This window comes from Phytophthora infestans, genomic scaffold, assembly GCF_000142945.1.
Source record: "Phytophthora infestans T30-4 supercont1.7 genomic scaffold, whole genome shotgun sequence".
NCBI classification, from domain to species: domain Eukaryota; phylum Oomycota; class Peronosporomycetes; order Peronosporales; family Peronosporaceae; genus Phytophthora; species Phytophthora infestans.
The window spans coordinates 482,081-553,297 of record NW_003303752.1 but is presented as its reverse complement, the minus strand read 5'-3'; the positions used below and the strand labels follow the sequence as shown (position 1 = coordinate 553,297).

Here is a 71,217-nt window from a genome sequence, read left to right as displayed (position 1 = left end):
TTGGGCATAGGCATTTCACTCTCCATCTTAAACTCATGAAGGCGACGTGTCATAGTAACACGATTGTGCAGCGTCGTCCAGTTGTAGAATTGTCGAAGCGTTCCTTAACCCTCCATGGCACGCGAGGCGTTCCGAATCTTAGTTTGGTGCTGGAGCTCCATGGATTAGGCAATAATGCCGAGAGGTTTCGCATCGTTCACAAGTTGCGCCTTAATTACCTCGCTCTCGGGCTTGACCACTTGAACATGCCCCAAAATCCCCTTCCTCGCCAAAGTCATGCGCATGCTGTACTACCAGTGGAAAGAATTCCCACTGCCTAGGTGGACTTCAGCTCTCTTCGTAGTCCTCATTCTTGGGCGTTCCAGATCTGGCGTTCCAGATTCGGTGTTCCAGGTAGCGTCGTAGTTGCGGCTGTTAACCTGTTGGTTTGGGGCTTGTTGAGTAAGGCAAATACCGAAGTGAGTAAATTAGTGCTAACCAAAATTGTTCAACATGTCTGTCTAAACACTATCTCTCTGTTGTTCCTCTTGTTGTCTTCTCGTAAGTGTGGCGTAATCACTAATTTCATGTGCCTTCATCCAATCCTAGCGCTCTAACAGGTGATTAGAGAGCTTTCGGAACCCCGTTTGAGTTAGGTTTCAGTTCCAGATAGGCCATTTTTTTCTATCTCGAGAGAAAGCTCAAATGTTATTTTCGGTAAGCTGCAAGCAGGTTTCAGCTTCATTTTCAGTTAGCTCAGACGCCTCACTCACGTCTTCACGATGTCTTCGTCCAGCCAGCGAGAGGAGCCACAAAGACTGCCCAGGCGAGCTGCCGATTGTGCTGCTGAAGAGAAAGAAACGCGAGAGAGAGAGGAGCTGCTAGCACGACCAGCATTGCGCCAGAAGTTTGCTGCTGTGGACGATATCGTGCTGCTAAAGGCCGTCAACACCTTCCGTCCCTGGACTGCTGCAGTCGGAACGTCGAAAGGCATCATGAAAGTCTTCGATGATATAGCTATCCATTGTCGTTTAGAGCAGTCGTTTGGCTTGAAGAAGCCTGGAACCGCAATGCGCACCCGCTTCACAAACTTGGTTAATCAGTACAAGGCAGACCAGTGCCAGTCGATGCGAAAGTCAGGGACTACTGAGGAATACGCCGAGCGGGAAGTGCTGCTTCAGAATATCGTCACGCTGATGAACGACTGGGAAGATAAGGAGGCGCAGCGCAAAGAGGAACAAACGGCAAAGCAACGAGGTATAGAACGCTCCGGTGAGCTTTTGCGTAGTCTTGCTATGGGCGAGATCGCTTTCGACGAAGAGGAAGAGCTAGATTTTGCTCTTGACAGTAGTCGTAGTGGAGAGGACAGTGGCGAAGCTACGGACGCAGCAACTTCGTATCCAACTGTTGGCACTGCTACACCAAGCAAGCGATCCACTCGCGCACCGCTAGGTACCAGCAGCGGCCGGAAGAACAAAATTACTAAACGAGAGCTTGATGTAGTATCTAACGGGATAACTAGTGCTCTTTTGGAAGCAAGCGAGGACGAGAAGGCGAAGTACCAGTACAAGATGCAGCGCCTTCAGTTTGAACGGGAACAGGAGGACCAAAAGCGAGTTCACGATGCAGCAGAAGCTGAAAAGCGCCGAGCTCATGAACTTCAGCTCGAAGACCGCCGTCTTCAGTCTGACGCAGCTCGTGATAAACGGATGCAAGAGTTTATATTGAAAGTACTCGAGCAGCAAAAGCAATGAGCTACCTATGTAGTTCTTCATCTTGCAACGGGTTTAAGCCTAAATAAAACTCCAGAGACGGAGGCATCATGCCGAAATACATCGAAATTTGGTTTCCTAATGGCTGAAGACAGGTATGACAATTGAAAAGGAGTACTGCAGCGTAAAAGTTTAATCCCACTGCACTTTGACGCACTCGTTGCTTTTTATCCCAGTTCAGAAACTCCCAAAGCGTCTTCACTCGCCCGAATCCCCACTCAACGCATTCACGTACGCTGCTCATGTTTTTGTTGAATGTCGCACCTGCGGCGCTGCCTACAGACGACGGCGAGCAAATAAATCCACCGCAACCGTACGCGGGATCGCCGTAAATCACTCGGTTTGAGAAAAGTCCTTCTTGGTTTTCTTCCATCACGTCCAACACACCACTGATGTTCAGCATGGTAGAATCATGCTTTCTTCCTTCTACTGGTCCAAACATGCTGACGATAATTCCATCGGGAGCCTGAATGCTCTGCCAGTTGAAGCAGTGTTTTCTCGGATGGCCATTGTAGACTGATCGCTGCAAATTCTCATTTGGTATGTCCCCAATCTCGCGTGCACTCGGTCGTGATATGTACTGCTTTGTGCCGTCAATAAATCCCCAGCAACTTTGGAGTGCTGCACCAGAATCCCTAGTAGCCTTACAGTATGCAGCAATTCTAACCGCGATCACCGCCTCGTTAAAGTACAGGAGATCTTTGTGCCTGTTGTAGAGCAGCGCCACGGTTTTCGCAATAACACGGCTGTAAGCTCCCGTGGACCTTCCGAATTCAGAAGCCACAGTGAATAGTTTAGACGCCTCTGATAGCCTTCGACAAACCATAGCTAGCGCTTCGACTCGCGAAACGTTGTCTCCAGCAGCAGTTCGCACTCCATCGCGTGGCAGCCCCAACAAAGCAGCTAGATGATGTAGTTGATCAACGGTAAAGCGATATCGAAGGCGTGCTGTGGCATCGTCCATCATTTCATCAAAGCAACGAGACGAATCCACAGCAGCGGCGGCGTCACGCAGCCGAAAACAGTGTAATTTCTTCAGTGTCTTCATTATTCTTAAAAACCGCTTCGCGTTGGCGCGGGAAAGCCGCCACACTTGCTCCAGCACCTCCATCGCTTGGTCCGCCGTTAGCTTTGGTCCAACAAACATCGTGAACGTCTTAGAATGCCGTCGGCGCCATCCATCCCAACTCAAATCAAGAGGGGGTAGGCTTGAGGACCAAGATTTCTAGCTCAAACCTACTCACGTTTGAGTTGACGTACAACCCCTAAACAGCGTCTATCTCGAACTGAAGCTGAAACGTGCAAGAAAAACAGACTCCGAAAGTTCTCTATTACCCAATGGCGTTCCAGAAGCAGTTTCCGACAATAGTGGAACGGCTTAGTGACCGCTCCAACGGTCACGCCTAGCCGTGCTGAGCCGGTGCAGCTGCAACAAACGCGCCGAATCTAGCGAGTTGCTGCAAAAATACCAATTGAGTTAGCATCTGAGGAGCTTGATAGCTTCATTCGACTAAGGAGTTGCTACAACAAGCTACGATGCTTGATTTGCCAGATCCTGAAGGGTCCCTTTGCATTTACATCGATGTCAGCTGGTAGATGGATCATCATCCTGATACTGATGAACGATTGGTGCAGCAGCAACTCGGCGGCAGAGCAACAACACAATTTCTTACACTGTTTGAGCGGAACCGCTTGCAGTGCATCGAATAATTGGAGTGTGGTCGGAAAGGAAAATTGTCCGATAATTTGAGCCTATGCGGAGCTTGATTATTTGCTCATCCGTGCCAAAAGACTCGAGATGTTCACTGATCATAGCAACTTGATCTACATCTTTGCCTCAGGTGCCGAAATTAAGAAGCATGTCCGCGGAATATTACTGCGCTGGAGCGTCAAATTGAGCGAATACCTATATGAAATCGAGCATATTCCTGGAGAGCAAAGCGTCTGGGCTGCATGCTCTCATAGTGGACAGGTGAGTAGACTGATTTAGCCCGCACAGCATCAATGAAGCAATGAAGCACAGTTATGGAATCACAACTTTGATCTCTTACCGATATTGAATGGCCTCTAAGCGATATTTTAGTTGCCCAGAGTAGAAAAGTAATCTATTGATCACACACTCGATGAACGTGGATTGTACATAAATTCAGTTTGCAAACCATGAATTCCGGACGTTGCAGAGGAACGGCTTCAGTGGTTCATGATAGTGGCGCATTGCGGAGCACAGGGACACCGTGGTATTAATGCCATGGTGAAAGAGCTAGACGATTTCTTTGGTATCAGTAATGACCACATTAAGACGCGTGCATTTTGCTCGTCGTGCTTGTTGTGCTCATGTCAAAGGTGGGAATATCGTACCGAGACACAATGGCGAGCTCTAGTGACCGCAACGAAGCCCTTCATATGGACTACCTCTCTGTTGAAAAGTGTGACGACGCTAACGACTGCATCGTCGTACCCAAGATGACTATTTGCAGTACTACGAGCTGATTCCCTGCCGGAGCAGCGATGCCATCTCAGCTGCTGGGGCAAATTTACACTGGGGTATGAGAGTTGGACCGCCAAAAATTTTGATTAGCGATACGGCAACTTACCTTTAGAGCGAGTTACTTGCAGAGTCGTGCAGTCACGCGCAGACAAAGTAGAACTTTACCGTAGCAACTGTCCGCGGATCAATGAGAGTACTCCAAGTTTTGCAAGTGATTATTCTCGAATTTAAGCTGCAGCAAGACCAATTGGCTGCCGTTCTCCCACTCGTTCAAGCCAATCTGAATCAGACACAGATACAGCAGTTGAAAACCTATCTCCGAGCTGCAACGAATGACGTTGGTGTCACACAGGGAATCAACTTGCAGAAGTGCGTCAATTCATCCTTAATCACCAGAAACTATGTAGTATCACCAAATCCAGGTCCAATGTAGAGATAATCCCAGCGTACAGGCTCATTGCGTTTCGTAGCTGTCAGCAATGGCCCATAAGGTCGGGAAAGGAGACGTGGCTCTTTCACATGCTTGCACAACAAGCATTCTCGCTCAAATTTCACATCTTTCTCAGAGAGCCGCGGAATGTAGAATAGTCGTTTGGCAATCATTGGTTTCTGTCCACGGTGATCTTGGCTGCCATAGTGCGCCACGACAAAAAATTTCTAGCGAGGAGATCTTTAGCGGCGTTGGGAATCCATAGACGCCCTGTGACCATCACCACCCCGTCTTCTTATTCAAAATTGACTCGTAAATTCGAGCGTTCCCGAGGAGCCAGGTATTGAGCGGCTCGGACATGTTCCAGTGTAGGACAAACAAAATTTTCATCAGCGAGTGGACGAAGTCTGGAGAGTGACTCCACGGGTGCAACAAAATGCCTGCGTGTCTACACGGCCGCCATCGAAAGCACCTCCTTCTCCTGCGTGTGCCAGCGTGAGATAATATCCGCCCATTGATGCACTTCACCAGATAAATGTTCAATGTGGTAGGGCAATCCACAAAGCCGCATTGCCCAGCGCTACAAGCGGTCACGGACGTGCTTTTTGAGCTCAGTGTGGGGCGCGAAAATGTAGACAAGGTTCGCATGATCGCAGGACAGCCGAAACCCACGAGGCCGGAGAAAGAGGTATTCCAGGTCGGTACACGCTTTGGCGATAGAAAAAGCCTCTCGTTCGACCACACTTCAGATGAGTTGCGAGTCCTTGAATACGCCACCCTAGCAAATGATCAATTCGTGGCTCTGTTTGTCTACAGAAACACCAGGACGCCAATGTTTCACCTATGTCACTACAATACTGTATCCGGAAAGGGAGGCATCGGTGAAAACACACAGCTCTGCGTCCGGATCAGGGTGCACCATAATTGCAGAGTCCTTGATCAGTGAATTGACAGCAGCAAACGCAGCGGGTTCAGTCAGGTCCCAATGCGTAGCCACCAGAAGTGCGTATTTACTACGCTTGCTAATTCGTTTCTTCTCAGCTTCTAGCTTGGCATGAAGAGGAGCAACAACACGTGCATAGTCGGGCAGCGACTCGTGAAGCCAATTACTACCAAATAAAAATCGCTGTAAATCCGCCACAGTCTCAGGAACCGGAAGGCTACTCAGCGCATCCACACGAATCAGATCAAGACGCACGCCTTTGCTCGAGATAAGTCGACCACACCACAGGACGCCAAGCTCGAACAGCGAACTCTTCGCCATATTTAGCTTCAGGTTGGCATCCCTGACGAGCTGAAAAACTCTCGGAGCACCACAACAAAGTCACTAGCGGTAGGAGCGAAGCCTTGCTACTTAGTGCGTCGCTACAGGTGTGTTTCTCTGTTTTGTACAGCATGACATCATCCTGATTGGGGTATGAGTGGTGCGATAACAGTCTGTATCTGAGCTTGAAAATGCAGCGCACTATCCGTAGCCCCTTGCGGGACTCGCTTCGGTGTAAAAACACCATCCGGTGTAACAAACGGAAGCATCTCCTGGCTGTCTTGGTGCAGGGGCAATTGCCAAAAGCCTTGCGTTAGATCAAACCGTCCGAAGGCCTTCATACCGGAGAGCGACTCTGCGAGTTGTGCAGTAGCTGGCATGGCTCCAGCAATCAGAATCGTGACATGGTTCACAGGTTGATAGTAAATAGTGAGTCGAAACTTATCTCTAGACCCAGGCTTCCCAACTGAAACAACAGCGCAGGCCCAGCGAGAAGCATTTTTCTTAACCACCAGGCCATCCTCCACGAGTGACTTGACATATTTGCGAATAAATTCAGCTTGTAGCGGCGAATATTTTTCGGTGGGCTGAGGTAAGGCTTTGCATCTTCCTGCAAGGTGATCCGTAATGGTTCCACCACTGCAGCGGGTCCATGTCACGAAAGTAGCGAGGAAGCGTAGGAGCGTAGACGGCGAGTACGGCGCCGTAGACAGTTGAAGGGGAGGAGAGGAGTTGCTGCTCGAAAGCAAATTGAGAAGTGATTAATCAGTTAGAGTTGGCGGCTGCAAGCTAGTAGCTGCCGCACAACCAGTAGTTCTTGACAACCGGATATTCACGCACGTATCCAGGTCCATCCTAAAACCTATCTTTCTCAAATCCTGATTTTCTCTGTAACTACCAATGAAAGCCTATGAATCCTAATTATTATCTTGGTCGGAAATTTCGCACAGCGTCCCATAATCACAATTTCCGGCTGGAAGCTTGATTGTTGCAAATCCATGGGATTTTGGACCAATAGGATTGTAGTATGATGTAAAGACACGCAATCTTAAGTTTACGCTGATCAGAATAATCTAACCAGCTGAACTCAAATAATTGACGTGGCTGGTCACTGCCATGCCATTGGCTAGTGACCACCACGTCACATGACCTCCCTTCGAAGAAGAGCCTCTCCTAGAGAAAAGGGTTCTCTTTCTTCTTCGACTTCCAGTAGAGGTCGATGAGTCCGGGAATTTGCGTTAGATTCTCTACGGGCTCCCAAGTGGCTTCCTTCTTGGTTTCACCAAGCCACCAGATCTTGTACTGCGGATTTCCCTTGTACTTGCGATGTCCAATGACGGCTTCAACGAGTTGCCCCTCGGTACCATCGGCTAACACAACCTTATTCACCTTTTGCCTCCGCTTGTGATCTTTGCGGTACGGCTTCAATAGTGACGTATGGAACACCGGATGCAGCTTCAATCCTTGCGAAAGTCCTAGCTCATACGAGTCTCGAGACACCTTCTTTAGTATCGGGAAAGGTCCAATAAATCTCGGAGCTAACTTCTTCGACTGTGCATACCCCTTGTGGCGGATGTCCATGTTCTTTCCGTCAAGTAACACCATATCACCAGTCTCGAAGTCTTGGACAAGTCTGTTCCTGTCGTAATAGTGTTTCATGCGTTCTTGGGCTTCACTCATACGGTCTTGTGCTACCTTGAGGAAGACCTCTTGCCGGAGTAAGAACTCTTTTGCTGCTTTCTCCAACTTGTTGAATTCCGGATCTAACGAAACCTCGTCGGGCATGTACGGAATATACCCAAGATCCGCTTCAAACGGTGCCATTCCGATCGTCGAATGCACACGTCGATTGTAGGCAAACTCTGTCATATGAAGAAACTCATTCCAATCGTTCTGGGCTGGGTTCACGACTCCACGAAGATAATCCCCGATAAAACGGTTCGTACGTTCCGTTTGTCCGTCCGTCTGTGGTCTAAATGCCGATGACAGGTTATGCTGCGTTCCCATAGCAGATATAACAGCCTGCCAAAACTTGGACGTAAATTTGGAGTCACGATCAGACACAATCGTCTTCGGAAGGCCATGATCTTTTACATAGTTCTTCATGAAGACATGCGCGGTATCTTCTGCGCTATCTGTCGTCTGCGTTGCAATGAACTTTGCACGCTTGGTCAATCGATCTACGATGACCATGATGGCATTACAACCATCCTTGCTGGGAGGTAAGGACACAATGAAATCCATCGAAATGTCGATCCATCTACCTCTTGGTACTTCCAGCGGTTGAAGTAATCCCGGCGGTTTCACTTGTCTCGCCTTGTTGCGCTGACACATTTCACAAGTGTTGCAATAACGCTGGATATACTTCATCATCTTCGGCCAATAATACTTCTCTCGTACTGCGACGTAAGTCTTGTACGATCCAGGATGGCCTGCCGTTACGGCATCGTGGTTCTCGCAAATGACACGGTTTCTCAGATCTTCGTCATCCGGAATATACAGTCGCGGACTTTCATCTTCACCGGTCTGGTAGTATAAAACACCATCATTGAGCGAGTAATGCGGAACGTTGTCTCCAAGCTTAAGCTTCTTGACAATTCCCTGCAAGTCCTTGTTCCACGAATACATCTTCTTTGCGGACTGTGCCACAGTCACGTTGTTCGCTACCATAGTTGCCACAATCGCACGGTTTTGAGCCGTATCAAGAAGTTCCTGAAGGCTTACTTGCGCAGCCTTATGCTCGAACTCAGGGTTTCTTGATAATGCGTCTGCGACTACAATTGTTTCTCCGGGGATCCACTTGAACATGGGCCGAAACTCCGCGAGTTCATTGAACCACCGCGCAATGCGTCTATTCGCTGTCTTCTGCGTAAGAATCATCTCGATGCTCTTATGATCGGTTTCGCCAAGAAAAGGCTTGTCTAGCAGATATACACGCCATGCCTTCAGAGCATGCATGATTGCGAGAAGCTCTTGTTCGCGTACTGGGTAGTTCAGCTCTGCAGGTTTCATCTTCCGGCCAGTAAAGGCAATTGGATGTTCCAACTCTCCCTCCTTTTGGAATAAGACTCCCCCAATTGCGAAATTTGAGGCGTCCATTCGAATACCGAAAGGCTTGGTGACATCAGGAAGACGGAGAACCGGTGGTGATGACAAGCGTTTCTTTAGCTCATCAAAACACCGCAGCTGGTCCTCATTGAGTTCGATCGCATCTCTAGAGCGTTTTCCCTTGATACATTCGTGCAAAGGACATGCAAACTGAGCGAAATCCTTGCAAAATCGAGAAACGTAGACGGTTGTCCCCAGAAAGCTTTCCATTTGCTTCTTTGTCTTGGGAACAGGCCAATCTGTGATAATCTTCACCTTATCGGGGTCCATTCGAACACCCTTGCGTCCGACAAAGCCACCTAAAGATGGAATTTCGTCGACACAAAGTTGGCACTTAGACAGCTTTGACGTATAGCTTCTGCTCTTCACGTCGCTTCCAAACCCTGCCCAACGCGGCAATATGCTCGTCGACATCTTCTATTTTGGTGTACGCGTAAATGTCGTCGAAGTAAATCCGCATCACGTCACGTAAATCCCTGAAAACGTTCTGTAAAAACTTGTTAAAGGTTCTCGGGCTACCGCTGAGTCCCATGGGCGTGACGAGATATTCAAAAAGACCGTCTGGAGTCGAAAAAGCAGTAAAAGGTATATCTGATTCACGTAGCTTAACTTGGTAGTAACCCCAGAGTAAGTCCATGCACGAGTACCAATAGCTGCCGGCCATCGCATCAAAGGTGTCTTCTTTGCGAGGCATCGGAATAGCCGGTAGAACCGTAGCTAAATTCAACTGACGATAGTCGTGCACAATTCGCCATCCGACTGGTTTCTTCACACAGAAAGTCGGTGCACAAAACGCTGACGTACTCGGTCGAATGATACCAGCTTGAACCATCTCTTTGGTCCATTCCTGTATCGTTTTCTTCTGATCAGGACTTTGGCGCCATTGTTTCACCGAAATAGGCGAAGTATCAGGCTTGAGCAGAATCTCATGCTCAATCCCTTCACGTACTGGGGGTGTCTCATTCGGAAGTTCCGTGCGAAAAACCGTATCCGCATACTTACGTAGCGTATCGTACGCCGGATTGTCCTTGAGAGCATCCCATCCTTGACTCTTGAAGCGCTCCGCCTTCTCCGAGTCATGCGGAATGATAACAAACACCGCTTCGACGTCCTTGTCCCTACGCACCATGTGCTGGAATTGATGGGACGAAATAATCTTCGTTCGTCCAAACTGGCCGTTGTGGCCATGCTGCCGATAGTAGCTGTAAATCTCACGGCTTTGCACAATTCTGGCGCGGCGTTGTCCTGCCACCTAATGGGCTGGACGAGTCTTCGGCAGTCTCAACTTCACAGTCTGCGTGTTCTCCACGTTGATGCGAGGTGCAATCTGTCCAGTACTCCAGTCGATGTCAGGGTTCTGCTCCCGCAGCCACATCATGCCTAAAACTATGTCCTTTCCCTCAGGAACAGGCATGACTTGGAATGTTCCCGTTGTCAAGGGAAATCCTGGTAACTGTAGAGACATCTCTACAGTCCGACGTGGACGATGCACAATCTGATCATAACCGAGATCAACTTGCATCATGTCACCTTCAGTGACATCCAACTCAAGCTTCATCACTAACTCCTCAGTTACGCCGTTCAGGCTACTGCCGTTGTCAATGAATATCGTGACGGGCCTCTCTTGGTCTTCCGTCTTGAATGCTCGAGCTTCAGCCTCTAGGATCGCATACACTGCGCCCTGCATGTACCGGTTTGCTTCCGTACGTTTTGGCTGAGTACATTCTGGAGAAATGTGACCAACCTTGTCACAATTTCTGCACGTAGCTGTCTTTTTGCAATCATCGTTCTTGCCTTTTTTCGTTTCGTAACGCTTGTTGTTCTGCTGTTTCGATTTAGGCGGATGATGCCCCGAGTCCGACGACCCTTTTGAAGGCTTCGAAGGTGTTCGAGGAGGTTTCCCGGAGTAGTGCGCAAACTCGAAGTTCGAAGCAATTTCAATGGCTTCTTGTAGCGTTGATGGACTCTCTTCTTTGATCTTCTTTGCTGTTTCTTCACGTAACCCGTTTTGAAAAAAAGAAGCGTTTCTCCAACTCACTGATCGTCAACTCTGTCTGCGACAGCAAGTCTTGAAACTTGGAGACATACTCGTGAATAGTCTCGGTCTGTTTGAGACGAAACATACTCTTGCGAAGATCGTACTCGAAGTCTTTTGGTCGGAAGCGTGTGCGCAGTTGTTGCTTAAGCAACGACCACGTGGGGTTCACACTCGCTCTCTCACATTCGGCTATAAAAGCGCTACACCGGTTCAACACTGACTTGCCTAAGTTGTGGAGATTATCGTCACGAAACCTGACGAGTCTGCCTCCATTAACTCACGTCTGCTTGCGTAGTACTGCTCGGTGGCAAAGATCCACAATTCAATGTCTTCACCATACTTTCTTTCATACATCGGAGGGTCCTTCTTCTTCTGCTCACCCCTAGCGGCAACGAGATATTCGAATCTCGCATTAGATTGTTGCATTTGGGCTTGCATTTGCGCTTGCATCTGAGCTTGATACTGCTGTTGCTGCTGCGTAATGTATACGAGCAGCTGCTGCATGGACATGGTCTCAGGTCCAGCCGCATCCTGAGCAGCATCAGTAGCAGGGGAGGCTGACTCAGCCTGTGCGTTGGCACTGGCCCCTTCTCTTGACGCTTGCGATCTTGTATTTGTTCGCATCGTGGGTTGGGTAGCTTCAGCGTCGCTCGGAGCACTAACACGGCTCTGTTGACGAGGACGAGGGTTCGGTGACGGGCGCTCAGCTGCACGACTCCTTCTTTGAGCCATTACAAGCTGGACTTCTCAGCGCAAGTCTTTTAAGATACCAGAACCCTATACCGAAGTTAAACGAAGCGAAAAAAGGTTCCGATATATAAAGTTCCTCCCTACAATCTACGTTTCTTGTCTACGTGGATGGAGTGATCAAAAGATCCTTCAAGAATTTCTTGGGTTTGCTCAATACGTTTCTTGAGCAATTCACTGAAGTCGTGAATGACGTTCCGGGTGGCAGCGTCCTTAGAATCCGGAATTTCGTTTCGGATGAGGCGGACGAGCTTAAGTTGCTTTACCGCTGTTAGCCACAAGTCCAGACGAAGCTGATCGAGCTGCTTGTGTCGATCAGTCAAGGACTTTGTGCTGTTTACACACGGATATTAGGGTTGGCGAGGCTTTCGCTGACCCATAAATAAGCACACTGAAACAGATGCAGTACCAACGGAAATAGATCAAGAACAAACAGTGAGCATCTAATCGGATGTTCACTCCGTTAATATCTGATGCGGGACTAGGATCCACGTAAAACGTGAAAGCGTTAAGCCGCAGGCCACCAGAAAGGGTTTCCGATTGTGTGTACCACACTAGTGCGCAACCACACCAACAAGTCACTGAACGTTACCGTTCGTGGTGAGGCAGCTATGTGGCTGGCACCAATATCTCAGGACAGCTCGTTTTTGGATATGCCACCACGAATGCCCGACTTGAACCGAAGCTTGACACGACCAGTGCTACTATGTCACGAAGTAGCGAGGAAGTGTAGGAGCGGAGACGGCGAGTACGGTGCCGTAGACAGTTGAAGGGGAGGAGAGGAGTTGCTGCTCGAAAGCAAATTGAGAAGTGATTAATCAGTTAGAGTTGGCGGCTGCAAGCTAGTAGCTGCCGCACAACCAGTAGTTCTTGACAACCGGATATTCACGCACGTATCCAGGTCCATCCTAAAACCTATCTTTCTCAAATCCTGATTTTCTCTGTAACTACCAATGAAAGCCTATGAATCCTAATTATTATCTTGGTCGGAAATTTCGCACAGCGTCCCATAATCACAATTTCCGGCTGGAAGCTTGATTGTTGCAAATCCATGGGATTTTGGACCAATAGGATTGTAGTATGATGTAAAGACACGCAATCTTAAGTTTACGCTGATCATAATAATCTAACCAGCTGAACTCAAATAATTGACGTGGCTGGTCACTGCCATGCCATTGGCTAGTGACCACCACGTCACAGTCCAGCACCAGCCGAGCCACGCCAAATTCCAGGGAGCGTGTTCAACAAGTTACTAATGGTGTCGACCTGGTCAGTCGGAAGGTCATTAGCAACAGCACGCTTGTGAAGCGGATCAGTCGCCACTGCGCCAAGCAGTGACTGTTGAGGGTCTGGAGCTCCGCTCCAACCGGAAATTCGTCCTCCTCATCCGCTATTAATGTTGACCCAGCAAGTTGAGCTAGCGAATATTCCACATCGATGCCCAATCGCTTTAAAGCCTCTTTGCCAAGCAATAATTCATCACCATCACCTTCCATAACCAAACATGGTACTGAACTGGGCCAGCAATCATTACCAATTCAAGGTCCAGCACCAGCTCCAGGAGACATATCTGGACACTTCTGTCTGCCGGAACTGCATCAACAGGCGAAGGAAGGTTGACCACTTCTACACGTGACTGGACAGCAAGCAGCGAAGTCACAATTCCTCGAGGAAAAATATTCTTGTCCGCACCTGAGTCGGGTATGTACGCCACCTCAAGTAATCCATTGATGCGCACGAGACTCCTGCCCGCACCAGATTGTACAGTCTTGAAGCGAATGGACGCATTCCGCTGTTCCTTGGCAGTGCGATACCGCTTCTGTGCCCCCTCTTTCTGCTCATCTGTCGCAGTTGGGAAATCATTCAGCCAATGGGAGCCCTTACACACCAAACACCCTTCTGTCGGGGGAGATCTAGTTGGGCGAGCAGCACGGATGTTTCGTCTGGCGGTTTGGGCTGCCTGCTTTTTCGTTGCCAACGACGCAGGCGTTGACCCATACTTAGTCGATCCCGACGTGGCTGTCTTAGCACTCGCTCTGGCCTTCTGACGATCACTCTAAGTCGCGTAGTTGTTCGACAGACGATGGAAACGTTGTTGGGCCTTCGCATGTTCCGATATCAAATCAAAGAGGGCAACGTCATCCATTTTGCCTCTCTCAGTCGATAAGTCGGGTAATCTGAGCTCTTAGCACTGAAGGCTGCAGATTTTCCACCAGTAGACGACAGCGAGCCTTCATACGACTCTTGTACGCTTCAGTACCCACATCACCGTTCGCGATTAGCCCTTGCGGGCCATTGTTCTCCACAATGCGAGAGCAGTCCTGATAGTATTGAAAGACGCGGGCGTCATAGTCATCAATTGACAGGTCCATTTTTAGCTTCTCACGGAACAAAGCCGTGACGTCTGGCACAAAATTGTTCTTGAGAGTGCGGCAACGGGTCTCGATCACCCCCAGGATGTCCGCATCTGTTACTGCCTCCGCAAGTTTCTTCAGTATGTAAGTTGCAATTGTCTTGAGAACATCGCAGCTCACAGACCCCTTTACAGTAGCTACAACATTCTCAAGTGTTTCGCCCGTCGTCGTACAGCGGTGACGAGCCTTTTCTACGTAGCGTTTCCACTCACGAAGCCATTCGAGCAAGGCAGAGTGCTCCCAGCTCCGCAGCTCGGGAGGCTTGATGGCTTCAAAGATTAGTTGAGGGATCGACATGTTCACATCACCATCGGAATCCACGTGAACCTCGTTCCCGTCATGTTGAAGCTGAAGTTGACCGCACTAAACACCCCGAACCTGATGCAAACCGCACTTAGGTGTTCTCCTTGAATCGCACTTAGCTGGCGTGGACAGCTTCCGGACAGTCAGCGACTTCCGGGACCAGCAAACTCAGCGCTCGACAGGCGCAAAGCTAGCTTTGTCGCGATAACCCGGGACTTGATACCAAGCAGGTAAGTTTATTAATGAGCTAGATTAAAATGCAGTTGAGCGTAAGCTGACACTTCTTCTGCAGCCTCAGTGCCTCCTGACGAGTTAAAATTCATGCAGCGGCGAACGCGTGCCAGCATCCAGCTGAGGCTAGCGCCGCGTGCCTTGAGGCCACTAACCAGCTATGCAGAAGCTCCCCCAGCGTGATAGGCGCATCACCACGTGCCGTGAACCCGCCAGGCCCGGACTCATCAGTTTGCACAGCTCAAGCTTGATCTTAGCCGTAATCGAGGCGACAAATAGAGTGTAAATTAAAATGGATAAGACTTACTGAGGCGAGCGGATGCGAGGTCGCGTAGCCGCAGCAAGCCCGCGCGGTATTTGCGGAGGCGGGCCTAGCGCCGAGCATTCCTGCGAGCCAAACATTGCATTTATTAGGTGTGAGAATCATTTATTGAGCAGATCCTAAAGATCGAAATGACATCCGTCCTCATTTTCCTTTGGAATGTGATGAGCAATAAACTTGGATTGGGTAAGGTCGTCGAATCCCAGTTGGGCGCTGCCTATGACTTAATGTAATTTATTATTTGATAGAAAATACGCAGTCCACATAAGTTAAGCTAGCGTGTTTAATTTCATGAGTAAAAAATGGGATGTCATTAAATATCAAGCACAAAAGAGTTGGCTCAAAGTATTTAAGTGGTGCATATATGCCACTATGCCAAACATATTTCACTACAGAACTTTAGTTTCTGGAATAACTGAGGCTTTGGAATTAGAATTTTCTTCGCCCAGAAATATATTCCGCGAAGTGTCGCGCTGTTCCACTGGAATAAAGTATTGGCATATCGATCGGTAATCCATCCGTCATTTATTTGGATTTTATCCAGACACTCGCTATTCCAGGTATTCCAGAAACGAAAGCTCCTATCCAGATAAATGACGGATATATTACCGATCGATGTGCCAATACTTTATTCCAGTGGAACAACGCGACACTTCGCTCTTCCCCTGGAATATAAATCTTGGACGAAGAAAAATGTTTCTCCAAAGCCGGGGTTTTTCCAGAAACTAAAGTTCTCTAGTATGTCACCGCACGCTCAGTCACATACCCGGCACATACTGTATGGCTGGGTCAATCATAAGCAGGCTAGCATTGGTCTCCGTGTCTGGCTGTTGCATATTATCAATTGAAGCATGACGTCTGGGAAACTGATTCTAGCAAATTTGACTGTATCGGACGAGAACAGGTTGATATCCACGCAAACCATTTTGCCTAACGAATTTTGACAAAGTTCTCTGTTATATGAGATTTAGTAAGTAATAATTGGTCAAAGATGAAGGTGCTGAGAAGCTGTGATTAATGTTTGTGAATGTTCTGGATGTACCAAAAGTCGGCCCCAGTGCGACAAACGGGTCCAGTGCGACGTTCCATCCTCCAGAGACAGATCTCTAAAAGAGGACGTAGGACGGATGTCATTAAAAGGGGTCAGCTAAAAACCTTAACGAAGTTTTAAATTTGTCTTGACTTTGACCAAAAAATGATGTCGCACTGGGCCGATTTTTACGGTATTTAGACGCTACTAATTGATATACTAGTTTTTCGTAAGCTGATCTCTGAAAATAAATCGCTCGAGACACTAAGCATTGCTTTAAAAGATAGGACATATTAATAATACTTCGACTTACAGCAAGAACGAAACCATACATCGCTGTTTGGAAATATTGTCGAGGGTATCAAATATTAACAAAGACAGATGCCAGTCAAAGAGAGATCGCGGTTTTTGATCATCTACCGGTATCACAATCATTTGTGGGAGTTTAGTCGTGACTTAATAAGTCGCACATTTGAGACGTCACTTTTAATAAAATAGGAACTTTACCAAAATTACATAACTATTAATATGGACGGTGTCTTGTACCTCTTTTAGGGTGAACGATGTGGTAACATGCCCGCAATACGGCTAACGCTATTATGATCAAATTTTTGGACCACGTTCTATTCCAGCTAAAGCCGCTGCTGGAATAACTCAGGCTTTGGAATAAGAATTTTCTTCGTCCAGAAATATATTCCACTGGAATAAATTATTGGAATATCGATCGGTAATCTATCCGTCATTTATTCAGATTTGATCCCTATTCCAAGCCTTGCGTTATTCCAAAATTAGCCCCAACAAAATTTGTCCTTAAAATGAGGACGAAATAAGACGCAAGATCGTGAAATTCCGAGTGATTTTGTCCTTAACATCTAGCGCGCCAACTCTGTCTGATATGACAGTTGAGACACCCGACGCCACTTTGTATGGAATTAAAATTTAACTTGATTATACTATTCCATTTGACGATTTTTGTCTTAAACATAAGGACAAAACACTATCCAGGAAATCATTCCAGACACCGTACGGCACAACAGCTCATGCAATAACGCGTAGGTTTAGCGAAGAGTTGCTAGCGCGGTTGTAGAGAGCTAATACAGGGATACATTTCTATATGTGCTCACAGTAACATCTACCAATACTGAGGCCAAGCAAGGCCATCAACTTCTAGTCCTCATTTTTGTCCTTAATTTTTTCTTGTTGGGGCTAACCCCAACAAAAAAAGGATTTGGAGCTATCCGACGGTTACGGAGCTATTACGGAGCGTTGCCCCCAAAAAATAGTCCTTGGAGCTCTCATAAACCCACACGGAGTAATTAAAAAACTATAGTGTCGTGGGGTTGGAGAAAGTGATATCTAATTAAAAAACCTAATAGATTTCCGTGAGGATATTTTTAAGATGCTCCAATACTAAATTGCAGTGGAGTCCTCAGGGGAAGGGGTCTATTTTTGGAGCAGTGTTTCGTAACCCTAGATTAACTCCATAACCCAAAACTACAGATCTGTATTAAGAAATATTGGAGCATCTCAAAATGCTCACAAGAAAAACAATTATGGGCTAATACATGTTTAGATTTTTGCTCAGATATTCCTTTCCAATTTTTTAAATTGACAATTGAAACTTCTAGCCAATCATATTTTGGATCGGCAGGAAAGGTTTTAACCAATCACTTTGCTTTAGTCTGGAAGACCCCCCCCGTCCCGTCGCGCGGGGGGTTCTGAGAGAACGTGAAAGTGCCGCGTGAGTCGTTTGTGATCGCACAAAGGCCACCTGGGGAGGTCACTACGCCATCGACCGGTAAGTTTTATCGCCCGCTTCCACACTCCATTTTTCTCGCCTGCCTCTGCTCCCTCGAGGCGCGTGTTGCCCGCCCTCCAAATCGCTCTGGGGGCTGCGCTGCACTTTGGCGCGCATTTTGGACGGGATCTCGTGCTCGGATCGAGGTGGGAAGCCCTGCATTGGACAGAACGACGTCTCTGCTATCGATTGAGTCCTTAATTGCGCTCCAATCGGCGCATTTTTGTCCATTCCGCACCCGATTCCCACCGCGACTCCGCGACACGTGGCCGGGGTCTATCTGAGCACACCTGGTGTGAGCTGAGCTGACGTGGAGACGTGTGTGTGTCTGTGGCTGCGCTTAGATGCAGTAGCGGCGCTACTCGGGGTGAACCACGCAGCACGTAGGGCACACCGCATGGTGGAGTTATTGTAAGAGTGATGGTCACTGATAAACTGTTATTGTATCGGTTAAATGTTGAAATCGTAACAGTTGAACACGCGATGGCGTCGGACAGCGACGGCAACACCAGCAGCGCTGTCGTCCTTAGGTCCATCCGCGACAAACTTGTAGAATATAAAGAATCTCTCTTGCGGTATGAGCTCGCCGTGTCTGCTGTGTTTTGTAACATGGATATTCTAACTGATAGAAAATATGTGCAGCCAGTTAGTGGACGAACGGGAGGCCGCACTAGCCGCCAGTAAAGCGCAGGAGCGGGAGGATGTGAAGGAGGACGGCGGTAATAGTTTAGCAGAGAAGGAGACGGCGCCAGAGCAAGATCGACACGTTGAGGCAGCCGAAGTTGAAGAGCGCAAGCCAGACAATGACGATAGCGCTGTTACAGCGCTAGAATCCGCCGCAGAGACGGAGACAGAGAGCTCTAGCGTTGTGAAAGAGTCTGTAGCGCAGGCGTCGTCTGTCGATGAGATTATCTTGAAGAAGCGACCGCTAGATGAGGCGGAGAGTGTTGTTCACGCTGAGAAGGACGCTGTGGTCGCTAAGAAAGCGAAGAGAAGCAAAGTTAAGAGTCCGCAGCAACCGCAGAAGACTGTAGAAAGCATCAATGTATTCTCGGAGGAGATAGAGAGCTCGGAACCGCAGGAAACATTGCCATTGGGGCCTCCGTACCGCGTTGTGAGGACGTCAGTGCCTCCTACCAAGTATTTAATGCAGACAAGGCGAGATGAAGAAGCTTCGAACCGTAAGGCTCTTCACCAACAGCCAGTGCTGATGGCTACATCGACACCTGCAGTTACAGATCACAGCTCTAGCAACGGATTGGCGAGTATTAAACGACCGACTTCGACGCCTCGAAGCTCGTCGCCCTCGGTGGATTCGACAAATGCAGAGTTTGAGGGGAATCTGCGCGAGTCTGTACGTCTCCATCGCGAGGTGAACAAGCGCACGTTGAGTGTGACACGGAAGAGGCAATTGCCACGACTGCCAACTCCCGCGCGTGGCAAGTCGCACTGGGACTTTTTGCTGGAGGAAATGAAGTGGATGGCGACAGATTTTGCCCAGGAACGCAATTGGAAGCGTGTGATTCAACACCGTCTAGCGGCGGATGTGATTGTGGCGCAGAAGGCGGAAAGTGTGCGTCAAGAGCACGAGAATCGTCAGATGGCGCGTGGCATTGCGTTGCAGATTTCGGCCTTTTGGCGGACGATGGAGAGGATCGCTGCGAGATCACGAGTTCGCTTTGAAGCTGCAGGTACGGATCAAGGCGAGATTGACGACCCGATGTCGGGAGATGCTGAGGATGACGGCAAGCGAAGCAAGAGCGAGGATCTGGATGTGGCTAGCACATCCGACGGTGTTTTGGCGTTGAAATACCACACTATCGAAGTCGCTCGGAGCAATGGAGCTAATGTTAAGAAGGGAGAAGCAAAGGCTGACGCAGTGTTGGCGTCAGCTAAGACACATATGACGTACATCGTGAGTGCTGGCAAACGTGCTCGCAGTGCGATGACCTCTTCGACTGCAGAAGATGCAGATAAGTCGTCGACATGGTCGCTACGTGAAGCAGCGTTCCGGGATCTACAAGCTCGGTGTACTGCTCTACAGACTACGGGAGGTCCTACCATTATTCTGGCTGCTTTCCAGCTACTGGCGTTGCGGTGGATGCTGGATTTGTATTCTAGCGGTCTCAACATTTTCCTGAATGACCAACTTGGTATGGGCAAGGCAACAACTATCGTCGCTTTCCTCAGTCTCATCGAGATCGTGTCTTCTCAGAAGCAACACGGCGACGAGACGACTGTAACTACAGAAGACCAGGTGACAGGTCCGCATCTGATAATTGTGTCGGAGGAGGAGCTGCATAAATGGCGGTATTTTCTTCGGATATGGCACCCAGGTCGGCGTATTCAGCTTTATGATGGTGTTGGTAGTACCTCGTCTTGTAGAGAACAACTGCAGCGGGAGTGGAAGAGGAAGTCTCGAGCTCAAGCACACAAGACCGAGGACGCGTTTCTTACGTACGACGACGACGACGAGCTGGACTTGGACGAACTATACGACCCTATTTACTGTGTGCTGTGCCCCGTGAGTGCATTTGCTCAAGACCGAGATGCGTTTGTGGCATTCACGAACTGGCAGATGGTCGTAGTAGAAAACGAGCATGGAGCGCAGTTTGAAGATGCGGCCTGTGTCTCAGCGCTGCAGCAACTGCGACAACGACAGCGACGAGTCTTGTGCAATGGACAGTCGCTTGAGAATTGGAAAAACACTGCACTACGACTGCAGTACGCTGAGTTTCTAGTGCGAGAAGCGTCGGATGACCATGTGACTGAACGACGCCATCGAGTGGAGAAGTGGCCAGTGCAGGAGTTGAACGTGGAGAGAGCGTCTGTGGCGGAGGTGATGCAGCTGTATGGCAAGTCATCCAGTGTCCGAGCGTCGCTGTGGAAGGCTGCATCGCAGGAGGACACTCCGCAGTACATGAATGCCTTGCTTGTGGCGTTATCTTGTCTCAGTTTGCGACGTGTACGGAGCGAAGTCGAGTCGGAACTTGGCAAGATCGACGAGATCAGCTTGAGTTGTCAACCCAGTCTGTCACAAAGGACGCAGTACCGCAACGTGTTGACTGGGTTCGCTGCTACTCTGGATACTTGTAGTGGCCGTGAAGAGCGTTTAAGTGTATGGCTGCAGCTTCTGCTTCGTCTTCGAGAGATCTGCAATTGTGTCGATCTTGTGAATGATATGGACAAGTTGGGACACGCGGATATGCGCTTGCTTACGAGTTGTTCTGCGAAACTGCAAGTGCTGGAGCCACTGCTACGTCGACTGTTGCTTCAGGAAGGCAAGAAGGTGGTGATTTACTGCCAGTTCAACGCCATGTTCCCTGTACTGGAGTTTTTCCTGTCTCTGCTAGATATCAACTACGTACGTGTGACTGGATCTGTTGCCATGCAGCGTCGTGCGCTGTGTCACTTCGCTGATCGCGCAGTGGTGCGTGTAGCACTAGCGTCTACTCGATTGTCCATGTCCAATGGGAGACGAGCAGTGTCAGTATTTGGAAGTGAAGCCATTATCGTCGTGGACGGAGACTGGAACGCTACTTGTGACGCTAAACTCCGTGCAAGTTGGGCCAAAATGGCTGTGGGTGGCGCTGATACGCTGCCAGTCTACCGATTACACTGCGAGAATACCATTGAAGCGTCGTTGTTACGTGTGGGAGCGTCGCTCACGGAGAAGGTATTCGGCGAGATGAGTCCCCAGGAACTTCTGGCTGTGCCATCGGACATGACGCCAAGCTTGACGATCGAAAAGCCGAGCTGGTGGTCTTCAACTGCCACTAGTAGCGGTGGGAACGGTTTGACGGATACGGGAGCTATGGCGAGACTTACGCAGGTAGCTCAGCAGGTGGAGAGTGATGAGAAGTATTGTGGAGATGCCAACGAGTTGGGAGCGCCGCTCATTGTGCATAATGTGGATCTGGATGCTGAAGAACATCTCTTATTGGCTAATACGGACGAGCTGACGCCTGTGGAATGGTATGCTGTTAACTACGTACACAACGTTACTGACAAGAAGCAGGAAGGAGAAGGCAAGACTGTTGAAAGCGCCGAGAGTAATGAAGAGGAGAGTGCAGCGTTTTGGAACGATAGCAACGTCTTCCTCCAGTCAGACGAGCGTTCATTCGAGAAGCTGGCAACGTTGGAAGCCAATCGTCAGTGGCAAGAAGGAGACGCCACTTCGCAGCTCTTTTTCACGCTGGATACTCGCTACAATGGCGTTGTGGACATTGCGCTTGAAAAGGTGTTTATGCAGATGCGTATGGAGGGGATGGAGACTCATTTCGACGTCTACAAACCTCCCAGAACCCTCCAATGTCGAGTGTGGCGCGTGTGTCGACCGGACGTTGGTTCGGATACGAGCAAACCAGATGACGTTCCGAGTGTCGTATCGTGTCCCAAGCACCTGTCCCCGCGCCATTGCCGGGGAAATCTAAACTGGACCAAGCTGTTGGACACGGAGACTTTTCTAAGCCCAGTAAGTCCAACAAGAAGCAACGAGCTGCTGTGGCGAGAGCTGGGATGTTTGGATTGGCGTCTGGAAGCTCAAGTACTGCTGCTGTATCCTCAGGTGTTAAACGCAAGCTGGAGTCGCAGTTGGGAGGGATCAAGTCGGCGTCTCAGAAAGAAATGCGTGTGGATTTAGAAGGCATACCGGTCCCAGATGTATCGGAGTTTGCTGACGACGATTTTTGGGGCGATACGAACTTGGATGCGCTCGATTCGGCCGAATGGGACGATCCTGCGCTTCTAAGCGGCATTCTTGGTGCTGGTGTAGGTACTGGCACTGGAGCGTCATCGACTGCTTCGTCAGGTACGGCGTCCAGCGGCACGACGACCGCTGCGAGTGCTACTGGAGCGGATGCCTCGAAGACAGGCTCGCAGAAGAGCTCCAAGAAGTCCAAGACGAGCACCGGACGAGCTCGGAAGAGCAGCATGTCGTCGGACTCTGGACGTGACGCTTGGAGTGTGCATGACGACATCATTCTCAAGAAACTCTTCGAGCTATACGGCGCCAACTGGACGCTCATCGCTCAGGTGTTTAACTCGTCCACTGCAGTCTCTCGCTTCGTGTGTAAGAAGCGGTCACCACGACAATGTTACGATCGCTATGGCAAGATTATCTCCGGTAGTCTTGCTAACACGGGTGCTTCTGTTCTGAAAGACAATAAGTTGAGCACGTTGAAAGCGCAACGTGCCGCTGCCGCTGCGAATGTGGCGGCTGCGCAACTCACGTCTGTTGTACTGGATACTCGGATCGGCTTGCCTCACAGTGAGCTGCTACTCACGTTCCCGCAATGTCACTCGTTTCCTGGATTACCACCTGCTTCCATCGTGAGTGAACTCAGCTTAGTGGAGATGACACTGGCGCAGAGAAAGAAGCTCGCTATCGATAAAAAACCCACCGGAATGGACGAACTTAAGTCGATCAAGACGTCGTTCGACGCTATCATCCAGTGTATGAAGCACAAGACGTCGCCCCCGCCGATCCCGATCCCCGTCGGAGCGACGGAATCGAGCTCGGATCTTGGGACGAAGGCGTCGCTTACAGCAGCGTCAGAGACTCCTACTACGTCAGCTCCAGTTGTTGCGACCCCTACGAAGTCAACTACCAAGAAAGCTACGGTTTCCCCGTCCGTAACAGCGAAGGCGATGTCTGTGGCGGTGCCGCCGCCGCATAAGTCGCACACGGATATGATTTCTCTTCTTCCGACGACTGTGTTGGGTCCAGACGAAGTGATTAAACGCAGTAAAGAGGCTGCTGTGGTGGCTGTACAAGCGGCAGCTGCTGTAGCTTCGGTTGGACGGGACGGGTCGCCACTTTCAGCTAGTGGTGATGCCATGCTGGGTGCTGGCTCGAACTTTGGTGCAGCCGTGAGTGGCTCGATGCCGCGACGCTCTCATGCGGCGAGTCTCACGAGTGAAATGACAGCGGTTGGCGTCCTGTCTACGTCTTCTATTGCGCCTACTGTTCCTGCGACTGGAGCTGCTACCACAGCGTCAAACACTGGAACCTGGGGAGGAAACATGGTGCAGACCAATGGATTGAACGCCAGTGCGTCCATGGAGTTGAACGCTGCCTCTGTACTCCCAGGAACAGAAGCACCGCGAGCGCCTATGCCGGTGACTACGTCGACGCTACTGCATGTACTGGACCGTATGCCCGAGATCAAGAACAAGATCCAATCGATATTGAACCGCACCGACTGCTCCGAGTCGCAGAAAGTGGCGATGATCGCGCGGTTATTGAGCAACACGAACGCTATCAACAACACGAACGCGTTGGCGTCGCCTGCATCGACTCCGAACAGCAACACGGTCTTGTCGGCGTTGACTGCCGACGCGGGCATGCTCAACTCGTCCGACATGTTGATTGACACGGACTCGCCTCTTCCAATGCCGGCGTCGCTGGATGCGTCGTCATCGTCGAATGTGACTCCTTCGTCAGGACAATTCCAGTCCCCGCCAACGTCGCAACCGTGAACCAAGTACTGTAGTTCTGTAGTTTGCGTAGTGTATCTATGTATGCTACTTCAGCATGCACAAGCTCAAACTAAAGAAAATACAAACATATAGACCGCCAAGAATGTTAAATACCCTCGTTAGACGTCGACCCACGGAAAACACCTCGACGCGATGCGCTACATGTAGGTGCAGGATGCTCTGGGCAGTGCCAAATGATGTCAGTATCTTTGGTGTATCGTCGAATCTACGGCTGTCGGTCATCACAACAGGAAGTACGTGGCAGCAGGCCGATCTTCCCATCTTTGCGGACCCGCGTAATCTGCCGGGCAAGAGCTTAACGTTGCTAGTTGAAGAAATGCAGCATGGCGTTTGAGCTGCATGTAGCGAGTAGCTTACAGTAGAGCTTCATACTTCCGAGTGTGCGTCCCTGCCCTGCTCGACAGCTTCTCGTCAACAAGGCGATTCAGTTTATTGGCGACCTTTAGCTTCGATGATTGCCAAGGTACTGAGTCAGTAACTGACTGCATCACCTCTTTGCACATCATGACGTCACGCCGGGATGACTACGATTGGCTAAAAACCGGAGAGCGACTCCGATTGGCTGTCATTTTCATGTACGCCACATAAATCTCATCCATGCACCCCGTCCATGCGCGATGGAAAAATAATCAGTTCGGATCTGCCTCCACCACTGAAACAGTTGCGCGTGACTTGGTCTCAGTATGGTGATCGACGCTCGCCACAGCTTCAGTCTTCAGTCTCCGACTTTCCAGCCGCACATCAAGTAGCTGTCTTATTCAATAACTGCCAATGGTGGACGGCCCCAAGACCAAGCGCAAGATCTCGTGGCAGGAGGTCAAGCAGCACGCGTCGTACGACAATGCGTGGATTGTCATCCACCACAAGGTCTACGACATCAGCAAATGGGACGCCCACCCGGGCGGCATGGTCATGCTCTCCCAGGCGGGTGAAGATGCCACGGATATCTTCACTGTGTGCCACCCGACGAGCTCCTGGAAGCAGCTAGAGCAGTTCTACATCGGCGACGTGGATGAGAGCACGGCGACGGTCAACGAGGACCTCTCGGAGGAGGAGAAGGCTAAGAAAGCCAAGACCGACGAGTTTATCAGCGCGTACCGTCGTCTACGTATCAAGATTAAGGGCATGGGCCTCTATGACGCCAGTATGGTCTTCTACGCGTGGAAAATCCTCAGCACGTTCGGTCTCTGGATGGCTTCTGCTGCTATCTGCTGGCACTTTGACAGTTGGCCCATGTACATGCTCGCAGCGTGTGTCATGGGTCTCTTCTGGCAGCAATCCGGCTGGCTGGCACACGACGTGCTGCACCATCAAGTGTGGGACAACCACATGATTGGCAACGTCATGGGGCGTCATTATCGGTGACGTCTGGATGGGATTCAGTGTGCAGTGTGAAGAACAAGCACAACTTCCACCACGCCGTGCCCAACATTATTGGGGACGAAAAAACAAAGTATTTGGGTGACCCGGACATCGATACCATGCCATTGTTGGCTTGGAGCAAGCACATGGCGTCGAAAGCCTACGAGTCGAGCTGGGGTCCGTTCTTTGTGGGCCACCAGGCTGTCATCTACTTTCCGTTGCTACTCTTCGCTCGCTTCAGCTGGCTGTTGCAGAGTTACTACTACGTCTTCAAAGGCTTCGCGTTCGGTAAATACGACCCCGTGGATCTTCCGAATGGCGAGAAAGTCGGCCTCATGTTGCACTACATTTGGAACGTTATGTTGCCCGTTGTCACGGGCATGTCGGTGGCTCAGGGTCTGGCCTTCTTTATGCTCGCGCAAATGTCGTGTGGCGGCTTCCTGGCTGCTGTCTTTAGTGTGGGCCACAACGGTATGTCGGTGTATGAGCGTGAAGACAAGCCCGACTTCTGGCAGTTGCAGGTCACCACTACGCGCAACATTACGCCGGGCTTCTTCATGGACTGGTTCTGTGGCGGTCTCAACTATCAGATCGAGCACCATCTGTTCCCTATGATGCCGCGTCACAACCTGCAAAAGGTTAACCCACTGGTCAAGTCGCTGTGCAAGCAGTATGACGTGCGTTTCCACGAGACGGGATTCTACCGCGGTCTCGTTGAGGTTGTGGACGAGCTGGCCGACATCAGCAAGGAATTCCTGCTCGAGTTTCCCGCCATGTAACGTGGATCACAGAGTGAGGAAGGAAGTGTTTTTCTCTTATACGACATGTTATCCGTCAGTTAAGATGAAGCTTAAACTGTATTAACATGATAACCTCCTGCGTAGCAATCAGCAAAATAACAATCCTGTCTTCAAACTTTATTATCCTGTAAAACCAGCATAACAGCATTCATTCTACAGATATCGCAGCTGTGGGCGTGGCGGGGGTGGCGCTGGTTGATTCTTCTTGACGGCATCCCCAGCATCAAACGTCAGCTGTAACGTGAAGGTTTTGCCGTCCTTGTCCCAGTTGCTGAAGAATTTGCCTTCGCTCTTGTCAACGTCGTCATTGGGGATCTTGAACGCCACCGTCTCGTACGGTTCGCACGCAAAGAGTAGATACTGCCAGCGCTTATCCGGCGCCTCCACTTTTTGCTCAAAAGCCGACATGAATCTATGACGCGGCTGTAATTTATCCGCGATTTCCGGGTATGCAATCTGGAACAGAAGGATCCTGGCGCCCGTGTCGGGATCTCGCTGTTTAGTCACCTTGTAACCGGGAAGGCCGATCTTTAACGCTCTCGGTTTGGAGGCAGCAGCCGCTGCCGCGGCCCGCGCAGCCTGGAGGTTAGCAGCGGCTGTCGAATGGGACGCATCCGCCGCTTCCTTGGCAGCACGTCGTGCTAGATTGCTCTGGTGGCGCTTGCCCTGAGTGTGGGCTAGGTAGTTGCCCTCGTTGTTGTGCAGTGTGAGACAGAGTTTGCATTCATAGGAGCCCAGGTGGTTCTTCATGAAGTACGGGTCCTTGGCCAGATCTACTGTCTCCAGCGCCAGCTTGCGCAGGCGCTCGCGGCGGTCTACATTGCTTTGCGAGTCCGACGCTACACCACCGGAGCCGGGCTTGGAGCCTACGCGGTTCTGGAAGTCCATGGTAGAGTTGGGTAATGAATGAGCTGTAGCCAATAGAATGGGAGGACCAAATTCTGGTATTTTCAAATATATTTTCCATTTCAGCTTTAATTTTCTTACTAACGATACTGGTACAGTACTACAGTACCCCCGTTTTCGCGGTGGTGGACCATATAGGATTTGAGAATAAATCAGATTTTAGCTTACAGTTTTTGGTAATTTGGATTCAGGATCATCACATCCGAAAGTTTATCAAAGGTTCAAGGGCGCGAAAAGGGGGTGCAGAACTGTTTAAAAAAAACGAGTCTCGACAGCTTTGTTTACAGACCTCTTTATAGTTATTAAGATCTACAAATACGATAATAGTGATATTCTAGCACAACACCTAGCCGTGTAAGAAAAACTGAAAAAAGTAAATTTTCTAAAAAAAAAACATCTCCAAGCATTTGTAAGCACTATTTTCTTTCGTACACCCAAGGTTCTATAAGTTTGTACCCATGCCAAACCTTTACTTGGAGTGAAACCTGTGAATTTCATACAAATTGGTAGAAAAATAAAACCTTCTCATTTGAAATTTGTAACGAATCGATACCTACTATTGGTGTGGGCACATAATCTCAAATTTATCCCTATTGGGCCTCTTCACCTAAGCTTTGAATCTGGAACCTTGAAAAAAGTTCGAAGGACCGCGTTTTCGCGATGATTTCACACAATCATTATCTGGAACCTCGAATATATGTTGTGACGGCTCGTGTATAAATAAATAACGGTGCTACTCTTTAAAAATCGCTGGATACAAATCGAGGCTATCATGCACGAGCAAGCTCTGGTAACACTCCTGCTTCTGGAATCGATGGCACCCGTCGTAGTAGGAGGGGGGCAATCTATTATGCTTCTCCAAGATTCGTTTAATGTGGAAATGGAGGTGATAGACACATACGCTGAGCCTGAAGATCGGGAAATTCTTGTTAAAGAGAGAAGCTTACATTGGGCAAAAATGTTGTTTTCTTCCCGAGCATTTTTCAACAGTAGTATGCGTAACCTGTTTCGTATGGATGCTATCAGTTTTGAGTCTCTCGCTCAAATTGTCTGTTCTAGACTCGCTCCGGTTCGACAGACCGCCGACGCTGTATTGCCGCATATGCGCTTGGCAATTTTTCTGTTTCTCTGTCCGCAAGGGGTGACTCTACAAAGCACCGCTGACCGGTTTCGGGGTGGGGCCATCGACAGTGTTCGGAATTATGAGAGAAGCTGTCAAGGTTGTGTGTCGTGAGCTGCAGTCGCTGGTCTCGTTCCCTCCGTTTGAGGCGTGCGCATCCCGATTTGAAGAACAATGCGGTATTCCGCAGATTATAGGCTGTATTGATGGATCTCACATACCAATTTGTCGACCAAGTGTTAATGGGGATATGTATTACAATCGCAAGTGCTGGTAGCTTGAAATATTACAAGCAGTTGTGGATTGGAGGGGTCGATTCTGCAAATGGCCGGGTCGCGTTGGCGACAGTCGTGTATTCAGAAAAAGTGCTTTAGCACTTTCATTCCCTGAAGTTTCTGCCGCATCAAAGGCAGTGACGATCGCAACAGGAGAAGGTAGTTATGCGAAGCTGCCTTTTCTTCTTCTTGGGGACTCGGGCTACCAGAATACAAACTACCTTGTGACGACATTCGAGTTAGCTGACACCGTGGATCCTGTGTCCAGCTCGACAAATCTCTTTTTTGTAAGGGAGCCTCCCTATAAAGTGCAAAAACGCGAGCGTTAGCACATTCTTGCTATCTTGAAGCATGTTTTGCAACCTGTGCGAAAACCGCACCGTCAAATAATAAAAATTGACTGCGTTATGGGCACTCGACGAGGTGGCCGTATAACTACGTCCAGGAGTGTATGACACGACCTTGTGAGATTCATGCCACAGGCGGAGAAGTTATTTACGACGGGATAGATTACGGAAACATTACAAACTTATATCATCTGTGGCTGGGAAGAGTCAACTGCCAGAAGAGCATTTGCAAAGGGGAGCGCAACAGCACGATGTGTCCGCACCATCGGCTGCTGAGGCGGGGTAGCTGCAGACACGGTGAAGGCTCGGAAGTCCATGTGGACGAGTAGCGAGGTAGCAGTCTGTCCAGGTGCGGACGAGACCCGATGACGGCAGTACGTATGTTGTGCGTATGCTATCCCGAAAGGCTGAAGCGTATAGTACTCTTACGAATAGATACAAATGAAACAAAGAGAGCTACTACGGATGGAGGGCAAGAAGATCCGACTCCACCTTACACTATGTGTGTGCGTAGAGACGTATGGGAAGGAAGGGGGGAGGATTACCTCACGCAAGGAGCTGTTGGTGAGACCTAGACGGGATATTACACCGATCCGGGCACGCGAGAGCGACAAGATGCGTTGAATAATGTATATACTTGACTTTTAATTTTTGTGGGACTATTAGAATACTAATTGGTGCCCTATCAGGCTCACCATTCCCAACATTACCCTTGGCTCACACCGGAAAGATTCGTCAGATTACTCCTCATGAACGCTTCCATTAACTTTCCAATACAACTCTTTAATACTACATAATAAAACCATTAGCTACAGCCGAGTACGTCGGTTTCTGTGTAGCTGCACTTAACGCGACAGCTCAATTGGTTTCACAGCTAAGTGCTGTCAGCTGGGCTGATACGACGCTATTTTTCACGACACGTGACAACACTCGCGTACACTCGGCGGACTTGTCTGCACATTTGCAGAGCTGAGAGCACTACATGTATATGTATCCAGCCACACGCTGGGGCTGAAGCTCAGCACAAAGTTTGAGCATAGTTTGAGTCTCAAACTGTGTCTTAACCCTTGAGTCTATATCGAAACAACAACACAAACTTCGCTGTAGCGCGATGGCTGGCAACCAAGGAGATGCACCCTAACAATGCTCATTAAAACATCAGATAGGAAGTTGACCCTAGATTCCATCAGAATCCCCGGCCGTCGCAGAACTCTCTATTCGCGTCCTGTATTCTACAGGATAGCCAAAATCTTATCCTGTATAATACAGGATAAATATTGGTCAATACTCAAATCAAGTCATGTATACAATTTTTAGTAATACGAAATGATTTGAAGGCCAGACGATTGTTGCTAACCTCAGAGGGTATTATTCGTGGCCACTGTTTTTCATGATTTTCAGATTTAGTGATTTCGCGCGTGTCCAAGGTTTCGCGTCATTTGCGAATCGGACGGACGGACAGCAGTAGCCAAAGCTGGATGGCAAAACGCAAGCGAATTAAGTCGCTTACTTGGGGAAGACTATGAACCAAACTCAAGAAACTTGGATGAAGGTTTGAGCGCCCAAAAGGGCTTGCAACTGAGAATCGCTACTTTACACCTGCAGGGTGGGAGAAACGACCACACGCAGCCCACCTTGTCGACTATTATGAGGGTCCCGATGAAGTATGGAAGCATTTGCCTGAAGATGGTACGTCCTACAGTTCGTATTATACTAATGTTGAAGAGACTAACTGTGATGTAGTGTTGTATGACGACGCTGCCGTTGCTGCTGAAGCGTCAGTCCCAGCATCACCCGCTCGCCCGCCCGCAGTCCAATCCGACACATCGCCAGCCAAATGCCCAGCCAGCACTCATGCTAAGGCTCTGGCCAAGTCACCCGCTCCGTCTCCCGGCCAGTCTCCCGCCAAGTCGCCTGCCAAGTCTCACACTAAACCGCCAGCAAAGGCGCCCCCCAAAACGCCGGTGAGAACACCCCCTAAGAAGCGCGCAAGGAAGGCGGTTGCGTCGAGAACACCGTCACCACAGCGATCGCCACGTGTACCAGCACCGACACGTGTACAACCACCCCGAAGCACGCGCCTAGTGGCTGAAACGGTAGATATATCGGTTGGCAATGACCGGATGAGTTCTGGTGACGAAGATGACTTCGCCATAGACGACGACTTTGCTGTATCCGATGTCGAAGCCTCCAGTGAAAGTTTCAGTAGCGAAGATGAAGCGACGAGTGATGAAGAGGACGCGTTAAATCGCTCTGCTGGGACCCCCTTTGACAGACCAAGGAGCAATTGAGTGAACACGCAAAAACTGGCTGAAAGACCTTTTTCGAAGACAAATGCAAGTACAAACCTGTATGATACAGGATGTCATTTTCTGAACCGTAACGGAATCCTGTATCAGACACTAATTATATGTTTTCGATGCCTGATGTAGGTACTTCTCTGCAGTTACCTGCTGCCGATCTAGCACGTGCTATCGCCCCTCCACCCAGCTCGCTCAAGCACTGGGATGCAACCTGGAAGAGTTATTCTTTTTGTTCCTACCCAAAGAGATGTGGCTTGCTATTGCTACCGAGTCAAACCGATATCAGCTCCAGTACCGGGAGCAGGCGGCGGAAGAGATCATGGCTCGCCAACAACGCATCAAGGACAGACGACCGGCGTACAAGATGAAGACACTGTAGCAAGTTCAGAAAGAGCAGAGAGCGTTCAAATCTATTCAAGCCCACGAGTTGGTGAACTTCATTGGGCTACTCTGTGCCCGTACCCTGTGTCCTCACAAAGAAAAGCTGTCAAAGCACTGGGCAGTGGATGCTCAAGGTGCGGTTCCCAAAGGAACATTTGGGCGTTACATGGCAAGAAAGCGATTCGAAGAAATCGTGCACTTCTTGCACTTTAGTGACAACAGTCATCCTGATGCGGTCAAGTACAAGACGTGGAAGATCAAGCCTATCGCCGACACAATCAACACAACATTCAAGCTGGGGATGACGGTGGGTCAACGAATTGCCTTCGACGAAGGAACGATACCTATGAGGAGCAAGTACAGCCCAATGCGCCAGTATCTTCGAGGGAAGCCCCACCCATGGGGTACGACGTGCTTCTTGACGTGTGACGCTCATACCGGCTACTGCTACAGGTATGGGTGTTATGTTCGTGTATGATACAGGAAAAAACCTCACGCCTTTTAGTTTTATCCTGTATAGGGCCGAAATTTATCAAGGAAAGGCTGAAACAGACAGCGCGGATCTGAACCAAGCCCCCAACGCCGTGTTGCGCAATGTTGATGCAGTCCTCAACGGCCTATCCAAGAAACGGCTCATTATCACGGATCGGTTCTACTCAAGCGTACTGCTGTCTTCGATTCTGCTGCAGCGTGGACTCTACCATGTTGGTACAACTCAAACCAACCGACGTGGTTACTGCAAAGCTATCCCGCATAAGAATGCGAAGCGACCCAAAAGTATGGCACGAGGGTCATCGTATCGCGCATTCCAAGGAGGAACCCAGCATGATTGCGGTGTCGTGGATGGACAACCGTCCCGTACACTTCATCTCCACGGGCTGCAGCACGGAACCAGCAACTCTGTCGAGGCGTGAGGGCTCCACAGCTGTCGATGTACCAGCACCGTGCCTTGTCAAGGAGTATCAAGACGGCATAGGAGGGGCTGACGTACACGATCAATTGCGGCTACAGAGATACTCAATTCAGGTCCGTTTTTCTCGCATTACACTTACCTTGTATAATCCACGATCAACTAAACTACATCTAACTTTATCCTGTATTGTTCAGGGTGCCATGAAAATGCGGAAGTACTACCACACTATCTTCCTTGGGCTTGTTGGCATGGCTCTGATCAACGCATTCATCATCTTTCGCCGCGTGCAAGGTGATCGCACATCTGGCTCAACTCAACCAACGCATGCGCACTTTATGCGAGTAATGCAGATGTCCCTGCTGGTTGTTGGCGCATCAGATTTCGAAGGTGACTTATCGATTCGCGCGCTGACTGACACGCCGGTACCCCCTTCGCCGACTCCGAGATACAGACTATCGACAAGCCATACAAATAAGCAAGTCGAAGTGTACCGTACGACGCGAGGCAAGAACGGCAACGAATCGAGAAAGCGTCGACAGTACGCTTGCAAGGTATGCTCATTACTGCGACGGACGAGGAATCCGTGGGAAACTACTTTCTATTGCGTTGAGTGTACCGAGACAAGATTCGCGGGGACACCTGACAACAGCTCAAGTGCTAAGGGCAAGATCTATTTATGTCAAAAGGTGCGACAGCACGATCCGACTGCGGCGACAAACTCTGCCACCTGCAGCCAAATTTGGCACGAGCTTTGGGGAGGCGGCGCTAACATTCCACCAGGGTTGAAGACGATCAGGCTGCGTGCTCCAGCAGGTCAAGGAGCGCAGGCATCCGACAGAGACGATAATGTCCCTAATGATAGCTGTAGCGCCAGGTTGGGAAGTGATGGAGGGTCGCAAACGGATGGCGGCGTGGAGACCCCAGTGATCTAATCAAATTAATGTATGTATACTTGTGAATGAAGGTAGTTGTAAATTTCGACTTTTTTTCTCTACGATTACATGAACTGTAGCTGGGAAATACAGGATACACCATCACATCTCCTCAAAATACACTGTACTGTTCACGATAGATACCCAAAAATGATTGTGATCCTCACAATCCTCACAAAAACTCCGCAATAGTTAAGCCAAGTCATTTCGTTATCCTGTATAATACAGGATAACTTGGGCCCAAAAACGCGGGCTAGAGGGGTTAAATGCGAGCTTTATAAATTTGTCGAGAAGATTGTCAACCACTTGGCGATATGGCATCGATATTACTTTTGCGTTTAGGAGCGCAAAAAGGGTTTTGGAAGAGGAACGAGAATTAAATATATCAGGAAATTCTTAAAGTCAAAAAGAATTTCTTAAACCCCTCCATCTCATCCGGGACATAGCGCTAGGAAGTAATCCAGGATGTCTAGCAGCTCTCCGAGTACTGCCCTTCGTGCGTGTATCTTTTCAGCTTGATTGTTTAGCCAGATCACTCGCAAATTAGGTCACAGCTGGGGGAGGAGGGAGTGCAGAAATTAAGATGGCTAGAAAGTTCTCCTGGCGAGCGCAAATATTCTCGGCAAAATATCGCTTGTCTCTCTTCTCGTATATGTCTTTTAAGCAGCAGCGATGCAATACAGACCTTAATGGAACATGCTGGCCTTGGTGCAACGCCTAGTTGTTTCTTCAAATTACGTGCGAGTAGAGGAGGACGGACGCCTTAATCTTGACTGGATTTTGAGCTTGCAAATACAATTGTGGCAGTCTTGCTGACCGGGACTTCTATTAGAGAGACTAAACATATCTCTTTTAAGCTCCGATTGGAGATTGTCATGTGTCCTCGTTTCTTGGTTCCATAAAAACGCAACGAAGGCATGTGGGAACGTGTTTATACACGGAAGCCCATAACAAATTTATTGAACAAACGGTGTGGTTGACAGCACTTGAAGAGCTGATCAGCCGTAGTGATTTGGGAGCACATATGGAATACAAATATTGCACTTTACAGATACGATACGAAATGTTTTCACATACGAAAAGGACGATAGTGTTGGAATGAATATTGGCGAAGCACCATGAGTGCAGATGTAATGCATTGGTCGAGTACAGCCGTTGGTGAAGTTGAAGACCAACGAACTATGGGACTCTGCGTATAAGGATAAGCGCAGCAGTGCGTCGGAGCATAATGAAGTCAAGTGAAGTGGGTGGCAGCTTGAGAAGTTGTTCAAGCCCGCTTAAGACGAATGTTGGAGCTTCGAGGCAAACAGCGCTAATGAGTTTTTCGATCTTACTTTCCATTTTCTCTTCTAAGTGTGTGGTCGTGGTCATACGAACTAAAGTGCATATTCCCATAGGGTTCTGAGCCCAAGTACTACGGAGTTTCTGCTGCACTAGTAGTGGTTCAAGATGACACAGCCACTCAAGTACACTGCTGAAGGGATACCCAATAATTGGGATGGAAAAGACTGGGCGACCAACAAATGGGCGATGAACGCTGTTTTTCGGGAGAAGACACTCACGAACGTTGTGGAAGGGACGATACCAGATCGATGCTTTCAAGTGCTGAGCGTGAGGAAGAGTTCGATCTTAATCAGATGAAGATCACGCGCATGGTAGGAACGTCAGTACCACCCGACATCTTACACCAGATTCGGGACAAAACTACTGGATCAGAGATGTGGAAGGCCTTGAGTGATTTGTTCGAGGGCACATCGAACAAGGCGGTAATGGCCCATCACATTCGCTGTCTTCGAAATGAGCTTTGACACACTAAGCTGAGCTCTATTGGAGAAGTGAATATGCACCTAAGTAAAATGTTTAATATGCGGACTGAGTTGGCTTCATTGCAGTATACTGTGGAGGATATTGACACGGTGGAGATGCTGCTTGAAAGTTTGCCAAACCAACTTGAGCTCGAGAACATGAAGGCTGCTATTCAGTATAATCCGAATTATGGTGCCTTCACTCCAGATAGTGTCCGCGCTATGATTCGTGCTGCTGATTCCAGACAAAAGGAGTTCCGGAATAGAAATAACGGACAACGTGGTAATCCGAAGCATGATGGTAATATTGGCGGAGCTAAGGACAACAGTGCAAAGAATAATCGATCGCTGCAGGAGACGTCTAAAGACTTCAAAAGGCAGAAAAAGTGTCACATCTGCGAGAGTACGAAGCATCTGAAGGCCGATTGTCCTGAGCGTGCGGGGGTTCATAATGGTGGAGGACCTACTGCTAATGAGCAAAAGCGAAAACCTCGTGGGAATGTGACTATTCGCCGGAGTGAGGACGCGCAACAGCATTCAGAACGTGGAGACGTGGAAGTCGGAGTAGTAACCGGTGCACTGGATGCCATGATGATCGACGCTAGAATAGAAGAAGCGGTTAGTGATGCTAGCCAGCCCCATTCGGGCGAAAATGCAATTCGAGAGGTGCATGAAGCTCATGAGAGCCAAGGTCCGGCGAACACCAATAATGGCTGGTGGTATTTCGACACAGCGCAAACATTCATTTGACTGGTAATCAATCATATTACGTGGCATTCACGAAAGATACCAGTCCATCACAGAGTGTTCATGGGGCTACCACAGCACTTGCATCGAGGATTGCCGGTGTTGGCACAGTTGCTATTGTCTCCGAAGCTGACGGGGAACCGGTAGTGGTGTACCTCAATGATGTTTTCTATGTACCTGGAGCAGAACATGGGCTTCTATCTTCTGGTCTCGCTGCTGAGCAGGGCTTTGATTTTGATTATGATCGTGAGACCATGAACTTCAGGGTGATGGATGAGGGGAGAACAGTGATTGTGGCAACACCACAGGAATCTACCTGGGGCTTCTTGGTGACTCATCTGTCAAATAAAGGGATTGCAGGTCCTCAAGATCGACCTTTTTGTAACTTCACAGCGGCCGAGGGAGTTGCATCGTTGACGTTGTGGCATGAGCGATTGGCTCACACATGTCCACAATATCTGAAGACGATAGTGAACAGAGGGCTTGTGCGTGGCATGTTGTTACGACAACGACAGCTGGGCGTTTGTGATGCCTGTCACATTGATAAATAGAAGAAGAAACAGCATCGTAAGAAGATCGATCGCGAGATCAAGGTACCGAATCAGATGGTATACGTCGATCTTCTGATTCCAAGCAAAGCTAATGGAACTAGGCTCGAAGCCGTCCTTGTGATCCTGGATGGTTACTCGCGCTTTGTCAAAGTGCACATGTTGACTAGCAAATCAAGCTGTGGTATTAACCGCCACATCAAGGAGTATGTGTTGTGGGCAGAGCGTCAAGCGGGGAGACAACAAAGTGAATTGGAGAAGGTGACATACAAGGTTCAGAGGATTTTGACGGACAAAGGTGGTGAGTTTGTCAACGGTGAAATGGAGAGTTGGTACAAAGCACACGGTATCGAGCACGTTCTCGTCGGTCCGAAGAGCTCTCAATTGAATCTATGTGAGCGTACTCACCAGTCGCTCATTGGTATGACCAAAACCACCATGCATCAGTCTGGTTTTTCCAAGAGTATGTGGCCGGAGGCTCTGAGCAACGCTGTCTACATAAAGAATCGAGTATTCAACAAAGGAACTCGAGGGATACCGTTCGAGATGATGCTCGGGAGTAAACCTGATCTACTTTATATCCGTAACTTCGGAGCACTGGCTTACGAACACGTACCTATGACCCCTGGACGCAAGAAACACCACGATAATACAAAACTAGGATTTTTTCTCGGCTATGCTAAAGATGTCGTGGGGTGTAAAGTGCTCTTTCCAGATGAACGAACAGCAAAGTTTGTGGCTGATTTACGAGTATCTGATGACGGGATGTATCGAGATCGTCACAATGCGTCTATGGATGACTCTGACCTAGAGTCACTACACTTTGAGCAGTTCAGTGAGATGAATGTGTCCTCGGAGAGTACTACAGATGTGTCCAACATGCGAACCTCGGCAGTTTCGTCCGATATGAGTGAGGCTGAGACCCAAGAAACCATGGATCTTGAGGTGAGCAAAGCGGACGAAGCCTCTGAGATTGACCATCTGGGTACAGCAGTATCGGAAGTACACGAAGGGGACGCGTATACTGAGATGTATACAGGGCCTGTATGAAGTGAGTACATAGAAGCATATGAAGGACATGTCACTCCAGATAATGATCCACAGGCGGTTGTGGAGACGAATTCACGCGGTGACAAGGTATCGAACACGCCGGATGAGAGTACGATGAATGTGCAGAGCACTGAGCAGCTCCAGGCGCATTCGCAGGAAAGCATTAGATCAGCATATGGGGAGGTAGTCTCGAATGCTCATCTGCCTAGTGATGGCAACGAATCAGTGGCTGCAGTGTGCGGATCAATTGCAGATGATGAGGAAACATCTAGTTTCGATATTGTGCCTGAAGATGCCGCCAACAGGGACGATATTACAGTGGCCAGCTCGATTGGATCGCTAGGTCATGAGGAGAATACTGAGATACAAAAGATGAACAATGACCTGGATGATGCAATCGGGATCCGTGAAGTTATGGATATAAGTCCACTCTATCACCAGCAAACCGGAAAATGCGTTGGTCGTGATGAGACTTATTCGGAAGAGTTGCGTGTTGAGCGTCATGCTGACAAACCGGAAGCGAAACGCACACGTACAGGACTTCGCGAATATTACGAACGACGTCGGCCTGCGTACCTGAATGACTATGTCGTGAATGCAACCCAGCGTACATCTCGGATCAAGGATTCGAGCGGTCAGTATATCAAAGCTAGCGCTGTGAAGATTCCTCAAAATAGGCGCGAAGCAAGACGATCTAAGTTTGCAGGCTTGTGGGGACTAGCAGAAGTTGATGAGATAACCGCGTTGAGAGCGAAGGGTGTCATTGTGGAGATACCAAGCTCGGAAGTTCCCGAAGGCGCCAAGATACTTACTACTGGATGGGTCTATGCCCTTAAATCAGATCACGAAGGGTATGTAATTCGCTTCAAGGCGAGAATTGTGGCATTCGCCAACCACTAGCGACCAGGGATTGACTTTTGTGAGACCTTTTCGCCGGTGGCTCGTATGTCGTCGTTTCGATTGCTAGTGGCTCTGGCTGCGGCATTGCATTTGCAGTTGTACGGCGCGGATATCAACACCGCATATCTGAATGCGCTGCTAGGATTACGATAATATCTAAGATCAATCGACGGCTTTCCATGTGCAGTTGACGGACATGCTTACATGGTAGTAAATGCATTGTATGGACTACGGCAATCTGGTCGAGAGTGGAACTCTCTCTGAACCAATGGCTACTTGAGCGTGGCTTTCAGCAATCAATGACCGAACCATGTCTGTATTATTGCTTAAATGATAGCACCGTCATGCTGATCCTAGTCTACGTGGATGACATTATGGTGGCTACGAACGATGAGGAGGCCAAGGAGAAATTGTTCGAAGACCTGGATATGGCTTATGGCATCAAAGATCAAGGTTTGCTGACTCAATATTTGGGCATTGAGGTAACTCAAAGCTCAAAGAGCATCACGATTGAACAGAGCAAGTATGCACGTGAGGTGTTGGAGACATTCGGATATGATCAGGCCCACGCAGCTGGGAGCCCGATGGAGACTAACGTGAAGTTGTCACCGCTCACTGAGAACGAAGAGTCTGATACCAGTTTCGAATATCGAAAGGCCGTGGGGATGCTAATGTACCTTGCCACTTGTACCCGCCCGGATTTGGCTTTCGCAGTAGGACATTTAAGTCGATTTGTGGCCAAACCATCAGCCAAGCACGCAGGGTCACTAAAACGTGTCTTGCGATATCTTGCTGGAACGGTAAGCTATGGTATTACGTACAGATGTGCGGATAAAGTACCTGATGCTATAGTCTTTGAAGGCTACTGTGATAGTGACTGGGCTAACGACCCAGAGTCGCGAAAGAGTACAACGGGATTCGTGTTCTCGCTTGCTGGAGGTGCGATCTCCTGGATGTCGCGACGTCAGTCTATCGTGGCACTCTCAACAGCGGAGGCTGAGTATGTTGCGGCTTGTGAGGCAGCTATGGAAGCTACAGCTGCGAGTGATATACTGCAAGAAGTAGTTCCACAATGCAAATTTGATCTGAAGCTCGAAATTAACAATCAGGCTGCCCATATCTTGGCGACTAATCCAACTTACAGTCGCAGAACAAGACATATCGAACTTCGATGGCATTTCATACGAGAACAAGTTCAAAAGGGAGTCATCAAGTTGCATAAGGTCAGAGGCGACAAGAACCCCGCAAACGTATTCACAGAGCCGTTGGACAAGAATCGCTTGCGCATTGCTGGAGCTCATTGGTATTTGTCAAGCCTGATGAAGGATATCACTTTTACGAAGTACAAGTTACTGAGCAGCATGAGCTTCGTGGGAGGCGTGTTGGAATGAATACTGGCGAAGCACCATGAGTGCAGATGTAATGCATTGGTCGAGTACAGCCGTTGGTGAAGTTGAAGTTCAACGGACTATGGGACTCTGCGTATAAGGATAAGCGCAGCAGTGCGTCGGAACATAATGAAGTCAAGTGAAGTGGGCGGCAGCTTGAGAAGTTGTTCAAGCCCGCTTAAGAAGAATGTTGGAGCTTCGAGGCAAACAGCGCTAATGAGTTTTTCAATCTTACTTTCCATTTTCTCTTCTAAGTGTGTGGTCGTGGTCATACGAACTAAAGTGCATATTCCCATAGATATACACTGTGTTGCTCGCATAAGGTGTGTTGCACACTGTGCATGGATCGATTAGTAGCTAACATACGGTTGAGATTTGGGATATCTCCTTAACACGACGCAGTCTCCTTTTTTTAAGACAAATTGAATTTCTCAGAAAAAAACTGATTTATTGCAATTTCGCTCCTTTAACTAAGTACGAGAACAGATGAGCATTCTATATCCGCATGATTGGTAGAAAATTGCAGAACGATTGTCACTTTTTTTTTACCGATAACCTAGATAAAGCCGTACAAGTATTATCCAAGCTAGCTCATCCTTTTTGAGCCAGGGTGGTCGAAGATCTTTGTAATAGTACATACTTTTATCAAGCTGTTTTGTGTGTCCGTTGTCATATTCCCATGTGTTACTAAGGTCAAAGCTCAAGGGTACTCAGTAAGCAGACGAAATATTAGAATAAATCATAAATTTAAGATTTGAAAATTGCCCCCACTTCTGCAACCTCTCACCGCATCACTTCTTTTTGACACATGGACTATCCGCGCACGGTGCAGGTATATTCAAAGGGTAAGCTTCGATTAGAATTGTTGGATGAGGCCAACAGTGGTCTCACCACGCAGTTCACCGTGATTAAACTTCCCCACATAATAAATGAGCAAGGCATATATATATATATCTATATATATATAAACAGATAGCAGCTTGGCTGTTGTCTAAATTCAAGTCAGTTTTATTTTAGTCCACCTTGTAACATAGATTTCTCCGAATACCAAGGCAGGACTGAGCATCTGCAACTTATACAAACACGCAAAGGAGAAGACACGCACTTGTGTAGCTGTTAAAATGGGGGAGTTCGGTCACACCAGCAGAACCAGAGTACTTGTTCCTGTTGAAGATGCAGAGTTTGAGTTTGAGGAAGAGCAATATAGCTTTGATAGTGTATTCGCAAACGGAAGAAAAGGTAAGCACGGCTCTGGCAAAGTACTACGAAGATAACCCGCCCAAACAAAAAATGAACCTGAAACCGAGCCAGCATGCTAAGCAAGCTCAGCTCGTACCCCTGACTACCGAGACGTGGCCCGGAATGCTTGCCCAGACTACAACAAACCGAAGACATTCGACGGACCATCTCTACACCTTTGCCTGCCCATAGTTGGCTCATTCAACATCCAAAGTCGGCAGCTTTAATTTTGGTTCATTTTTTGCCGGAGCGAGGTACCCGAAATAAGCAGTACCACTATCCTTAGTGCAATCAAAGCTGGCTAGTCCATAATCAAACTCGGCATGCTGTATTCCACTTCTCCCTACAGATCCACCTACTCGTCGTACACCATGTCCTCGAAGCGAATTGCGGCGTTGACGAACTTCCAGCATGCAACTCCATCTTCTGCACCGTGCGCTGCGTGATCTTCGGCATGTTCACGTTGGCGGCGCGTTCAAGAATGCGCATGCGCGCCTCGGTCTTCGTGATCGGCTTGCCGTCGCTGATTAGCACGGGCTCCAGGATCTCGTCTTGGTGCTTGACCAGAGCCTCGGCAAACTCCTTTCTTTTCTGTTTGTTGACCTCGCTGTTACAGGTCAGTGGCTCCACGCGAGTCTAAGCAACAGCAAGTGTGCTAGCTCTAATAGTATCAACACCTTACAACAGACTGCATCGCCTGTTTGATTGAGTACAGCATGCCGGTCAAATGGCGAGAAATCGTGGTCTCAGAGATGTCCACGTCAAAGTCTTCTAGCACCAGCAGCTTTAAAGTACCGAGCGTGTACGTGCAGCACTCTTACATCCAGAGCTCGAGAGCCTCCCGAATTTCTGGCGCGCCAGTCTTGGCCGTTGTTGAAGGCCTCGAGGACCCGGCGGCGTTCCTCGGGCGTGTGGCGCTTGAGCGTGGACTGGGAAGGCATCTACGCGATGCTCGGTAGAATTGAGAGTGAAGATTAAGACGCGCCACATTGACAACTTTGAATGTTGATTAGTCGACATTGAATGAGGAAAAAGGGTGGTACTGCTTATTTCGGGTACCTCATTAATTTGGGTGCAGATCGGAATCAGATTCAGAAATTCACATTAAATCACAGTCACATTAACTCGCGCGAGTTAATAATATTCATATCATGAATCTTACCCATGCGATTCCTAGAGTATGCGGAGGACCACGAACGCTCAAAGTTGGCTGTAAAGGGGATTGCGGACATCGCAGAAGGCTTCTAAGGGAACAAAATCTATCATATAGTGTGACTGGCTCCAAATACTACGTAGTATTTACTGCGCTAGCATTTATAGAATAAAGAGGAAAGTGGGGTTTCAAATAGTCGGAAGTTCGGTGACAAAGGTTCAATTGAAATAGACAGGTGTGACTGTAACCACAAACTCGCATCGATAAGCAAACATTTTCCAAACAGTTACGGGTCAGGGGGCTTCGCTGAAGGCCCGACGAAGTGCTATGCTCAAGCATGGAATTGCTGAGGTCGAACGGCTTATGGAGCAGCCTTTTTGCGCTTGGCCATATTGAGAATCACTTGGTACGCGGCAAACTCATCGTTATTCTTGAACTTCCCCGCCTTTTTGAGATCCTCTGGACGTTTCCCCTGCTTAGCCCATCTCGAAAGCCTGTTGTACAGAATCCTTTTCTGGACGCTCTTCACGCCTGGGACTTTTTTTAAGCTGCTGGACGTCTTCTTCGCCGTCGCGAGTAGCTTCTTCGCTGTCGCGGTGGACTTCAATTTCTCAGCAAGCCTGTTAGCTCTCAACTTACGCACTTGCTTGGATGCAGAAACTGACTTTAGCGCGTCATCAACCTCATCACCGACTCGGAGGAGCCTACTAGGTTCCTCGACCGATGTCGTCTCCACACTAGGAAGTGCTGGATTATTCAGCGAGAACTTCTCGCTGTTGTCGGAGTATGCTGTGAGAGCGTTCAGATGGACGAGCGCAACCACAAATACTGCGTAGAAAAGGCAGCGCATAACTGTGCTGTGTTCTTGGGTAGGCCTTGTGTTCCGGGTGGAGAATAGTAAAGTGAGACTGCATCGCCGATGGCAAGTACCTGGTATCCGTCTAAAATGTTATTCGAGTTGACGACTTAGTCGTTAAAAACATGCGAAAGTTCTTGGAGATCGGAAAGCGGATTAGCTTGAAGGATGCACGATTACGCAGTGCGTAATACTGTAGTACGCACTACAATTTACATCTAAGGGTACCCATATTCCTGTGTGTTAGAATTCCTCACAATTTGGAGATCTTCTGTGTCAATACCGGAACGCTCTGCCATCTGGGACTGAATTGAACTGTAAACAGTGTTTACACTGTACTGTAAACTGTACAGGCAGGACTAATTTAGTAAACAGTGTTTACACAGAACAAGTACAGTGAACGTTCGGACGTAGAGTGAGCGTTCGGCAGCTCGGCGCTGGGACCACCTTCGTAATTAGCGCACAACCGTGCGGCGTGGGCCCCGACTCGTGGCACCTCGCGCTGGGTCTACGCGACATCGCCTCCATTGGTCTTCAGCATTTTGATTTGCACTCTATTTTACCCCCTTCATCTTCAGTTAAGTGCATTGTTCACTTCCATTTTAAAAAGCACAGAGTACCGGTAGGCACTGGCGGACCCTTCCGAAGTAATTCCTCCTCTTAGAATCCCCGCCAGCAGGAAGAAAGAATCGGATTTTGGCAAAATGAAGCATCCCTCTTACCTTTCTCTTGTAATAGGGAATAGCAAGCTCACTTGCAACTTGCGTCCTTCCTTCTTGCTTAGTTTCTGTGCTCTAATGATGATGGCGTCGCCAGTTACATGTACTCCTTTCCCCCCGCACCAGTCAACAAGACCGCACTTCATGCCGTGGCTTGACAATTGGCTGGAAAGTAGCAGTGCCTCCAGTGCCTTCTTATGCTAGACCTTAAGATGACCGCTGCGCCAGCGTCAAGGCTGCATGAACCGCCAGCTGCTGTTGTTATAGACTGGGTGGAATCCACCGTGGATGGCACGATGCTGGCAAATCTGCAAACGCTACGAGCCGCAAACGCAGATATTAAAGGGATGGTAGCGTCACAAAAACGGGTGCAATTCAGTTGCATTTTAAATCAAAATATGAGTATCTAATAATCTAGGTTATAAAAGATGATAGCATGCCCAACAAGTGTTCAAATCTGTCCAAATTGTCTTAAAAACATTTGCAAAATTATTAGCGTCAAGCATTCCACTAAAGGTTCCTTTAATGAATACCAAAAGAGTCATCGCGTACGCAGCAAACCCGCGCAGGATACCGCGCCGAATTTGCGTAGACGGACACAGCGCTGAGCTTTTTTTAGATTCCCATCCCCTGGATAAGCGAGCCTATCACTGCACTCACCAGGGGAGAGAATCTTTATAGCGCGTCTGGTCACTACTGTAAAACGACTGGGTGTCTTATCGCTGTCGTGGCGTGGTATTACCATGTATTTCATGTAAAGCTTGTGAAGATAAAGACGAGATGAAAAAATCACGATTCTACACGGTTTTCCGTTTGGACAAAGACTGATCAAACGCTTGGACAATTTAGACAAAATTGGACATCATTTTCTGAGCAGGAAAAACGATATCAAGACTATAATATGCCCCGGAGTTTTGAAGCAGGATTCTAGTGGATAGGCACGCAGCACCCTCTATGGATAATACCCTGGTATCGCTAATACAACCGAAGAAGGAAGTCAAGAAGTTTCTATTGTACTCGCGTTGTTTGAATGATGCAGCAGTGCACGAAAACTGAATTGGCCTCAGTGCTATAGTCATGCAGAGATGGTTGACAATCCAACAGAAACTTGGACTCTTAAAGAAGATATCTTATTGTGAACACTGTTCGCTTTCTTTTAATACAACACATGTAATTTCAGGCTGTTTCTACAACAGTACTGTCCAATTGCAAAAACCATGCGATCTGTGAATAAGGTTGGGGGTTCATGAAAAGGTCCACAAAGTGCAGAAAAACAGATCCCGATTAAGCCGCATTTCACCCTTTCAATGTCATAACTTTCTCTACGTCATAATATGACATATTGATTAAGGGGCTAATGGTAACCAAATATCATATGATATTTTTTGATAGTAATAGTACTATTTTCGATAATAAACATTAATAGTAACTCATTTTTGCAAAAGTTAAAATATTATTTTAAAATTAACTCGGAGAACTGAAAAATATTAGATACTTCATAATATTTTATGATATATCTCACTTAAGTACGTTTCTTGCCACCTTACCCTCTGTGAACCGAGCGGAGCCAAATAACTTTTTCGATCAGGTTCTAGAAAAGCAGTAGGCTTTAAGACTGACGAGTATTTGCTCTAGTATTTTACTGTGACACAGACAAAGGCGATCGAGATGGAAAACTGCAAACGCTTGCAGCTGTTTAACGTTGATAGAGCGAAATCAAGACATTTGTTCTTGTTCTCTACCAATCTCCTCGTCCACATCGTGCGTCTAATAAACCTGCTGCCTGTGGTGATAGATTAATGCGCTCAGCAGTGCCAACACACGACGCCAACCTTGCCGTCACTCTCACAATTGTCCCTCTCTCACGGTTGATTAGTAATACTTCAGCTAGTCGAGCGTTAACGACATCGGATTAGTTAATTTACCCCGATTACGCAATCATTGAAAAATATAATATCGTATTAACTAATACTAAGTTGATATTTAATAATATCATATTGTCTCAGAAGAAAATATTAGGTGAAATTTTTAATGTTAGCTGGTCTACAGGTGATATTTTCACAATATTAACTTCACCGATTTTGGAGCTACCATTAACCCCTGCATTCGAGCCCCCTACAGTTCAGGATGGCTGCATCACAAAGTCCCCCACAAACAACGTACTGCAGCCCCGCAAGGTACACTGACAAGAATAATCTAAACGTGCTCCAGATCCACGGCAAACGTGGCAAAGAACAGTACGTGATTTGATGCTGTAGCGCAAATTCGTTTCTTATAGCTGACAGCTTGTATGATATTATAGTAGAATTATTAAAAGAAGCTTAGTTTAAGACAAGGAAGCACCAGTTACTTAAATGCCACCGACGCTTGTGTACGCAGTAGTCATTTAATTAATAAAATCGTTTTTCGCGGATAGAGCTCCAGCTTAGGGAGCTCGAGGTACCCCAAATTAGAAATAGGGGTAACATGGTGTACCCAAATGCATTTAGCGTGTTACATGTAAACATCGAGTTATCAGCTTGGATTTTGTAATTGAGCTGCCACAATCGTATTACAATATATCTATCAGCACAGCAACATTTTTTTGCACGTCCTTCTCCATTGGCGAAGCTTCCCCACAGCCATAATTTAATCCTACTAGTAACTACTCTTCTTCAAAGTCAGGGTTCATTACAGTCATTTAGCTGTCCTAACGATACTAGTAACTACTCAGAAATATGACATTTTTTTACATTTTTCTGGCATGAATTCCATTCGTTTATTTAATGAGTTGGGGCGGAAAACTATTCGAAAACGTGCAGAGTGCTTCGACTCAATGCTGCACCAACGTTGCATACCAGACCTGATCTCCGCATAATTGTCGTCCACGGACCCCTTCGTAGATTTTGAAAGCACTAGAGTGGTCTAATTTCTTTTCCCTGATATTTTGTTAATCTTACCAGTCTATGAGGGTATGCTACATTTGCTACTTAGCTGGGCACTTTGCGTCATTGGAGTGGTCAGACGACTATTCTTCAGAAGTGGATGAACGAAATAATACTACATGTATCTACCAGTGCTGCTGCCGATGCTGTGGCTGACAAAGGAATCAACCTGCCCCACACATTTAACCCTTAACATAATAATCTGGACAAACACCATTTGCAAAAACAAAATATAAATAAACAGCTCCAGATTGCCTACAGAGCTATAGGTATACACGAACGAAGCGCTTTATAAATGCTGGCTTGTCCCCACACGGTGCAGGAAATCTTAAGGCGTTCCGCCGAAAATTCTAGGAAGCGCATTTATAGCGCACTATTAAAGGCTCATGGCTACTTGTAGTTCAGCGAAACTCGATTTGTTTATCTAAATCGCAATAATAAACGCCTACACTTGGTCTAGAGTGGTCGATGTATCGCTCTAATTGAAGTGAGCCACAGACTCACTAAGCTGATGCGTAGTATGGCTACGTGATATATTATAATACATCCCCGCTGCTATCCTTTTCGAGCGAGGCATACTCCATTCTCTTGGCCCAGTTCACGACATTGCAATTTTATGAGGGTCTACAGTACTTGCAGTGAGACCTTTGGTTTTTATTTTGGGTACATCAAATAGCCCTATTTCTAAATTTGGGTACCTCGAGCTCAGTAATACTGTACAGTGTGAACATTATGCTATTTTGCAGTGAGTCTAATACATTACCCCCCCCTAGCACCCAGTTTATGTTGTGTTTATGATAAGATCCACGGTTGCTCCAGAGTGAGTTGAAAAGGCAGCGTCGCTGCAGAAAACAAAAAGAAGCGCAATTCACGCAGGAACAGCTGTTAACCCTTTCGCGACTCACCTAGTTTTGTATGACATACAAACTCAGAATCGGAAATCCTAAAAAGGCTATTTTTCGCTCTTAAGAGAAAACTGTACTATCTGGTGTTGCAGAGCGTCCGTCACAATCTATCCGGATCCCCATAAAACACAAAAGCCGGGTCTTTAAAATGGTGAAGAAATAGCCCTTTTTGGATTTTATTGTGCAGTACTTTCCAAAGAGATATACGATTGGTCGATAGTAAGTGAAGTTGCACGAGTAGACAACCTGCAGTTTTATTGGCCAAAACGTTTGCTCGAGACGGAAATCTAATTGGTAAACTACATGTATTTGCGTGACGATCAGTGCGGTGATAAATCGTCTCCCGCTTCCCACAATTAGATTCCGTATCTCGATGGCAAAGCGGAAGTCTTTCGAGACTGGTCGGGAGGCAGTGCGTTACGAAGGTCACCGAGGGGGGTGTCCAGTGATGCGATCACCCTTACCACCTCAGCCGAGTTTAAGTACGCGTGGGAGAAACTGCGAAAGTTTCGTATACCTCCTCTTCCTTCAAGGGTCGGGTAGTCCGCGGCTGTTCAGGGAGTACGGTCTTGTTCAGTGGCTGCAGGAACGGTAGATAGGAACACTAGAGAGTTGAAAATAAAAGTTTGTTGATTGGCTTGGCTTCCTCTTGAGTAGAAGGAGGAAAATATAAGACTGAGAGCTAACCGGAAGAGAGACCTAACGCCTTCTCGACCTTACATACACTACACTACATATTAGAAAAAGGAAGGATTCACTTCGTTTGTTGTCGGCCTTCGTGGGACAACGGAGAGCTTCTGGGAAGGGGCTTGATGTCGCGAGGTGCTTTTGGTCCCACGACGCCAAGACTCCGGCGTTCTGGGGCCCCTTATAGGGCCACCCTAACGGGCTCGGTCCGGGGCACGTGCGTGGTTGAGTTCAACGGGAACCACCCTGACGGGACGGCGGAGTGAGGAGTGATTCCAGGGTCTCGAGTCATCCCGACGGGAGGCAGAGCTCCTGGAATGACCCCTCCGTTCCCGGGTACGGGACATCCTCCCCGACTTGTCGTTTGTCGTCCTCGGCGAGCGGTTCCTCTGCGTACATCTCTCACGTTAGTACTATAGACTCCGTCGTTAGCAACTTCTTCAGACAGGGGAGGTTGGAGCGCTTCGGGGTAGTCCTCGGAGCGGTCCTCAACGTAGTATGGGTCGGCGGCTTGAAAGTCATATAGTACCTCGACATCGTCGTCGACCCGCAGACGTTCGATGTTCCGAGCCTCGGCCATACTACGTTGAGAAGCATTGCGGCGGGTACTCGTCAATGCTAGCTCGACCGGAGACAGATCGGAGGGGGCTCCCCTCGTCGTATTGACGACAAGCGTGAGATACCACGCCAGCGACCACCACGACAAGAGTGTCGGCGAGACTCCAGCCGGTCCACTCGAGGCAGTAGTTGGTAGCTAGTAGGAGCAATAGTACAGTCCCCACACCCACTGGTCCCAGGAGTACGAACTCCACCAGATCGAAGGCGTTGACCGGGATGTACAGCAGTAGAGACAGGCATAGTAGTACTAGCCAGCAGGTGGCTACTCCCACCGCGTACAGGCGCATCCATGTGGCCTTGAGAGCGTCCCAGAAAGCGTACCAATAGCGTATACTCGAATCTCTTGTACGGAGGAGGACTTCGGGGATGTAGTCGGAGAATGTCACTTTGCAGGCGATCCACCAACTCCGTAACATCCGTCCATAACGACCATACTTCTCTTCTCCTTTGAGTAGAACAATAGGAGGCACAGCAAATAGCGCGCTCCACACTCCATACGCGTAGGTAGCACCCCGAAGTTGACGAAGTTCGTTTGCCTGAAGTACGTCTCGGTATAACGACGCACAGTCGCTCCAAATATCGCAGTTCAACTTGATCACACGCCACACTTGGACCAAGAACTCCCAGGTAACGTTACGTAGAGGAGTCGTTAGGACCCAGACCGTTACAGCCCCTACGTACACGGGCCACAGCTCCCAGCGGGCGTACTCGTCGAAGACACTAGTATGAGGCTCCATTTAGAGGAGAGTACACTCGGCAAATAAGAAACTGAGTACACCCCTGGCGACCCTTCTCGACGTCATTCGACCTCCATCCGTCTTAGTCGCCACCCATCTGTCAAGTCCAGTAGCTGGGAAAGGAGAACTCCGATTCCTCGTCCTTTTCAGGAGTCTCTCTTGCACCCAATATACAGCTATCACAGGAACCTCGAGAAAGAGACAGGGCCAGGGCCCAGGTACCGACGGGCAGCCTTCCTGCTCATTTGGCAATTTGGCCCCGACTACAGACGCAACACTCGGCGCCCTCTCTCCTCACCACCTCAGTATGGGCACCACGCGTGGAACGGCAACGCGTCGACTTAAGGCCGTCTGGAACGTGGAGTCTTCGGACTCCGACGGTTCTTGTTCAGATGACACTCCGGCCGACGAGCGCTTCTGGATCCTCATGCGAGACGTCCTGGCCGTAAACGCTAGATCCATCGGCCTCGAGCTTCTGGACGACATCGCCGCCGCGATCTTGGACGACACGGGGAAGGCTTCGGACGCTCTGACGGGGCCGGTAGTTATCATGCCCAGACCGCCTCGGCAACCGACTCGCGGGAAGCCGCCTCGGCACCCCCGCTTCACACAAGATGGTCGGTTTCCGCTCAAGAGCATCAGCACTGGCTCGACTAAGAAGAAGACGGTCACGGAGAGTCCTCGTTCCGGCAAGAAGCGTCCGAGTCACCCGTGGTCTTCGCTCGCGTTACCATTCAAACTGTCGGACACGACTCCTTCTCCCGTGGTTGATGATCTGAAACGGGTTTACTACGAGGCGGCCGAGCTAGGCCAGGAACCGTACCAGCTGGCGTATCCGTGGCCGGGCTCGCACTTGTGGTACAACCCGCAAGAGTACCCGCATGTGCACGCTTCTCACTGGCGCTTCTGGAACGAGAACCGTTCCAAGTTCTGGGATTGGCAGGCGAACGTCCCGTTGAGGACCTCCAACGCGCAGACTCAGCGGCGCAAGGCTAAGATGGCGGCAGTAGTCGCACGCGTCTGGTTCCTGAGCATTTGTATCGAGACCTGGGGCTACTTCGGCTTCCTTCGTCTATTCGAGAGCTGCGCGCACCGTCGTCGCCTCATGTGGATGGGAGGACAGCCTGGTCGGAACGCCCCAGACGCCAAGTCCTACAATGGCCCCGTCATCGACAACTTGTCTAAGCTGTACTCGCGCGACTCAGGAGCGTACTCGCGAATAGTGAAGAACGCTCTCAAGCCGTTCCGGATCGACGAGGGAGGTTTCACGACCATCCCGGAGTTGTTGGAGCATACCGGAGCCCTGGACCCAAATAGCTCGAAGCCCGACAGTCAGCTCACGGACCGGGCGTTGGCCCTCGTTCTGCTGGACATTAAGTCGAAGGAGGATCATGAACCTCATTGGGTAGGGGATCGTTCGAAGGGAGTCTGGTATGCACTTAGTCACTGCTCGCGTCTTCAGAAGATGACTGCCAAGCTTTCGCACGAACGGGAGAAAGGAGCTCTTCGAAGACCCAAGGTAACCCCTTTAGATGCGTCTGAAGCTGACTCGGCGGGATACGCGGCGTATGAGCGTACGGACGGCACTTACACGGCGATTTGGGAGGAAGCGAGTGAGGAAGAGTCGGCTTACGAGGAGGATGAAGCCGAGAGCGACTCTGAAGAACTCCGACCTGTTAAGAAGACGCTGCGCCTTTCTTCTAGTTCCGACGAGAGTTCGGAGGACGACGAGCCTCCCAACAAGCGGCTACAGCTCTCTCACAAGTCTCAGAGGGCGAAAGAGCGCGCGAAGCGTTCCCGTTCCCCGTCTCGCAGTTCTACCTCCCTGAAGAAGCCTCGATTAAGCTCGTCGCGCAAGCGGTCACTTTCATCTTCACGCGCTAAAGGCAAACTCAAAGCGCGCGCTGCTTCGCCAGAACGTTCTGTTTCTCCTTTACGGTCACGATCGAAGTCCCCAGTGCGCAAGAAGTCCCGTCGGGCACGTTCGGAGGAGCGTCCTGCGTCTCGGTCGGAGTCTCCGACGAAGTCTTCAGCCACCAAGACGAGTAGGGAGTCCCGGCGGGACAAAGCAAGATCACCTTCGCACGCGAAGGGGAGTAAAGCCACTTCCGACAAACCAACCGACGTCAAAACGACGACTTCCCCGTTAGCTCCAGCGTCGCGGGACGGTACGCGTAAGCGGTCGCAGTCGCGTTCGGTGTCTTCTTTGAAGAAGGCAGCGTCTCCTAAGGGACGCTCGGCCTCGCGGTCTCCGTCAGCGCCTCGGAAGTCGAGCTCACCGGGTGAGCATTCTGCTCCTAATTCGCCGGCTAAAAGGTCCGACAAAACAGCCTAACGAGAGGCCGTCGAGAAGTTAATGATTCGTACATTCCAGACCGTTCCTCACTGGATGAGAGTAAGAGTACTGGCATCGTCTTCCTTTTTAAGTTTCTTTTTGTTTTTCACCATGATTCGTCCCCACTTGTTGTTTTCGTTCTTCCTCTTGAGATCGCGGTAAAATTGTTTTTCTTTTTGGTATGTAGGAGATCAGCCACTTGTGAAGTAGAATCCAAAAATATACAAAGTCGTAAGAAGTGTTCTTCAGGACACTTGCGAGGGACGCGGGGTCGTGAGCTTACTCTGGCTCATTGGATCGACCCGTCACGATTCCCTCTCCCTAGAAGAGTAGCTCTTCTTCGTCAACGGCGGCGTTAGCATCTTCCAACCGCGCGCTGCGATGTAGTTCTGGTAGGTCTCCCTCCTGACGACGGGTTTCTTCGAACGCCTTGATCAGAGCAGCGTAGGTGGGCAATAGTGTGTTTCGCGGTCTCCAAAGAGTCTCGTAGGTAGCCAACAACACCAGGAACTGCTCTTCACGGTTCTTTTTGCGTCGGGCGATTATGTCGATCGCAGAGCAAGGAACTCCGGTCAGGGCCGTCTCTCCCCCCCAATCAGGAGTCTCTCTACGAAGCTAGTAGAGGGGAGGTCCTCTTCTGATAGAGGTCCGTCGTCGTCTACACCCGGACTCGACTGGACTCCCTCGGGTACTTCGGAAGGGAACGGTCGGCTCCACCGCCCTTGGAAACGTTTCAACCTATTGACGTTAATGGTCACGACCCGGTTGGGGTGAGAAGGGATAGCTACTCGATAGGAGTTCTCTCCCACGATCCCGACCACACGGTACGGACCATGCCACGCGAAAGCGAGCTTCTTCGTGGTCTTTTCCCAACGACGAGCTCGGAAGTACTGGTAGACCCACACTGGGTCTCCCTCCTTGAACTTAATCGGTACTTGGTTGCTCAGTCGTTGCTCGTGTCTGCCCTGAACCTTCAAGAGTTGGCGCTCTACTAATCGTCTCGTATCCCGTAGAGATAAGAATAGCTTTCGTCTGTAGCTAGCGACTTCGTTACTCTTCCATCCGTTGTTCGTGTTGAGAAACGCGAGGTCCAGAGGCAACACCGGGTCCCGGCCATACAGGCTGAAGAACGGTGAGCCTTAAGGGCCTCGTGATAAGACAAACGGTATGCAAACAGTACTCGGGGAAGATATACGTCCCAGTCGTTTTGAGCTTCGTTGACATACATCTTAAGCATCCCGATCAGCGTGCCGTTGAAGCGTTCGACTAGCCCCTGAGTCTGCGGGTGGTAAGCAGCTCCAAACAACTTCTTGATTCCGAGTGTTTCGTAGAAGGATCGTGCCAAGTTCGAGATGAAGTTGGATCCTTGGTCGCTCAGTAGTTTCTCGGGGACTCCGTGCCGCGAGATCACTTCGTTCACCATAACTTCTACGAACGTTACAGTGTCCAAGCGGGCCACAGGGAACGCTTCGACCCATCGAGTAAAATAGTCGGCGAAGACGAGTATGAACTTGTTGCCTCGAGGAGTAGCCACTAAGGGACCTATGGCGTCCACCACCAATAGCGAGAAAGGTCCGGATAGTTCTTGTACGGGCATCCGCTGCATTCGGCCATTTCTCCAAGGGCGATAGCCTTTACCACTGTCGCAAACGGTGCATCCCGAACATATTCGGCCACATCCTTCGTCCAGCCGTGCCAGTAAGCGTGCTTGCGCACTTTGTCGAGCGTCTTAGTAACTCCGACATGAGCGGCAAGTACATCCTTATGACAGTGATGTAGTACCGTCGATATGAAAGGCAGGGGAATCACAGGAACTTCAAGAGTAGACGCCGGTCCAGCGCGAGCCTTCCGGTGTACGCGACGCATGAGTACTCCGTTCTTTACCGAGTAGTTAGGGGCCATCAGCAGGATTTTGGTGCGTATTTGAGGGTCCAGAGCTAGAGCTCCATCGCTAAGGAACGCTATCATAGCTTGGATCCAGGGTGTCCTCTTCTGTTCTTCCACGAAGCGAGTTTGTTGTAACCCGAACACATCAACGGGGGACACTAGGAGTTGGTCGGTAACCTCTTCTTCGTTGGGGAACGGCTCGGGTCTAGTTTCGCCAGCGTCCTCGGGCAAGGTCCCTGAAGGGAGCAGAGTCGAGTCGAGAGTCGTAGTCTCCCCGACTTCGACAGTACTAGGAGGGGACTCGTCAGCATTGTTGAGTAGCTCCGCCATAGAGATAGCATTGATGGTTTGGGTATGCAGCCTGGACAGACCATCCACATGACCCATCGAAGTACCAGGCTTGTGGAACACCTTGAAACGTAATTGAGACAACTCCATGGCCCACCTAGCCAGCTTAGCGTTGCTCGTACGATTAGTTTCGTTGAATACCCACGTCAAAGCTTTGTGGTCCGTGTATAGGTCGAACTCGCAACGGTTAAGGTAGCAGCGGAACTTGCGCGTGGCCCAAACGATACCCCAGCACTCGATCTCCGACGTACCGTCCTCCTTATGGACCCAGTTCTAGGGGGTACTCGAAAGCCCAACCCGAGAAGAATACAGGGCTACCGAAGCTAGAGTGCCAGTATCAAAAACGGAACCACGCGAGCAGGAGAAAGACGTGACCCCTCCTGAGAGAGACGACGCCTCCGAAAGGGACTCTGAGGACGTCGCCAGTGCTAAGTCTCCAAAGGATGAACTGGAGAAGGAGCCTTCCTTCGCGAGGGTGTTCACCAAAAAAGAACTAGATACGTTGGAAGAAGGTAAGCCATCCGAGCTGGCTGAAGAGAAAGTAGAATATGACAAAGAGCTCGAAGAACGACTGTTTCCTCTCGATGAAGTCGAACTGAAGCGCCGGTTAGTTGAGAATGCGGAACAATCGAAGGAATATCTCTTGCCGAGTTGAGTGACTTACTAGGCATTCCCGAAGAACAACTAGTGAGGACCCGAGATTCTTCGAGTAACTCCTCCTGTATAGGGCCGTCATAGGATTCACCCTTCTCCTCGTCTTGATCGAGCACGCTCGAAACCACACTCTTGTGGTTCGTTGACGCCGACGGGTAGTCTCGTTCCGTCGAGGACGCCTGAAGTTGGGGCTCTTTCGTCTCTCCTTCCTTGTTTAGTTTTGCGCTCGTTGTTTCGATTTCGCTCTCGTGGTCATCTCTCGTAACCATTCTTAGGTTCGTATTGGAGCGTGCGTCGACGTGCGCAGCTATAGCGGAACCGTCCCATACGGGTCCCGAGCCTACCTCTTTTACAGACGCTTCTCCCTCCGTCTTCCAACAGTCGTTGGGGTTTGAGACTACCGATACCCCGTTCCACACGGGCGCCGTACGTCCTTCATGATCAAACGGCAGTATTGTTTCAGTTCTCGTCATATGTTCATTGCTTACGTTCGTTTCATTTCTTTCCGGTAAGGCGGAACTCATTCCAACTCCAACAGGACACACTTCATACCTCTTGGTCGACTCCTCCGCGGAGCTCAAAGTGTTCCCATTTGTGTCGATCTATAGACAAGAGGAAGAAGCGACACTCCCTTCCCCTCCCTCTCGCCCCCCTCATTGCTGGTTGGGCGCTTGTCCTAGGACAGGTCCCACCGTCGCCCCTGTCGGACCGCCAAGTCTCTTCAGTGACGTCTTCGGAGGGCACTCCGCCAACATATGACCCGATTCATCACACAGGAAGCACTTGCGTCCGTTCCTCGGCTGGGTGTTCCGAAATCCGCTAGGAGGGTCACGCTCACATTCAGGACCGATGTGACCCACTTCCTTACAGTGAGGACAGGTGGCTTTGCCGCGGCGACAGTGAATTCGACTACACCCCAGAGTGTGACACCGACCGCACACGAGAAGACCCTTGGGTTCGCAAGTCTGGACCCACACGAACGCCCCTGATAGGCGTAATAGGAAGCGTTCCGGTAGGTTGATAGTGCAGAGAGGGGTTCGGATCAGGAGGAGAGTAGGCAGCAGCTACATTCATCGCTGGGGAAGCGTAGGCGGTCGTCAGAGGACGCTCCATCAACTGCTGTTGCTGTTGAAGCTGTTGCTGTTGTTGCTGAGCGAGTAGATTCTGCGTCTGCTGCATCATGTTCATCATGCGTTCGAGGACAGCGTTCTCTTGGGAAGCTTTAGGCGACGGCACATTGTCGAACTCGGAGTCGTCTTCAACCGGACGGTGCATATTCTTAAGGAGCAGCATGGCCACAGCCGCAGGGATGGAGTCAATCATTGTCGTGGTGAGAGCGTTCGTCCAATCTCGGTTCCGAAGTCCAGACAAGAAGTACTGGTAACGCATCTGAGTGTCGTAGCACTGAGCATCATCGCAGAGACTTGAAATCATGTCGCCCCACACTTCGGCGGACATTCCCTTGGGTCGTTTAGTGTTCTTCAGGTTCTCAACCAGTTGCAAAGGGGTCTAACTGATGAACTGGTTGTGGAATCGAGTTCTCAGAGCCTCAAAGCTGTTGATGCGCGAGTACATCCACCAATCTTCGCCGACCTTGCCTTTCAAGCACTCCCTGAAAGCGCTAAGACGCAGGGGTTCGTCCAGCCCGATAGTGGCGTTCTCGAAGGCCTCCCAGAAGGATCTAGCTTTCTCCACCGACGCTCCTTCCGAGTAAAAGGGTTGGAGCATGCGAATAGCGTTTCGGATGTTAGTGGGCATACCGTACTGGCCACTAGTAGTCGAAGGCGTATTACCATACGTAGGCGAGGAGTAGTAGGAGTTACCTCCATATTCCCCATACGCAAGACCCTGATGGGTTCCGGCAGAAGCCGTAGTTCCTCCGTTTCCTTGTGAAGCTCGGGTTGTTCTCGTAGGGTCGACTCCGTACGCGACTCCACTGGTAATCGAAGTTCGAGACCCCGGGCCTTGGGTTGGAATTTGAAAGGTAGGCGACGAGGTCTGGAAAGGAACCCTCTGAGGAACGGGAACGGTTACTGCTGGAGCGTTCTCCCCGTCACCTCGCAAGTTACTCGAGGGCTGGAGACCCCAAGGAGGAGCGTTAGAGGTCCTCGGAGGAATACTTGCCGGGGAAGCACGTCCACCGTTTTCAGGGACAGTTGGTAGGGAGAAGAACGGGTTGAAGTCCTGCCCATATGACGTATTCGGGGTTCGGATTGTGAAACCTTGGTACGACGGGATTGCAGTCCTTACTCGAGTCGTAGGAGGGGGAGTCCCCACGAGACCGTTCCCACCAGTTCTCTCCATAGCGGCGGCAATTTCAGGAGGGGCCATGGATCTCAACCACTTGAGGGAGTTAAGCCAGCCTTGCACCGTACCTCGGCCGCCTCCGCCGTTCAAGGTCAGCATCGAGTCCAACTCTTCCGAAGTGAAGGTCGCAGGGACCCCGGAGCCCAAAGCGTCCGCGGGGTGGCTCGACACCAGCACTAGAGTTGTTCCCCCCAAGTCGGTTAGCCGCTTGGTCTATGATATTCTGCACGTTTTGGAGGCCTTGCGTAGTCGACAGACTGGGTCGCATTCTCGAAGGCAGACTATCGGTCGGGCCTTCTTCTTCCCGGACAGTGGCCCTCTCATCTTCTCTGTTGCTAGTAGCCGACATCTTGTCCTTCCTTCTGACGTTATCCGCGAGACTTCACTTGAAGCAAGACCTTCTCTAGCTAGCAGACTACCCTGCTTCTCCACCAGATGTCGTATACCTCCTCTTCCTTCAAGGGTCGGGTAGTCCGCGGCTGTTCAGGGAGTACGGTCTTGTTCAGTGGCTGCAGGAACGGTAGATAGGAACACTAGAGAGTTGAAAATAAAAGTTTGTTGATTGGCTTGGCTTCCTCTTGAGTAGAAGGAGGGAAATATAAGGCTGAGAGCTAACCGGAAGAGAGGCCTAACGCCTTCTCGACCTTACATACACTACACTACATATTAGAAAAAGGAAGGATTCACTTCGTTTGTTGTCGGCCTCCGTGGGACAACGGAGAGCTTCTGGGAAGGGGCTTGATGTCGCGAGGTGCTTTTGGTCACACGACGCCAAGACTCCGGCGTTCTGGGGCCCCTTATAGGGCCACCCTAACGGGCTCGGTCCGGGGCACGTGCGTGGTTGAGTTCAACGGGAACCACCCTGACGGGACGGCGGAGTGAGGAGTGATTCCAGGGTCTCGAGTCATCCCGACGGGAGGCAGAGCTCCTGGAATGACCCCTCCGTTCCCGGGTACGCGACAAAAGGCAGGTTGGACACCAAAAATCCCTTTAAGCCGAGGCCTGGACAGCCGATACCGCTACATTAAGCCAAGAGGCGATCCACGAGGAACAGAAGGTGAATACTTCCTCCTTAGAGCGGCTTTGGTGGTTAAGTACGCCTCGGAAAAAGATGAGCTGCAGCTACCTGTCAGCAACACAATGCTAGTACCACCTTTTGTCCGAAAGCATAAGCTGTAAGAGCGGTCGAAATTAGTTTTGATAATCAGAAAGCGCTAAACTGGCAGCTGATTCGTCCAAATTACGTTTCGGATTATGGTGAATATTCTGGTCGAAGTTTTAATCAAATCAGCCACTTGGTCACAAAGATATGATGACGCAAATTTTGTGGCGTCGAATTGGAGATCAATAGTATTTGCTAGGCCGTCATTTTTAAATTGGGTGACGTGAAAACTTGTAGAGACGTAAAACCTGCCATTGCCTATTGAATGGTGCTACTGAGAGCGCGTAACGCTTTAACTCGGATCAGCAGTGGCTGCCAACAATAAGAGCAATTGTATGAGCGCACTAAGCCGAAATACATCGATATTCTTTAATGACTTGTATTTGTAAAAGAGCCGCTAATATTTTCGAACACAGTTTAGACAAGTAGCCCGCTTATATTTGCGGGCAGAGGAAGTGCAATATTTGCACTTTATTTACATTCTAACGCTTCAGGACTCAACTAACGGTTCATTACGGCTCTAGTCACCAGTATAAGCTGCGGATAACGTAGTAAAACCAGCCGGAACGACCAACATGGCAGTGATGCTGACTGGGGACGAAGACAAGGTGGTAGAGGTACACGCGGCGGCGTTGGCCGTGCCCGGGGTCCCCACAGTACAAACCCTGCGATTTTCGGTCGTGGCGGCAGCGACGCCGATGTGGAGATGCACGCAGCGCCAGAGGAGGAAATCAGTGTTGCGCAAATTTGCAGCTGATTACAGCGTGCGACTGACGAATGTGTATGTATCTTGGTTCTGTTATGCATATTCAGTATGCGTTGTGCGCGGTAGAGAACATGGCGCACCAGCCAAGACAGACAACGTGGCGCTGGTGTTCAACGTGGTGGCGTTGGCCGTGGTCCTCTCCACGACAGTACAAGACCTGCGTATTCCGGTCGTGGCGGAAATGGTGCCTTGGCTGTTCAAAGTAAGGGCTAGTTTGTATGCGTTTTTATTGGCACGTCTGACTTAAATCCTTATACATTACAAGACCAAAACGCCGCGATGGCCTCGTCGAAACTTATGGACGATGAACAACCTTGGGTGTCTCAACTAGCTACATCATCAACACCATCCGTTCTCCTACATCAGCTGTATATCGATCAATTTGTGGCGTTCTCTCCGTCGAAAGGGCCTTGGACGACGAAGAAGGTCTACCAACTATGGGTACAGCATATACCGCCGGAAGAATGTGTCAGAGAGCCAAGTATAGTGAAGTCACGCTTCAGATGCAGTGGCTACACACTCAATTCCAGAGCAGCATCGAGATTCTTAGCGTCGGCACCTTTCCGCTGGTGATTGACAAGTATCGAGCATTAACAAAAGGTAAAAACAGCCATGTCTGGCAGGACCGGTTGGGTGTGACGAATCGGATGTCATTGCCATTGAGGACGCGTCTGATCCGTATGAGGCGGACGTTTATAAAGCGTATGACCCCAAGGAGCTGCTTCCAACGCGTCTGGTCAAGGTGGCGGCAGCTCCTAGTATGCATTTGATCCGGTAGTGACATCGGAAGTTCTGCAAGATCTCTATACGCATCAACAACTACCTATCTTCGCCCGGATTACATGTACCTGTTCGAGTATTCAGCGAGTTCCAGAGTTAATGAAGTTTTTGGGTCATGTTTTTTTTTATGTCTTGGAACAAGAAGGGGGTGTATGCGAATTACTTGGGTGCACAACCAGAAAAGGATATATTTGGCGGAAAGTCGACATCTTGCGATGGTATCTTCTCTTTGAAACGGTTCAAGCTGCTCAGGCAGTGCCTAATTTTTCAATGTTACTCCTTCTACGCAGCAAAAGCCGCTGCCGCCAGCGCCAGACAGCTGCTGAACTTGCTCAAGACAACCTGTGACAAGTGCATTATGGTCGGGAGAAATGGGGCGCTAGACGAAGCCAGTGTGGCTTGCGGACGTCATGTGATTGTGTACAGCCCGAGCAAGCCTGCTGGCAAGAACCGCTTTATTTTGCGCGGCTCTTATACGTGGGTTTCGCTCAATTTAAGACTAATTGACAATCGCAGGGATATCAAAGATCGTCTGAACGGTGTCGTAGGGACGGAAAAAGCTCAGCGGCTGAGCGACGAGCTGGCAGCAGTCTCAAATATCCGACAGCATGTACTTAAAGTGGCGCGTCCAATGTTTAGCACCAATCGAACTATGAATATGGACAATTACAATGCATCCGTGCAAGTTCTTCAAGTACCACGTTTGAAAGGGTTGTCACGATACGCTGCAACAGCAGGCCCTTTCCAGGACACACAACACATTGAGCAAGGATGACAACTGTGCGCGAGGTGACATGCGTCAGGCGGCTTCGATGGAACTCAAGATGGTGGCCGCGGCTTGGTGTGATGGTATTAATAGTATCGTGTACATGGTGTCCAATGCAGATGCCTCTACCAGGTCGACCTTGATTAGATCAGTTGGAAAGCAGGCGCTGGATCGCCTTGCATCTAAAGACTATAACCAAAACATGTGATGTGGACCACACACGTAGTCGATTCTCTATTGCCACTGGCCACAGCTATAAGCGCTGGTCCAAGAAGCTTGCGCTCATTTGATATACACCTTTTCAACTTCAAAATGGCGACAGGTAAAATCAAAGTGACAAAACGTAAGTTCAAAATGACATCGAACATAGGAGCCAGCAAAGCCAAACTTGATATTGTCTTTATTCTCCTACAGGCATATCTTTCATCTGGATCGCACGCGCATCCAGCGTGATGTAACAGTTGTCGTCGATGAGACCAACTAGGTAGTCGACGTGCTCGTCTTGAATCTTGCTGTGGCGCTTACCACCACGAGGCTTTCGAGGCAGAGCCTCCCAGTTGCCGCTGTCCTCGGCCGCATTGATCCATCGGTAAGCAGTGCGAAGCTTGACATCGTTCTTGAGCGCGACATCGCGCCAATCTTGGCCTTCGTGAGCTGCACGGAGAACCCGGTGAACGGTAGCGTCGTCGTACAGCATTGCTGTGTGGGTAGGAAGCACAGTGAGAATTGCTAAATGAATGAAAGGCAGTGCGGCCACAAACTGCAGCAACAGTGTCCACTGATTCCATCGACGCCGTACAGCCAGCCAGCGTCCACCAAAATTGGCGGGAGTAGTGGCCGCCACTTTTTGCCTCTTTCATCTAATGAGCTCCAAACGTAAATACTCCCATAAATATTAAGTGTCAGTGTCATGTCATTTTGAACTTACGTTTTGTCACTTTGATTTTACCTGTCGCCATTTTGAAGTTGAAAAGGTGTAGAGTTTGTCAACACCTGAGTCCACTGCTTGGGACCATCAAAGAGTCTTTATGACTGAATTAGTTACAGAGCTCAACAGCGGTCGGTGGGTGCATGCTTTTACGGACGGAAAGGGCCCAAAGTGCTGACTGTGGCGGAAATAGGATCTCAACAACTATACGTCAGCAGCAATTGCAAGACCGGTACCACGATACACCTCTGCTTCGCCCCCACAGATGCGTGCGGTCCAGAATCGAAAGCGAAGACGATGTATAATTGGACGGTGGGATGGTCGATACGCTATAGAGATAACCTACTACTGTCATTTGCACAATGTGTGCTAGTGTAGTACCGTTCAAGACAAAAATCACAAGCCATGGTGTTGCCCGAACACAAACCGGACGTGCTGGCAAACGTTCCACGACTTTTACTTGCCAACCTAGCTGATTACTTAAAGGGCACGTGTACCGGGGAGCTCGGCTGGTAGTACTTCGTAGGGAATGTGCCATCAACACAAAGCCGCCAGCAGCACGACAAATGCATAATACGATTGTGAGTGGGGAGGCAGGCGATACTGATCGTGTCGTTAGCGACGCGATGGATAGAGCGCTGGCTGTTTAAGGTGAGTGCTGAGTTGGTTGCAGCTTATTGTAGCTCGTCACTGACGGATGGCTATGGCTCTTTGTTTTATTAAATAGGCCCATCAAGCATTGGGCGTGGTTAAGAAAAAACGGCCGCACCGGCGAGAACGAAGACCGTTGCACTATCATGGGTCGTGATCGAGGCGAACGGGGTGGCACTGAAGGTGGTTCCGTGCCCGAAGCCTGTATTGTGGTGCTATAGTATCTGATCCAATAAATTGCTGGTGAATAGACGACGTTTATTTACGCTTGAATTTAATACTTTTTTCAGCAGCGCTAGCGACAAAATGTGTCATTCCAAATATATTGACAGACATCTAATTGCAAGTGTGAGTCTGTAATAGACCGATTTCTCTTTTTACTGCAGTATAAATATTATGAGACGAAAAAGTCCTTACACGTGGAGTTTATTTTCACGTTCAGAGGAAATACTGCCAGAGGTTTTGCACTTCACTTTTATAAATATTGTAAGTAAGGTTGTTTCAACATGGTTTAGTCAAGTAGTTTGTATAATGGACCAATCGTAGGATCGTATCGAGATGGCTACATTGGACGCCTCCCACACCGAGGAAACGCTTTGAGAGTTGGTTGACACCTTTTGGAGTTTGATTTGAGTGTTTCTAACAATTATTTATTGTTGTAATGCTGGAATGATTCCGGTGTATGGTATATTTGCATTTCGATGTTGGTTTTGTTTCTTTAGTAAAAACAAATCATAAAGATCGCCTAGCATGTAACTTGTTACTTTTGTTCCTTGTAAAATGAATTTTCCCTTTCTCGTGTCTATTGCTTGCAATACGTATAGGGCCCTTTACGACGGTTAAAATATATCAACGCATTTTGTATGCTCGTTAAACTGTAGTACTTAAGTCGGTAAAATCGTTGTATCCTTTTATTGTGAATCTTATGTTTAGTATTTCAACTAACGATACGAGCCTCTCAGTTTGGCTAAACGCTTAATTCAGGAATTGATCAAACAAATACTAAATGTATTGGTTTTAATGTCGTATGATTATATTAAATCAAGACAACAACTTATTGTTCGAGCCACATGGACAGCAACCCTACAGCTTTGTGGGTAAGTTGTACATCGCAATATCATACTGCGCTAGCTAATAAAATCTTCGAGGGATTTATTATCCCTAACGAGAGATTTTTCGGTCTCTATAACTGTTATATTCGGTTTAATACGTGATTACGATTGTAAAGCGTTCCTAGACAGGTACGTACGAGCTCAATTGAGAGTTGTTGCTCAAGCAGCTGAGAATAAGAGCAAGGTTTGTGGTACAAGCAGGTACATTATGTAGCTTGTCTACTGCACATTTGATGTCTCAAAACGCTTTTCTCTTTTGACTTTAATTTATTCTTTGATAGATGTTTAACGTTTTTTGTTTGATGTTGCCTCCTAGTTTCCCAAGTTTTGGTAAAATATTTTAGTGATTTTGTTTTGACATGTTAAAAATGTTTTAGCATTGATCACAGCTTAATCTTTATATTAAGAGCAATAACGACTCCAATACCATATCATTGGTAGGCGCACGCCCTGATCGTTTTGTACACAGGCTCACGTCTTTGGGGCATGATTTTCTCCCTAGTGGCCTCTCGAGTGTTCCTCGTTTTGTAACGTCATAGTTTTAAAAACGCTAGCGAGAAGTACATGACTACAAAATCAAATGAAGCGCTGGAGTACATACACTCAACAAAAAAAATATATCCATGATATGTAGATTGCTTTTATTATCCATACAGCTTGTATTTTAGACATTTTGGGAATATGTAATGTCTGGTCTTATTAGTAATCCCTTTCTAACCTATTGAAGTAAGTGATTTGAAGAGGTGTTAGGGCAGCTGAAGATAGTAAGAGTCGAGAGTCTTGGAGAATTTTGTATATTGGACTTGTGAAGGACTTGATAAAAGGAGAAGTGAGATCTTCTCGTTAATATTTATAGATGTGCAGGTTAATTTAAAATACGGAAGTCTTTCTTATAGCATTGATGTGACTTCGATATAGCATATCCCGTCGGAGATGCATACTTCAGCAACATCCAAATTGAATTCAATAGCAACTGACAGTTCTGGCATCTAAATATTCTGCGACGTTCCAGTAGAGGAATCAGTCATGCATGTTTTACCTCTAAGTACTCATTTGGCTGACTCCGACGCAAGCCGAGCCAGCTGATTGGTTTCCACTGCTTCGCTAATTGTCACACTTCTAGGTGGCGTCAACGCTAGTTCAGCCGTGGTTACGGTTGTCGCCAAGAGAGAAACTTTTAAAACTGATGCGGACGCTAATGGTCATCACCATATTAGGACGGACACCAGCTCAGTTGTGGATGGCGATAAAGATAGCTCCAAAGAGAGAGCATTAAACGTCAAGCTACCAGGCGCTGCGAAGCTTAAAAGTTTGATCGGCTCAGAGAAATCGAAAATGCTAGTAGCGAATGTCAAGACATGCCGGACTTTGGATAAGCAGATGACCACAAACAATATTTTCGAAAAGTTCAAAGTTGGAATGGTGGGGTGGGATCTTTTCTGGAGCGACCCGTTTTAAAAGTAGTCTGAGTATGTGGCCAAAGTCTACAAGAAGAATCCCAAAGCTGCCCAAGCGGAAATGCTCTCCACATTGAGAAATCACTACAACGAAGTGTCTCTAGCCAAATTTATAGCTGAAGAACAGATAATGCCCATCGCTCGTCAATAAGAGACCATTAAGCTCGACAACTGGCTCGCTCAAATAAAATGTCCGACGAAGTCTTTAGTCTTTTGTCGCTGAACGCTCACGATGATGATCTTTTCAAGAACTCACTCTTGAGGCCCTGGGTGCACTACGAAAAGAGAAAAAAGAAGAGTCCGAGTCGTTGGCAACTGCTTACACTGAAAGAGGGTATGACGACGAAGGACTGGCTAGCATGCTAATCGCAGCAAAACGGCATAGCAGTAAACGTCCCATTGCTGAGAAGGTGGATTACACGCTGCTTGAAAACTGGAAGGGCGGGAGAGTAACGACAGACGACGCCTTCAAACTGCTACATCTTCGTACAATAGATGAGGGTGATCTGCTGACGAATCCTTCTCTAAGAGCGTGGTTGTATTACGCGTCAAAGAGCGGTCAGGATGCTTATCATTTATACTGAGGTAAGAATTAAATAAGGGGCATGTGCTTCACGTCACGGCGGGATCTATTGCTTATCAAATTCAGACGCCCAATTCGATGATTGGCTCAAATGAAAGGTGACCACAGATGGCATTGGTTAATATTCTCAAGAGGGCGACCGGCTTTTCAAGAGTCCAGTTCATGATCATTTTCTGACGAAATTGGAAGAGTAACGTGCAGATGAGAAGATGTATTCGGTGCTGAAAAAAACTACATTGATGACGGAGTGAGAAAAATGTTTGAAGAAGCAAAATATACGTGCGACCTTGTCTTGAAATTGGAGCAGGAAGTGCGGAGAAGCCAAGGAAAAACGGCAGGTCATGTTTTTGAAGCTCTGAAACGTGACAATATAAGTTATTTCAGCTTCTTCAAGGATCCGGCAGTAGTCACTTGGATTTCGTACGTCAACAAGCTGAACAGTTTAGACGAAGACCCAGATGAATTCGTAGTTGTTTCTGAGCTAGCGAAACGCTTTGGAGACCTGAACCTGGCACGAATGCTTGCTTTTGCTGCTCCGAGCAGTGATTGCTACTGGCTTGCTTAAGCCACAGTTCAAAAAGTGGATGGACATAAAACGTTTATCACACACAAAACTCAGCTCAAAAACTAAAAGGCCAGCCAGATATTGCGCAGAACTGGGCGGTGTCCGCGTACTGCGATGAATTCTACAAAGCCCGAGGGGCTTCTTCGTAAAAAAACTCCTAGTATTGTTTACGAAGACTGGACAAATATTCAGACACTTCTAAAACTGTCTCACCCTGGTCGCTCAGCTGAATTCTCCTGTCAATTGTTTGGCCCATAGAAATGAATCAGTGCATCTAGTATAAATATTGCACAACATAATCATGTTTGTTTATAAAGCTAGCTCAGAGCGACACAATATCTGTTGGACGTCAGCAGACATTTTTACCCCAAAGCAATCTTCTATACGCGGACATTACCTAAATCCTCTTAAGTGAAAGCTAGTACGTACAGATCGAATTCGAGATTATGTGACTAGATGTAGTGCCTTCCTTATCGACATCGACGCCATATAATAATTGTCATGTCGTATTATACGACGTAGAGCACGCGACAATAGGAAATGGCTCAGACCAAACTTTATCGAATTTAAAATAAATAAGATCCGAAAGATCAAAGTTAGAAACAGGGAAGGGGTAGGGAGCGGTAAGGATAGATGGAGATATGCGGGAATGATCACCGATGCCAGTCATTCCAGAATTTGCCGGGACCCGCATTCGCTCCAGCTCCCCAAGAAAAACCGCTGATGTTGGTGCAGCGGCTCGTGATATCGACTTCAGGCATTTATGGAGGCAATTGCGTAAAAACAAATAGACAGCTAAGCGTCCTCGTAGAGCTAAGTTAGCCCAGACGGTGCGAAGACGTTTGTAGGTGATGATGCAGTAGTACTGGTTGCTATTGAGTCTGGATTACTCCAGGACATCGAGGACAGCGAGATCGCTAACGGAGTTGGTGAGATTAAAGCAGCCGAGAACGTCGCTACCGAAGAAGCCGAAGAAGCTGCTGGGGATGCTGTGGCTGACGACGTATCCGTCTTAAATCGACACGAGCGCTCAGCTCTTACAAAAAACCTTGGATCAATTGTTTGGATCATTCAGCGGCTCGGATGGGGATTTTTCGTAGGCGGCGGTGGTCCGTGTGACCTGTCGCCAAGCAAGTTGCCGTCGGCGGAGTTACATCGGGAAGCAGTCACCAGCCTTCAGCTACTGTCCGAAGCTTCCAGAGCCGAAAGCGATGCTACCCCTGCGGTCACGCCGGCTGAGCCAACGGACCGGATTTTGCGGTCGTGAAACCGCGTCTAGAACGACGTTAATGTTTTGGCGGACGACGAAGATTCGGACGCATACAAGAGCTTTAGCTCCGGGAATAGCGCCGTAGAAGACTTTAATGATGGAAATGATGATGTTGAGCACACGGCGGCAGCCGAAGACGACGTGGATTGGGTATCAGACAACGACGCGGTGGAGATGGACGAAGCCTTCGTGATATCTCTTCACGTTGTCGCCAAAACGCTGAGCAAGAGCGCGATGCAGCAGCGAGCGGTTTTTTATGTGGACCCGGACAGTGTAGTGTACGTGCAGTCAACCGCATAGCTTTGCGGAGTTATTCAACAATGGAATATACATTTGGATTGATGATCGTTTGGGTTATGAGAAAAGCGATGACGAGTTGTTGACTCTGTTACGGAAGGTGTTGACGATCTGTGGTGAGAAGTGTTTGAGATTAAACCCCAAGAAATGTCATTTTACCTGCGTGAAGCATTGTGGTGTGGACGAGTAGTATCTGGTGAGGGTGTTCGTCATGACCTGGCCAGAGTTGAAGCTCTTACGAGCCTACCAGCACCGACTACGGGACAGGTATCGCAGCAGTTTGTGTGTGTGATGAACCAGATGAGAATCTCGCTTCCCGCTTACAACAAGCTACTAGATCCTCTTGTCCGGACGCAGGATAAGATGGATGAACGTGCAGGTGGGCGCAAGAAGACGCAAGTTCGGAGCGTTCGACTGAGTGAGGTGGGGTGGGATTTGAAAAAGCGGCCTTCCTAGCACTTTGCACAGCCGCGTTGCGGAATGCAGTTCAATTAGCACATCCAGACCCAGCCAAGCGCCTTTGTGTCTACACAGACGTGAGTGACGAACACTGGGAAGCGGTGACCACCCACACCCCACCAGAACACTCCATTAGGCCACTGAGCGAGCAAGAACACCAGCCATTGATGATGTTGGGTGGTACGTTATCTGCATCAGCGAAAACGTGGGCGGTCGTCGAAAAGGAGGCGTAGGCCATCATTGAAACGTGTTGTCGTGCCGATTATCGTCTGCACCACCCGGACGGTTTTGCGCTTTTCACGGACCACTGGAGCTAACGGAACGTTTCGACCCGCGCAGTGTATAGACGGCCGTACCAAAGTACACGACGGATAAATTGCATCGTTGGTCGCTGCTTCTAATGGCGTACAAGTATGAGAGCTATGACATCGCCGGGGACGCCAATGTATGGGCAGACTTGCTGTCTAGATAGGGATCGTCTTTTAAGACGGTGTGTGCAATTCGGCACGTACCGTTGCCGCTTTCACCTCAACTTGACGTGGCATTCGTGTGACCAACCTGAACAGAGATCGGTAGCGCACAGAGTGCAGCGACACCACCAAGTAGTGTGATGCAGAGTGATAGCGATTCACTGTGGAAGGACGAGAAAAGGCGGATATAGATTCAGGGTGCGGCTATGGCGCTGTGAGTACTTGAGGTTGTCGTTGGCCACTTTGGTATTGCAGACCGTCGTGGAATTGCGGTTGCACAGGAACAGATCATTGCACCATTTGTGTGGACCGATATGAACAACGCCATCGCGTTTTTCGTCCAGAGATGCCTGCATTGTGCTAGTACGCTTGACGGCCCTCCTCAACCTCGACTGGTGGGTGAAGCCATTGATGCGGAGCGACCAAACGAGTGGATCCATAGGGATTACTTGTATATGGGGAAACTTGACACGAACCAAGCGTACGTCCAGGTCATCAAAGACTACGCGTCGACGTTGGCGTGGCTAATTCCCGGTGAGGCAGTGGATGCGGAGACTACGTACAATGCTCTCATCGACTGGTTCGCATTGTTTGGCGTGTGTCGGACCTGGGTCAGTGACCAGGGAACCTATTTCAAGAAGATAGTCATTGAGGATCGCCAGCATGCGTTAGGTGCTCACCACCAGTTTGCTACGACTCGATGCCCATGGGCGAATGGCACGGTGGAGGTTGTGATGAGAGAAACGCTTCGTTACTGTCGTGCCCTGCTGTCAGAGTGGCGGACGCAGCCAAGGAAGAGGTGCAAATGCACTAAATAAATCTCACCATCACTCGCAGGGGTAGCACCCATCACAGCCATGACAGGCCTGCCAGCCATGGGGCCTAGTTGACCATATTGCAGTACCGGGATCAATTGCATTGACCATTTTGGACCCGATTCATGTGACAAAACGCAAACATGCCGCACGGCTACAAAAAGCTCAGGGGGACATGCACACCAGAACTAGTACGGTGGATGCAGCCACCAGAGCGATAGGGCGCAAAGCACATGACAAAAAAAGAAACACAACAATGGCGCAGTTTGATATCGGGGACTACGTCTTGTATGCGGACGTGTGGCAGCACATGAGAGGTAAGTTGCGGGCGAAGTGGTGTGGGCCGACGTACAGTAGGTGACGGCTACTATCTCGAATTGTATTTTCAAAATCCACAACTTGATCATCGGCCAGCGCAAAGAGGCCCATGCCAGTCGGCTCAAGCTTTACGCCGACGAGTCTCTGGAAATTAATGAAGGGTTGTTGCTGCACGTGGCCCATAATTATGAAGGTCATGTCGTGGACATGCTGTCGAAGGCTATCGATAATCCAAGTGCAAAGCGGCACGAGATAAAGGTGCAATGATGTGACTGGACACCGTTGAGTATTCGTGGGAACCGGCAGATGTCCTGCTGCAGGGTACCCCACATCGATGAAGGCGTTTGTCCACAAGCACAGCAAACAGCAACCCGTGAAGGCGTCGCACAAGGCACAACATTTGAAGTAGGCAATAACTATGTTACCAGTGGCGGTGAGCCACCGGGACGACTGACACTGCTATCGGAGGGGAAGTGCTGTGTAGCCGTTGCTGAGGTTGCAGCTCAGTAACAACTACACGATCAAATAGTAGTTTCAGTCCAGTTAGCCGTAGCGGTTGTGGAACGGACAACGCTTCCAAAGGCATTCACAAGGATTATATATTGACTTTAACATTTCAACTAGAGGCGACACAACAAAAGTGCTCAGTAAAACATCGGTATCTTCTCGTATAAATTTTGATTGTACTGGCTCTACCGAAATAATTTATTAGACAGCGCCTCACAAATGGAGCACAACATGCTTCAAGTACTTTAACTAAACAAAAAGTCCAAAAAAGAGCCACACGTTTTGCAGGACGACTGTCCGACAGAAAGCTCTAAATTATAATATCAGCTGTCACGGAGCTACAGACCTAATCCAGTCTTGCTCATGCAAACACATACAATACTTTTTTACGTAGAAGATAGTTGAACCAATCACATTGCGGGAAACCTCATAATTTCATATGCTTAAAAGGGGTTATCACATGCATGTTGATATTTTACATATATATATATATATATATATATATATATATATATATATATATATATATTTTAGCAACAAAAAAAAACAATAAACTGTACACTAGATCTAGTTGGCTACGTTTGGGTACACGAACACATATTATAACCTGGTATTGAGTATTTAAATTTTTTAGCATGGCTTCATGTTTAACTTTCCAAGCTTTCGGCAAATGATGCATTATAGCGTCAGTAAGACACCGGGACAAATTTCTTTTCGTGCATGACCATGAGCCCATCCAC

The 71,217-nt window shown here is 48.9% G+C and overlaps 8 protein-coding genes across 8 annotated transcripts; 4 read left to right on the top strand and 4 right to left on the bottom strand.

Moving 5' to 3' along the window:
• Positions 1-974: 974 nt before the first annotated feature.
• PITG_05131 (uncharacterized protein) lies at positions 975-1,733 on the top strand (the record flags this gene model as incomplete). Its single annotated transcript, XM_002998784.1, has 3 exons — positions 975-1,263; positions 1,357-1,375; positions 1,439-1,733. 3 exons carry the CDS (start codon positions 975-977, stop codon positions 1,731-1,733), a joined length of 603 nt encoding a protein of 200 aa, XP_002998830.1.
• Positions 1,734-13,020: 11,287 nt separating this feature from the next.
• PITG_05129 (uncharacterized protein) lies at positions 13,021-14,537 on the bottom strand (the record flags this gene model as incomplete). The annotated part of the gene is made up of 5 exons (XM_002998783.1): positions 13,021-13,092; positions 13,125-13,216; positions 13,519-13,668; positions 14,096-14,293; positions 14,453-14,537. The coding sequence occupies 5 exons, from the start codon at positions 14,535-14,537 to the stop codon at positions 13,021-13,023; spliced, it is 597 nt and encodes a 198-aa protein (XP_002998829.1).
• Positions 14,538-19,071: 4,534 nt separating this feature from the next.
• Positions 19,072-24,404, top strand: PITG_05128 (uncharacterized protein; the record flags this gene model as incomplete). The annotated part of the gene is made up of 3 exons (XM_002998782.1): positions 19,072-22,237; positions 22,284-22,313; positions 22,492-24,404. The coding sequence occupies 3 exons, from the start codon at positions 19,072-19,074 to the stop codon at positions 24,402-24,404; spliced, it is 5,109 nt and encodes a 1,702-aa protein (XP_002998828.1).
• A 749-nt stretch (positions 24,405-25,153) lies between these two features.
• Positions 25,154-26,574, top strand: PITG_05127 (fatty acid desaturase, putative; the record flags this gene model as incomplete). Its single annotated transcript, XM_002998781.1, has 2 exons — positions 25,154-25,786; positions 25,816-26,574. The coding sequence occupies 2 exons, from the start codon at positions 25,197-25,199 to the stop codon at positions 26,564-26,566; spliced, it is 1,341 nt and encodes a 446-aa protein (XP_002998827.1).
• Positions 26,575-26,740: 166 nt separating this feature from the next.
• On the bottom strand, positions 26,741-27,475 carry PITG_05126 (splicing factor 3A subunit, putative; the record flags this gene model as incomplete). The annotated part of the gene is made up of 1 exon (XM_002998780.1): positions 26,741-27,475. One exon carries the CDS (start codon positions 27,473-27,475, stop codon positions 26,741-26,743), a length of 735 nt encoding a protein of 244 aa, XP_002998826.1.
• Positions 27,476-30,894: 3,419 nt separating this feature from the next.
• On the top strand, positions 30,895-31,526 carry PITG_05125 (uncharacterized protein; the record flags this gene model as incomplete). The annotated part of the gene is made up of 2 exons (XM_002998779.1): positions 30,895-30,940; positions 30,979-31,526. The coding sequence occupies 2 exons, from the start codon at positions 30,895-30,897 to the stop codon at positions 31,524-31,526; spliced, it is 594 nt and encodes a 197-aa protein (XP_002998825.1).
• An 11,429-nt stretch (positions 31,527-42,955) lies between these two features.
• Positions 42,956-43,444, bottom strand: PITG_22757 (secreted RxLR effector peptide protein, putative; the record flags this gene model as incomplete). The annotated part of the gene is made up of 1 exon (XM_002998778.2): positions 42,956-43,444. The coding sequence occupies one exon, from the start codon at positions 43,442-43,444 to the stop codon at positions 42,956-42,958; it is 489 nt and encodes a 162-aa protein (XP_002998824.1).
• Positions 43,445-61,445: 18,001 nt separating this feature from the next.
• Positions 61,446-62,004, bottom strand: PITG_05122 (uncharacterized protein; the record flags this gene model as incomplete). The annotated part of the gene is made up of 2 exons (XM_002998777.1): positions 61,446-61,744; positions 61,974-62,004. 2 exons carry the CDS (start codon positions 62,002-62,004, stop codon positions 61,446-61,448), a joined length of 330 nt encoding a protein of 109 aa, XP_002998823.1.
• Positions 62,005-71,217: the final 9,213 nt, after the last annotated feature.